The 63203-nt window shown below is 40.2% G+C and overlaps 1 protein-coding gene across 1 annotated transcript; it reads right to left on the bottom strand.

Annotated features, from left to right (window-relative positions):
- Positions 1-2716: 2716 nt before the first annotated feature.
- On the bottom strand, positions 2717-47074 carry TBX20 (T-box 20). Its single transcript, XM_011950172.1, has 8 exons — positions 46422-47074; positions 42834-43086; positions 41578-41742; positions 37811-37919; positions 33755-33913; positions 24217-24293; positions 4751-4863; positions 2717-3057 (listed from the first exon to the last, which is right to left on the bottom strand). The coding sequence occupies exons 1-8, from the start codon at positions 46546-46548 to the stop codon at positions 2717-2719; spliced, it is 1344 nt and encodes a 447-aa protein (XP_011805562.1). The 5' UTR covers positions 46549-47074.
- Positions 47075-63203: the final 16129 nt, after the last annotated feature.

Below are 63203 nucleotides of genomic sequence, written 5' to 3'. Positions count from 1 at the left end.
GCGGGCGCCTGTAATCCCAGCTACTCGGGAGGCTGAGGCAGGAGAATGGCGTGAACCTGGGGGGCGGAGCTTGCAGTGAGCTGAGATCTGGCCACTGCACTCCAGCCTGGGCGACAGGGCGAGACTCCGTCTCAAAAAAAAAAGAAAAAAAAAAAATGAACCACCAGGATACCTCAGAAAGGCCCAGGGAGGGGAAATTTCTACCCCTTGGTTTCCATGACTCAGGTGACTCTGATGAGGTTAAGCTCTATTTCACTTGTGCTTCTTTTCTGTGGTTCGGATAATACTTAAAAATATACATCCAATTTAGATTTTAGGTCTGACTAGTCTTTGTTTTCTCTGAGCACTCTTATTTATAGTCTTATATTGCTTAATTACAAAATAAAATTATGAAGTCAGGAAATACTAGTGTAAAACTATATTTAACAAAAACACACAAATCTCTTTGAGACACACAGATTGGCAGAAATGTCAAAACAGTATGTACTAAAACAACCTTTTCATCCTGTTTGAAAATAAAATTCAGACACAGATTTCACCTTAGTAGACCAGTAAGTTATCAGGGTATTGAGTAGCATTATGTAAAACAGCATCTTTTGTTATTCCTGCTTTAAGCCGCAGTACGCTATATTCAAAGGAGCACTGGCAACAGGCCAGCTATTAAACAGTAAACCCCTATCCTAGCTCTTTGGATAGTTTAAACATTACTCATAACTGCTTTTTTAAAGAAATGACACCTGTACTTTGTTTGAAAACAAACTACCTGTGGATACTACAGCATAACATGCAACAAGTTAAAAATTAGCCCATAGTGTTTGCTGTAGGATTGTGAGATGCTTTGTTAACACAGCCTATGCTTTTCTGTAAGTAAACTTTGGAGTATAGTGGAGAATAGCAAGTGCAAAATCCAACAACAGCATCACCTAGACAGGCTGTGCCATGATGCCTTGTTTCATAGGCTGGAAGTGCCCAGAAAAGCATGTGATATGGAAAAGACTAACATTAAAACCACCAAATAAAATCCCACGGGAGTCTGATGTGATAAGTATATTGCATTTCCCCCAAAATACACTTCTACTGTCAGTAGAAATATTTCCCATCTCTTTTAACAGATTCAATACTTTTGTAGCAAGAAGAGTAGAATGAATATTACATACAAAAAATTAGAGTTTTGGAGAAATTTGCTAAGACGACAGGTTACATCCTGTAGTTGAAGTGCATTAAATCTGAAGTTGAAAAACTATTCATTTCATTAAATCTATGTTATTAGGGAAATAAATTGTTGCAAAATGCCAAATGTGTTACCCTGACTGTAAATGCTTATATATATAACTATATATGCTGTTCAAAAACAATATATAGGTCATATATAACTAAAATATAATTTGTTCCTATTATAAACATTAAAGGAAGGCTTAAGAAGATAGCAAAAGTTGAAAATAAAGTGGAAGAATGCTTTAGTTGACTTAGAAGAACTGCCAACATTTCAGTTATGAAGCCATTATGTTATCAAGCAATTTAAGATTACAGACCTAGCAAAATGGTAAAGGAGTCACTAAATGTAACACAGTAAGGAAAAAGGCCAAATTAGATGTATGGACACATTTCCACTCAGGAGCACAGGTTAAATCATGGCTATCCTGGCATTTAGAATGGTCATTCTCAAATCCTTGTCAATCAGTGGCAGCAACAACAAGGCAGATTTACTGAAAATGAGAATTTGTCCAGATGCATTTTAACATCCACAAAGTCTCCCAAAACTAAAGGAAAATGAAGGGACCTCTGGCACCAATGGCAGAGAAATCCTTTTGGAATAGAATCACCATCCTTCTGTTGCAGCTGTAAGTGAAAGCAAGCCTCACATAACATCATGCCTAGGCTTTGGAGTGTTCCTCAGTGAATTAGTCAGTAGTGTGTTTAGAACGCAGCCCAGAAAAATCAAACTTCAGTTTTACCATGTAATATAGAGAGGCTCTTGCTTCAAAACTGTACATGGAAGATTTTTCCTCCATAACCCTAGCCCCAACCCTAACTCTGGCAAGTATTTGCAATAAAGAAAACTAAGAAAGAAGACTGTGAAAACCCAGCTTGTTGATTACTGGCCCTTCAGTATTACAAATAGAACTTTGTGAGGTCATTACCATGTATTCATCCACAAAACAGGATGCATTAGCATTATCTCAGCTCCTTCCCCAGCAGACTAACACAAAAGAAAACTAAACATGCTTATGCTACAGCACTACAAGTATTTCTCTACTGGCTCCCATTTTCTACAGGGATAAATTGACTTCAGTTAGTCATTATGGTCAGTATGCTACATAGTATGGCCTCTTTGAAGATTCTTTTATCCTGTGAAAAGCAGAAAGAAACCCTATACACAATGATTTTATACATTACCACATCAACACAGCATTTTAACCATGAGGAATAATGCACTTTAAGATTCATCAGCCTTGTATTATTAAACTTTCAGGCTGGCTGAGAACTTTACATGGATTCTCTCCTGAACCCAAGAGCTGTCCCTCAACTACAGATGAATCCTGGTCCGTGGTACATTCCCTCAGTGGTAGGTTTTATTGTGAGTCCAGCTCTCCTCTTTGATAGGTCCTGTGTCTCCTGGAAAGCCCCTGCTCCAATACCCCACATCCCGCCCGCCCAGCCCTGTCCTATATTTCCATACCCATTTGCGCATTCTGGGTCTCCATTTTTAGAAGAGTCATACAAATGGCGTCATCACAGCAGAGGAATGGCGTAGTCCTTGAATGGCAGCATAGGGCCCCTGCTGAAAATAGTGATGGTATCGCGGCATGTGGAATGAAGGGAATGTGGGGCCACTCCCTTGCATGGAGCTGGCAATGGCCGATGGGGTCAGAGGCATTCCCAGTCGGCTATATGGTGGCAGAGAACCCTGGATGGGGTGAGGAATGGGTGTTGCTATGGATGCTGTGCTGGTGCCAAGAGCAGTCAGGGACTGTGGGTGCTGAAACCCAGGAAAACTGGAAGAAGATGATACCCAGGAGCTGAGAGACAAATTATCAGATGTTGTAAAGGCTGACCCTGTAAGGAAAAACACTCATTAGACTGGAAACACTGTCAATGTACAGATCAAGAATTAAATTATCTGTAAAGATCAATTTGTGTTTAAGAATATTTAATACATCTGTAATTTAGAAAGACAAACACACATGAGATCTGTCATGAGGCAAATCTACCTTTCTAGATAAGAAGATGATATTTACACCTGCATGGAATAGAGAATTTACTAAATGGAAAAAGACAACTCATTGGATAGCCTGCAGACTCCCACAGAGTGGCCAAAACATTAATACCCTGCCTGCAGTTAATGACCTGATTCTCTTAAAAGAAACTGCAAATACCTGATATCTGTTCTGACCTCTGTAATGTCATAAGGAAGACTGAATGTATTAAATCTCTTCCAAGCTGTCTGGTTTCCAAAACTGTTGTGAGAACCTAAGAAAGTAAGTTTTCTTACCACAGCATCCAGAAATGTACAATAGAGTTGACACTGAATTTTCTGACTGTACACAGTTGACCCTTGAACAACAGGGGTTAGAACTGCACGGGTCCACTTACATGCAGATATTTTTAAATACAATTTACACTGAGTGTGCCTGACCCCTCTTGCCTCACTTTCACCTCCTCTACCTCTTTAGCCTCTACAGCCTCCGAGACAGCAAGACCAACCCCTCTTCTTCCTCCTCTGCCAACTCAGTGTGAAGATGAGGATGAAGACCTTTATGGTAATCCACTTCCACTTAAGGAATAGTAAATATATTTCCTTTCTATGATTTTCTTAATAACTTTTTCTCTAGCTTGATTTATTATTAGAATACAGAATATAATACATGTAACACACAGGATATGTGTGAATTGACTGTTAATGTTACAGGTAAGGCTTCTGATCAACGGTAGGCTATTAGTAGTTAAGTTTTAGGAAGTCAAAAGTTATATGCACATTTTGGACCACACAGGAGTTGGTTCCCCAACCACTGTGTTGTTCAAACGTCAACTGTAATACTAGTGGTTCACTTGGACTGGGTAATAAGAAATGTCCTATGTTTTCACAGGTTATATAATTTCATATTAAGTACATAAAACAATGACAGGGGACTCTCGCCCCACACGAACTTCCCTGTTCCCAGAATGGAGCATCTCTGAGCTCTTTTCTCTGGACTCTCTTCCCAGATGCAGAGGGCTGCTCTCTACGCCTTGGGAACAGAGAAACTTTGTTCACTTCCTGCTGTCAACATTGGAGCCACTGCCTCTATGTAATATCCTTCATTAGGAAAATCCTCTTTTAAAAGTGTTTTCTATTTTGGTCTTTGATTCTAACAAATTATTCCTGACATAGATGGAACAGATATATTCCCTGATTTTCAGATTATGAAACTGAGGTTCAGAAGGACTTGGGGACTGCCCCCAAAGTTCAACAGCTCTTATGTACTAAATCATGGACAAGTAACTCCTGATCCCTGATTCAAAGGCTCAGTTTCTTTCACTAAAAAAAAACACAGGAAACCTGCAGGCAGCATCATCGCCTATGATTCAAAGGCAAAATAATGAAATGTGTGAGAATCAGTGTAGGGGCTCTTCCTTCCCAGGGAGGCTCCTGAAATCCTTTCCAGGCATCATGTACTCTGAAGACTGGCCGTGTCATCAACGACCTGCCCCCATTCTCCTTTAGGTGCTCTGGCTCCCAGCAATTCCATGGCCTTGGAAGCTACCTTACCTCGATTTGGGGTTGTCTGACTCTCATCCCCCAAGACATCTTCTTCTCCTCCGTAGGTACGGATGGGTGAGCGCGCATAGGAATGCTTTTGAATCAGGCTCTCCACACTTTCCCTAGGTTAGAGCGACACATCACAGGTTAACTAAAATGTAAAGGACTCAGAGATAGAAAGAGGTCTTAGAGGTAACTCACTAATCAGTAAAGCCATTTTCTCAGCCGAAAAGCAACCACTGCACAGAAAGATGAAATTCAAAACATGTACATTTATTCTACTGTACAGTGACTCCTCAGAGACATGACCTCAGGTGTATGACTGCAAGCAAACATGACTGACTAGGACATGGACAATCAACGCCTTCTAAATCACAAGGTTTTCCAGTCCAACTGATTACAACAGGCATTATCCCTGGGTGAGCACAAGGTACTGTTTGTTTCCCCCTAATCTTTTCAGGTGCTCTTCCCTGCAGCCTCTGGTAGTTTCATCATATGGATTCCCTTAGCAAATCGCAGCTGAACACTCAAAAGGGATCCTCTATAAATCTTCGGAGTTCTTTAGGATCCTCTGTAGATCTTTGAGTGCTTTTTCCATGCAGCTTTCACCTCTCCTATTGTCTGTCCTATGAATTCTCACTGTCTTGGTCTCTGCAAACTCAGCTCCGACCTCTCAACTGAGGGAGTCTGGTGGACTCTGCCTGTATTCTCCCTCACTGCCCTCATTTGTTTCCCATCCCTCAGAGATTATTGTCTTTTGTTGCCTGATATCCAGTATCATAAAAAGCATTGTTTTGCATATTTTGTATGTTTCTTAGTTGTTTCAGGCAACAGGGTATATTCGGCCTTTGCAGCTTTACCTTTACTAAAAGCAATGTCTTTCCAGGGGAACTTCTAAAAATTCCAAAGCCGACACCACACTCCATACCAATTAAATCACAATCTTTGGGAGTGGGACACAGGCTTCAGTAATTGTTAACATTCCCCCCTGGTGATTCCAATGAGCAGGCAAGTTTAGAAATGGAAGACAGATGTGTGGATGGATACTTTTCACCATATACTCCTGTATAACTTTTCAATTTTTGATGTATGTATTATTTATTTAAAATTAATTTCACATTACAAAATGAGACTGTGATAACCCATCAATGAACAAAAACAAAATAACTGCTGGTCTAACATTGGTACTTTGGGAACCCATTATGAGTTGGTTAAAAAATATAATTATGCTGATTTTTAAATCAATGTAATTTATGTATGGTAAGCTGTGCAACATTTTGGAAATATCATGGGCTTTAATTTCACTTATCAAATGCATGAATGAATAGGTGAGTAAGTGGATCATTTACAACCATTTTCACATTCTGGCTTTGTTACTTTCTTAACCTCTCTTCACCTGCAAATTGGGGAGCATAACATCTGCCTCACAGGGCCACTCATTCATTGAAAAAAAAGTATTGAGTCACTACTATGAACAAGGAATTGAAGAGAGAGCAAAAAAAAAAAAAAAAAAAAAAATCCCTGTCTAATGAGTGATGAGGGTGAAGGGAATACTGGGAGTCGAGGTGAAAAGTGGGGGAGAGAATAAGAAAAACATGCAGTATATTAGATGTTGATAATAGTGCTATGGAAAATAAAAATAAAACAGAATAACAATAAGAACTATTACTATAAGGATTAAATGAGAAAATGTATTTGAATTACCTAAAATAGTGTCTGGCACATAGAAGACAGTAAATATTAAGTGCCTTTAAAAGTATATCTAAAACAGGTAAAAATATTTTATCCTCTTAGATTATATTTTTTCTGATTTATTCTACCTGTCTGTATAATCCTAATTCAGAATAATGTGGTCCAAACAAGAGGATTTTTCTCAGTGACTGAATGCTAAAGTCGGTGGAGAAATTGACTAGAATACTACTTGCAGTTCTATTATAAAACTATATCTGACATCAAAGAAAAATGTTAAGCTTTAGTGAGTCCATTATCACTTGTTTAAAAGTGTAACCTATTTTTAAATATCCCTTGAACAGACTTATTGAATCCCATGAGTTAGGCTTGTTGAAGGGAAAACATTTTATCATTCACTGAGAGGTACTGGTGAATATATTCAAAGCAAAAGTTAATGGGGAGGATAATTTGGCATAACATGGACCCTAATTAATTTACCAGCTGCCATATATTTTAATCTTTATATACAAACACCTGATAATGTTGAAGCCCAGCAGCCTAAACAGCTGATATTATTTACTCAAAGGCCTAATTTACTACAATATTAGAGAGTGACTGTCTTCTGAAGTCATTAAGAAGAAAGTCAAGTGAGCTGCGCAACCCCTAGTAAAATGACAACTATAACATACATTCAAGCTGATGTCCTTTAAGTGTGAACCATAAGTCATATTAACAAAATTTCACATGAACATAGGAGAGAATTAGGTGGTGGTTGTTTTCACATGCAAACGAACTTGTTGCAACATCTTGGAAGGTAATTTTTGTACATTTATAAAGGATTTGCTGTCCATGGGCCCAAATTCTGGATGGTATTTTTCTAGGGTGTATTCCTCTTCCCACAAATTGCATATAACTACTAAATTCATGCGCTTAATATTTTTTAGAAAAGAGTGTAATAGTTACATCTCTAAAAAGCATACTTAATAAGATCATTTAAATATCTTTCACATAACACACACAAGACAAATAATTTCCCAAGTAATACACTGAAACATTGTGAAACATTTTGCTTTTCTATAAGAACATTATATTCATTTTGCCCTGGCTAGATCACTGGTATCATTACTTATGCTACTCTCTAGGAGGGGAAAAGAGGGATTTTATTGAAATGATTTACTTGTGTCAGGCCTGCAAGTGAACTGAAAGCAATGGCAGTTCTTATATAAAGGACGGCATAATTGAATTATTGCCTTTTAAGTGATTGAAAACAGTGGTGCATATCAGGGCCATCTCTTCGAAGATGTTACAAAGAGAAGTCAAGCCATGTTGTTTACTTTATGTCTAATCCCTGTTTCCAGCAGAACGAAAAGTGCAAAGAATTTGTTTAGCCTAGAAGCCCGCTGTGAGAATTTCTAAAATGCTGTACCCTGAAAAGTGAGGATGACTCACCAAACAGGTCAAGTGATTTCGGTATCACAAGCTATGACAGTATCTTGTAATGCTAGTTTTGTCACATCCCAGTGGAACAGACTGTAGTTTTAGTAGACTTACCTTTGGATTTAATAGGTAGATAAAATGGGTACTGTTATTGAAAGTCAGTCTTTCTAACATCTAATGCTAAAGATTTTTTCTAGGCAAAAAAAAAAAAAAGTGCATCATTACTTTATTTGATCTTTAAAACACCTCCTCTGACTACTTTGTAACCATCAATTTCAGAAACAGTACACATGTCAGAGACGCAATCACGGCCAGAAAATTGGCAAAACAGGATCACTACAATGATTATCGTGCTCTGCCAAAACATTCAGAACCATTTGAAGTCATTTGGACTGTTTATTCAAACTCTAGACAAGCAAAACCAGCACTCTTATCAGTACTGAAACTGGTTGCCCTTCCTCTATCTTTGAAACTAAAGTGCAAATTTCTGAATGCTCAAAAAGCAAAACTTTCCCTTCCCCTCACATTCTCCTTTGCAAAACCACTGTTCCTAACACAGTCCTCTTTTACTGCAATTACTAGATTGATGGCAATTATATGTTTTCAGGTCTGTCTTCACTACTACGCTGCTGGCCCTTGATTGAAAATAATAATAATACTTTCTTAATCTAGGCTGGTGTTCTCAGACTTTAGTCTAAGAACTAGAAGCACCTGGGGGGTTCATCAAAGGACAGATTGTCAAGCCCCATCCTAGAGTTTCTGTCTCAGTAGGTCTGGGGTGTGGCCTGAGAAGGTGCTTCTCAATATGTTCCAGGTGCTGCTGATGCTGCTGAGAACCACTGCCCTAGTGAAGTGGTCAGGGGCATGTTTGCTGGAGCAAGTCTGCATGTCTTGAACCCTGCCCAGCTACTTGCCAGCTGTGTGCTCACGAGCAAATTACTTCACTTTTTCATGCCTCCCTTTTCTCATCTGTAAAATAAGGATATCAATATGATCAAGTTCTTAGAGTTACTAAGATTAAGTGAATTAATACACAGAGAGCTTAATTGGTACCTGACACATAAGTGCCAATAAATGTTTATAGATAACAGAATTAAACTATCTTTACTGTTATTATTGAGCATCAAGATCACATGTTCCAGAAGCTGCTTACATGATCATAATCATTTTAGATGAACTTGAGACTACCAGTCTCTATAACTTGCCATGCTTTGTTTAAACCTTCCTTCCTTATATATGCCGGAGACGAAATTAATATTAAGTGTTATTTCAATTTACATTTCTCTCCTAAATACAGACCTGGCAAAACTGTGTTCAAGGAGAAAATGTCAAATCCATTAAAATCAGATATAATTTGTAAAAAACAAAATATATAAAGTTGTTTTTGGTCATTAATTTGTTCATTTTTATATCACATCTTACTGAGACTTTGTAAATAACTCCTTGTCACAACATTTTTCTAAAGATTGATGCAGATATATTATAAATTACTGGAAGACAATGTATCAATATTTGTAACTTCCACAAAATACTTAATAAATGAAAACTTTAGATAATACAATTTAGGAGGTATTATAAATCATTAATTTTAATTTGAGAACTGAAATATACAATCCATTTTGGAAAAACAAAATGACTCTAACTTAATCTTTGAGAAAGCTTTTAGGTTTTAGTTTATTTCTAATTATTTGACTTAATCTTATTGATTTTTCTTTTTTTTTTGAGACAGAGTCTCGCTCTGTTGCCCAGGCTGGAGTGCAGTGGCCGGATCTCAGCTCACTGCAAGCTCCGCCTCCCGGGTTTACGCCATTCTCCTGCCTCAGCCTCCCGAGTAGCTGGGACTACAGGTGCCCACCACCTCGCCTGGCTGGTTTTTTTTGTATTTTTTAGTAGAGACGGGGTTTCACCGTGTTAGCCAGGATGGTCTCGAACTCCTGACCTCGTGATCCGCCCATCTCGGCCTCCCAAAGTGCTGGGATTACAGGCTTGAGCCACCGCGCCCGGCCGCTTATTGATTTTTCTTTGCAGGAATATACATTTCGGGTTCTGTATTATCATTAGAAACTTAAGTAAACTGTAGCACTGAGAAATCCCGAAAACTATTACGCTTAGTTTTCTAAGTTGTATGGCTGTGACAACCAAATAAAAAGTCTGACAAAGTACAGATTACTCAGCTTAGAAAAAACACCAGTGAACTGTGAGGCAGGCAAAAATATTCTTCATACACAGAGAGAGAGACATAGCAAGAAAAAAGGGATAATTTACAACCATAAGTTAATTGTGAATAACGCTATCAAACTCATTGGTCTGGCACTTCCAGTTCATACCATTTCATAAAATAAATGCTTCCCCTAAAAAGCTGTGGATAAATGAGTAGCATTTTAAGTGCAGAAACACATCTTGCTAACTAAAAAATTTTGTGGTGACCCCTTCTATAATTTGAAAATAAATTAGTTCTGTTTAACGCCATTCCTTCTTTCTTGCTGTTATTGCCAATGGATTTTGATTTTATTAAATTAACATATTTTATTTAAAAGCAGACTTTTTTTGAGATGGAGTTTTGCTCTTGTTGCCCAGACTGGAGTGCAATGGCACGATCTCGGCTCACCGCAACCGCCACCTCCCCGGTTCAAGTGATTCTGCTGCCTCAGCCTCCCGAGTAGCTGGGATTACAGGCATGCACCACCATGCCCGGTTAATTTTGTATTTTTAGTAGAGACAGGGTTTTTCCATGTTGTTCAGGCTGGTCTCAAACTCCCGAACTCAGGTGATCCACCCACCTAGGCCTCCCAAAGTGCTGGGACTACAGGCGTGAGCCACTGCACCCAGCCCAAAAGCAGACTTTAATCTGGCTACCAAACAAATCTGCTTCCATTATATGCATGCAGACTTTTATACTAAGTCTATCTTTGCTAAAGATTTAAAGAAAATTATTTCTTTCCCAAGAAGCTGTGCATTCAGATTCTTTATCTGTATCTGGGCTTTGGTATCTTCCCTACAGTAAGCAACTTCTATAAAATAAAGATGTGGTGGGATGGATTGGATGATCTTGAAGATTTACTATGGTTTTAATGATTTATAAATCTGTAAATATATAAACAAAAGTAAACACTTTAAAACAGCTGTTTTGAAAAATCCCAGTACTAATTGCAAAAAACCTACAGTTCTAGACCCATGTCTTCTACTATTTGGGTGGCACTGGGCAAATCACTTGAGCTCCTGCAGCCCTAACTGGTGCACTGTTATAATGACAAGGATAAACTAAATTAACTCCTAAATTTCATTCTAACTTCAAAATAAATACTTCCTAGAAAACTAATTAATTGTATTCTGGAAGTTTAAAATCAAAATACCAGGGTATGCTTTAGTATATAATTTTAAAATATGTTTTTACTATTTATTTTATATGTGAGAAAGAATAAAGCACATACTAATAATTAAATATAAAGTTATTTCCATTTTTACAGGATTGTAATATTATAATATGTTGCTCTATATTCCAGAAATAAAATTCACTCGAGTTCTGTCTCTTTGTTCTGACATCTATTATAGTCTGAACATTTCAGACTAGAACAGACAGTGTTCAGTCTGAACACTGAAGATTCACGTGTTGAAACCTAATCACCAACGTGACAATATTGAGAGGTCAGGCCTTTGGGAGGTGACTAGGATGAGAGGGTGGAGCCCTCATGAATGAGACTAGCGCCCTTATGAAAGAGCCTGAGGAAGCTTACTTGCCCTTTCCACCAAGAAGGCACCATCTATGAAGCAGAGTGCACGTCCTCACCAGACACTAAACCTGCCAGTGCCTTGCTCTTACACTTTCCAGCCTCCAGAGTTGTAAGAAATAAACGTTGCTTATAAGTTACCCTGTTTATGGTCTTTTGTTATAACAGCCCAGATGAACTAGGATACATCTAAGCACCACCGTATTCTTGGATCCTATCCCTCCAAGCAGAGGTGATGCAACTGTCCTCCTCGATCTCAGAAGCCTAGTCTGCTCTGTGACTCCTCTTACAGAATGTGGGTCTCAAGGGGAACACTGTGGGTCAGTGGGAGCAGGGGGCAGCAAATGTTTTTCTGTAAAGGGTCAGATAGTAAATATGTTAAGTTTTATAGGTCATATGGTCTCTGTCAAATATATACAACACTGTCATCGTAACACAAAAACAGCCACATATAATACTTAAACAAAACAAAACAAAAACAGACCATGTTCCAATAAAACTGTATTGATAAGCAATAAAATTTACTTTCATATTATTTTCACATGTCAGGAAATATTACTTTAAAAAACTTTTCCAACCATTTAAAGAGGTAAAACCCATTCTTAGCTTTGGGCTGTACCCAGCAGGTGCCAGGCTGCAGTTTGCCAACCCCTGCTCTAGGCTGTTTACCTGATTAGATGTGTGCCCCACTGACCCTGCACTGCTCCTAAGGAAACATGCTTTGAAAATTCTACAACCCAACCCAAAGCTATGTTAGAACCAAACACCACTTTCTTTCCAGCACCCTAAATTATTAGGAAAGACCCAGGAATTATTCACAAACCATGAACTTCTTTAGCAACTATGCCAAAATATTTACTTCTTCATTATGCTGACGTAGATAAAACTTCCCACAAATTCCCAGAATATTAGATTTGCAACTTCCTTTCCTAAAGTCTCCTTCCTCACCTAAACTAATAGAACACACTTGAGCTCTGAACAAAAAGGGCCATATCCCACTGGGCTTATGTCCAAACTTCATGTGTTTGAAAGTTTTATTCAGTGCAAGTGTTTTAAAATCACTTTTATAGAGACTTTTAGTATGAATTTTGGACCAATAGGGTGATACAAGCCTTTATATTTAATTCCCTGACCTACTAATATGAACAAGAAAACAAGAGAAACTCAAGAAATGAGGGAGGGTGCCAAGTATATATTACAATATTCAGCCACACACAGGTAAGGAGTAAGGGCAGCACCAGTCAGCATGCCATCCATCAGCATGTAAGGAAGAAAGATACCTGGGGTGGAAACAAACAAGGCTTCTGTTGGAACTTCATCAAAACCCCAACTTGGAGTGAATGGGGTTAAAGATGAAAGCAGATCTTTGAGCAGTTCTTTGGTGAACAGGTTCCCACACAGCTGGAGTCTAGGAGGAAGGAATCCCACGGCAGCCCTCCCAGCCAGCACATGGTGTATTTGGCACACTGAACAGTGTGGACCATCACCATGGCCAGCTCTGGAGGGGGACATGAGGCTGCTGTGCTGGGTGAGGGAACCAGCACTGCCCCAGCTGGTTTCTAGCTGCTGAGGCAGAGAGGGTAGCCACATCAATGGCAAGTCAACACTCCTTTTTCAGAAACGACTTCCTTATCTATCTGTAACAACTCTCTAACTTAAACAGAATTTCCACATTGGTAAAATGACAATAAATGTATTGCCCCTTCTTCAGTCTATATCTGGAAGATCTAACAAACAGCCTCAGGCTTTTACTCAGAATCAATTTCAGCTCCTAATATTAAACAGACATTCTATTCTACAGATGAGCTAGAGAAAAATAATTGGACATTACAAAATATTCAACAGTTCAAAAGAAGAAAAGTCATTAACAGAGCAGAACAAATGACTTCTTCTGAAGCAGACTTATTGCAAGAAACAGAAGGACACATTTTAAAATCTCTAATTTGTGCTTTTAAAATTTTAGTAAGATTTAAGAAGACCCTCTATTAATAAAATAGGGACTATTAGCCATTTGTAAAGGAAACAATCTGAGCATATAAAATTACACTTAGAAATAACACAACAGTAATTCTCACATTTTAAAGGAACTCAGTAAAGACAGAAGACAGAATATTAGATGCTGCAGAAAACAGAATCAGCAAATTAGAAGATATAAGAAGTTCTCCCAAAATTCCGAGTAAACATCTAAAGAGAGAAGATAAATGGGGAATAGATTAAGGAGATGCAACATACGTTTACATTAACATTAAGATAATTTCTGTCCGGGCGCGGTGGCTCAAGCCTGTAATCCCAGCACTTTGGGAGGCCGAGACGGGCGGATCACGAGGTCAGGAGATCGAGACCATCCTGGCTAACACGGTGAAACCCCGTCTCTACTAAAAATACAAAAACTAGCCGGGCGAGGTGGCGGGCGCCTGTAGTCCCAGCTACTCCGGAGGCTGAGGCAGGAGAATGGCGTAAACCCGGGAGGCGGAGCTTGCAGTGAGCTGAGATCCGGCCACTGCACTCCAGTCCGGGCGACAGAGCGAGACTCCGCCTCAAAAAAAAAAAAAAAATTAAGATAATTTCTAAAGGATGATAAGAAAGATCAATGAATAAAATTCAAAGTCCAAGATTATTTAAGCAAAAATTATTTGTTGAGGGAGGAGAAGTACAAAAAAAATCTCTATTTCCTATTGTATAGGACAACAAAATACACACTTTCAGTCCTGGCAAAAAACAAATAGAGAAATATCAAAAGAAAAAGAAAAGAAGAAAATTCTCCTGAGCTCAATTAAGACTTGAATTTTCAATTGAAAAGGCTCAATTATATTTAAATACTAATAAAAAAAAAACCTACAACTGAACAGACACTGACACAATTTCTGAATTTCAAAAATTGAGAAAACGTTCTAGAAACATTTTATCCAGACAGAGAAGAAAAAAGTAAGTTTCCAACAAAAAAAGACAATGGGTTTGGTATCTTTTATTCCACAATACTTCAAAACTAGATAACGATACTTAAAAGGAAGGTTGAAAGAGTTCTAGGCAAAAGGACTGTGACTCTAGTCAGGTTCATACATAATGGCAATGGAGCCTCTCAGTTATGCAAGAACTCATAAAGAAGATGACCCACTTATATCATTCCTCAACCAATTACTCAATGTTTACCAACAACTGACAATAAAGTCAGAACACAATTCCAATAACTGAAGAGAGTACAGAAGAAATGAGCAGTAAACAATGAGTATGCCTGCAAGTAAATTTAAAATAATTGTGGCTAATCTATCACAATCCTGATGTTCATTAAGAAAATAATTTAAGAAAGATGATAAGAAAGACCAAGGGCTAAAAATCTGATTTTAAGTCCCAGATTATTTAAACAAAAATTACTGGCTGAGGGAGGAGTAGTATACTATTTTATAGGATAACAAAACATATACTTTAATTCTTGGCAAAAAAAAAAACAAAAAATTGAGAAATATCAATTTTACAATGATGTCCTATTAGAATTTAAGGGCAATAATTATTAAAAAGAAATATAGTGAACATTAGAGAAAAGATTTTGGTTTCAGATGAACTAAACTGGGTTTAAGGTTCAACTATCACAAATCATGTGAATTTGGATAAATTATTAGCATCTTGAAGTTTTCATGATCTCATCTACAAAATAAGAATAATAGTTTCTTTGTTAGATAATTTTTTTTGAAATTATATATATATATATATATATCCCATTGTCTGACACATGGCACATGTGAGTGTTGGCCATTATTGTTAATAATAAAGGGGAAAAAACTCGATAAATATAACAAAAGACAGAAAAAAAATAAACACTAAAGCCATAGCTATATTAAACAGAAAGCAGAAATGGTTCAAAGAAACACCACCAAACACATCAGTTATCATGATGCTTGAAGCTGGGTTAAGTTTTTCTATTGAAAAATAAAGACCCTTAGATAAGACTTTAAAAATACAGCTACTCTGTATGCTGTTTTTATAAAGACACATCATTCACTCACTCAACAAATATTTGGGTGCTCACTGTGTGCCAGACACTATTCTGGGATCTGGGGATACGGTTAGGAAACAAAATACAAAGGCTTTGACCATTCAGATAGGTAGCACAATCCAGTAGGAAGGTTAAAGACCCTTGGGCTGGGACAGGCCTCGCCATGTTCAAGAAATGTAAGCAGGTCTGTGTGGTGAAGCCAGCAAGCAGGGGAGAGTAGAGTTCAGAGAGGTAACTGGGACAGGTGGGGTAGATTCTACAGAACCTTTGAGGCCTTGTCTGGACTTTAGATTGTACTCTAAATTAGAAGGTGAGGAATTGGAGGGCTCTGAGTATGAGCGATGTGATCAAATTTCCTTTCTTTGGGAAGATTATTCTGATTGCTATATTGAATAAAAATAAGGCCAATATTGAATGAAGGCCACTAAGAGTGGAGGCAGAGAGATCAGTTAGAATATTAATGTAATAATCTAGGAAAGAAAGGACAGTGGCCTAGATCAGAGTGGTAGCAGTGAAGACAGTAAGTAGTTGGACTCCTCTGGACTAGAAGGATTAGTTGACAAGATGAGTTAATTGTTTGGATGTGTAAAATATGAGAAAAAGAAGAGTCAAAGATGACTCCAAGTTTTTTGGCCAGAACACTGGGAAGGATGAGGTTATGAGCAGCTATGATGAGAACAGTAAGGGAAGAGGTGGTGTGAAGGAGTGTGGTTAGGCAGCCAGGTATAGGTATGTGAAATCTGAGGTGCTCTTAGGGGGACAGGGAAAAGTAAAAGCAATAGCCAGTCAGATATTTGAATCTGGAGAGACCAGAACCAGAAATGTAAGTTCAATAGTCATCAGCATATAATGGTACTTAAAGGCATAAAACCAAGACACAGCACCCAGAGACCAGATGTAGACTGAGAAGTACAAGGACTAAGGTCTGGAACACATGGTGTTTACAGACGAATAAGATGAGGAGGAGCGAATGAGGGACGTACAGAAAGCATGGTAAATGAAGTGGAATAAAAAACAGAAGACTGAGTGGTCTAGGAAGGCCAGAAAGGAAAGAGGGGAGAATGAACAACTGTGCCAAGGGCTGCTGACAGGCCAAGGAAGATGAGGTCTGAGAACTGACCACTGGGTTTAGCAATGAGGAGATCACTGGTGACTTTGACAAAGATGGACTAGAGGGTAGTGGGGATGAATGTCTCAGAGGCAGAGTAGAAGACAGAAAGGGAGGAAAAAAATGGGAAAAGAGAACATACAAAACTTTTTCTGAGGAACTTTAAGGAGTGGAGAACTGGGAAAGTCAGTAATTCAAAAGACAAATGGGGTCAAGAAAGGGTTGTTTTCTTCTTAATGAAAATGACAGGATATTGATGAGAGAGAGAATATTGCTGTAGTCCTATAGATTTTTAAAAATTAAAGGGTAAACAAAAGAAAGCAAAAATTTAAAAAGGGTAGCCATATAAGATTAAAGTAGAACTTGAGACAAAAACAATTACGTGGGACAGATATTAACACATATTTGACCAATAAACAATGGAACAGACTAAGAAAGTTGTTAAAATAGTATTTCCCAAAAGAATACTGCACCCAGGTGAATTTATGGACAAGATTTATAAAATCTTCAGGTAAATGATCATTTTTTTGCTATTCAAACTGATTCTGACAATAAAAGGAAGGAAAATATTTCAATTAATTTAAACAAACTAGCAGAAACCAATACCAAAAACTGACAAGAGAAGGTACAAAATCAAGTAATTGTTTCGAGACTGATACAAAAGGTCTTAAATGAAATATAAGTAGTTTAAATCCAGTAACTTAAGAAAACAGATAAAAATCCAGGCAGGAATATAAGGATGGTTCAACATAGACAATATGAATATATTACAATGTCATTTAAAATTTTTAAAAAAGGAAATAATCTCAATAGATGTTAAAAGATCATTTAGTATAAATTCAATTAATGTTAAGATAAAAGTTATTAACCTAGGTATGAAAGTTATTGCTTTGGTATAATAAAGAATATTCTTCTGAAACCAACAGCCACCAAAAACCATACATAATGAATCAAGAACAAGACAAAAATGCCAACTATTATTATCTTTCAATGGTGTCCCAGAAATTTTAATCAGTGTAATAAAACAAGAAAAAGATATTTTTTACAGTATAACTATTAGAAATGAAGAGAGAAAATCATAATTTTTGCAAATGATATAGCAATTTAACTAGAAAACACAAGTGACTAAAATGAAAATTTATTAAAACTGATTTTTTAAGTTCAGTAAAATGGCAGAATGCCAAAGACACATAGGAATCAACAGCTTTTTGCAGACTAAATTAGGCAGATTTCTAATTTAAAATTCTATTTACAAAAGTAAACACCTCCAAAAAATCTCTCTAGTGTTTTCCAATAAAAATGTAATGTGAGTCACATATGTAACTTTAGATAAGCCCAGTTGCCACATTAAAAAAAATATTAAAAATATATTTTATGTAACACGATAACCCAAATTATTATTACAATATATCTAATTGATATTTTTAAATGATTTTTTTCATATTGAGTCTTCAAATTTTAGTGACTTTTGGTAGTTAGCTAACCTGTTTGTGTGTTTGCCACACTTAACAGTGTATTTCACATCCTCACTAGCCACCTGTGGCCAGCAGCTATTGTATCAGACAGAGCAGGTATCATAGGCCTAGATGTGTGCCTAAGAACATCTGTGCAGAACTTACAAACTCAAAAATGGCAAACTGCTACATAGCACAGGAGATTTCAGAAAGAGGACAAACATATTACATATTCATAGATGAGAATAGGAATATGTGTCTTTGAATACTGATATCACTGTTAAGATACCAATTTTCCCTCCCAGGTTATTATATAAATTTAACACAAGTCTAAGCTAAATTCCCATAACATTTATGTAGAAAACCTGACAAAAAGATTTCAAAGACTGGAAGCACAAAGATCAAAGACTATCAAGAAACTTTTTAAATGACAAGTAAGCAAAGATTGGAATTTGCCATATCAGATATTTAAATATCAACTATTTACAATTTATAAAAATTACAACAATATGATACTGGCAGCTCAACAAAGAGACTGTAAGAACTAATATGCATAAGAATTTGGTACAGCATATGACAAAGGGAGAATGAAAAATAAGTGGAAAATGAATACATTAGCAAATACATATTAATAGTATTCAGGCCACTTGTAAAAAACATAAAGTTATATGTCTATTTTATAATGTTCACCAAAATAAATACTACATAAGTCAAAGGTTTAAATGAAGAACTAAAAAGCGGTAAGGTGATTAAAAAATCTATAGTAAATGTTTTTATTATTTTGGAGTGAGAAAAGTTTTCTAGGATAGAAATCAAAGAACGAGAGCAACAGATTGGTTGCTCTCCAACAGATTGGTGATAAAACCATCTATGTACCAAAAGCATAAATAAAAAGCTAATTTTCAACCTGGTAAAATGATTCCAACATACATGAACAATAAAATACTAATACCCTTGATACATAAGTAGCTTTTATAGCTCATTTAGAGAACAAGGTAAACAATCAAAAAAAAAAAAAAAAGACCTAAGGACATAAACAGGCCAATTCCCAGGAGAAAATACAAATGTTCACCTATGAAACTGGCAAAGATGAAAAGACGATGATCATGTCTGACAAAGGCGTAAAGGAATGGGTAACTGCTGTGAACAACCTTTCCTGAAGGAAACTTGGCAGTATGCATAAAATGCCTTAAAAACACATACAGTCATGTGCCACATAACAATGTTTCAGCTCACAACATTCCACATATATGACAGCAGTCCCCTAACATCAGAATGGAGCTGAAAAATGTCTATCACCTAGTGACATCACAGCCATCATAATGCAGCAGCATAACACGTTACTCACATGTTTGTATAAAGTACATTATACTTGATAGTGATAACAATGATGTTACTGGTTTGTGTATGTACTATGCTATAATTTTTATAATTATTTCATGGTGTACTCCTTCTGCTTATCAAAAAAAAAAAAAGTTAACTGTGAAACAGTCTCAGGCAGATCCTCTGGCAGGTATTCCAGAAGAAGGCATTATCATTACAGAAGATGTGTGTTATTGCCCCTGAAGACGTTCAGTGACAGAAGATGTGGAGGTGTAAGACAGTGATATTGATAATCCTGACCCACGGTAGACCTGATGTGTCTGATTATGTCTTAGGTTTTAATAAAAATGTTTAAAAAGTAAAAAAAAAAAAAAAAAATTGAAATAACTTACAGAATAAGGATATAAAGAAAAATGTTTTTGTACAGTTGTGCAATGTGTATGTTTTAAGCTAACCTCTTAAAGGAGAGTCAAAAAGTTAAAAAAAAAGTTAAAAAGTTTAGAAAGTAAAACAGTTACAATAAGCTATGGTTAATTTATTCTTAAAGAAAAATATTCTTTATAAATTTGGTATAGCCTAAGTGTACAGTGTTTATAAAGTCTACAGTAGTGTACAGCAATGTCCTGGGCCTTCATATTCACTGAGCACTCACCCAGAGCAAATTCCAGACCTTAAGCTCCATTCATGGTGAGTGCCCTATACAGGTGTACCACTTTTCATGTTTTACACTGTATTTTTACTATGCCTTTTTAATGTTTAGGTTCATAAATACCTACCCTTGCATTACAGCCGCCTGCAGTATTCAGTACAGTAACATGCAACACGGTACGGTTTGTAGTCTAGGATCAATAGACCATACCAAATAGCCTACGTGTGTAGTAGGCTGCACCATCTGGGTTTGTGTAAATACACTCTATGACGTTTTCACAATGACAAAATCTCTAAACAATGCATTTCTCAGAAAGCAGCCCTCCTGTTAAGTGACTCATGACTATACATCTTTCCACTTATATGAGGTACCCAGACTAGATAAATTCATAGATGCAGAAAGTAGGATACAGATTATCAGGGCCTCAAAGGGACAGTAAATTGGAAGTTATTTTAATGGGTACAGAGTTTCTATTTGGGATGATGAAAACATTCTGGAAACGGATAGCAGTGATGGTTACGCGACATCATGAATGTACTTAATGTCACTGAATTGTACACTTTAAAATGGTTAAAATGGTCAATTTTACGTTATATATATTTTACCACAACTTCTAAAACCTCTATTGCATGGCTATGAAGTTTATTAAACCATTCTTCTATTATTGAATATTTGGGTTCTTTTTCCAAATTTTTAAACAATTAAAAATAATACTATGGTAAAAAAAAATCCTTTGACTCAGCATTTTAATTTTTGGATATTTATCTTATGGTAATAATTAAGAAGATGTATAAAGATATGTATTTTCCTCCTGGCACTATTTGTAACAGCAAAAAATCAGAAACCTAAATAACTAATGCATAGGATTAGTCAAATAAATTAGAGCATATAATGGAAAATTAGAAAGCCAATAAAAAGTGTACTGCAGACATATATCTGTTTATATTAAGGGGGAAAATTAAAAATAATATAGTTGGCAAGATAAACTTTAAAGGAAGTAAATGTTCACATGTGCATAAGAAAGTATCTGAAAGAATATATAATGGGTTTTGCCAGCGGTCATCTCTAAGGAAATGGAGTTGCACTGCTTTTTTATGCTCTTTTTCTTACTTGTCCATATTTTCTGATTTTTTGGCAATGCACACAAACTCTTTTAGTAAAAAGAAAAAAATTAATGAAAGAAACTTAATTTTGAATACAACATAGATAACTCCTCCCAGTTATTTTTCCTTTCTCAGAAGTGTACTGGACAAAGTTAACCGCACCTCCCGCCAAAAAAGAAACACAAAATGCCAACGAATGACTCTCTAAAGCTTGTTAGTATATGAAACCAGCCAATAATTGTTTCTCCAATCTGAGAAACCAGACATTAGATTATATAAAGATATCCCTTTGGGCTTTTGGTTTGCTTCCTGGTTGACCATGGCAGGTATATTACAAAGCAGTAATGAAAATACTTTTTATTTTTGCCAGTGAGGTGGGTTTTCTTTTAGAAATGAGGAAGACGATGTCCCTGAAGAGTAAGGCTACACACAAAGTGAGACATTCAAGTACCTCAATGGAACCTAATAAAATTAGAGCAAGAAAACTAAAACACCTTTAAGAGTATCCCAAAAGCTTGTGTAGCTGTAGAAGGATTAAAACTGTGAATTTTGAGGTATAAGCCAACAGATCCAATCCTAACGGCATTTTTGTTTGGGTGTCCCACACATTAAGTTGTAAATCTGAAACAGGAAACTTGAAATCATTAAGGTCACATATTTATAACATCATATTCAATTAGGTTAGAAAAGTGCAATATCTGTCATCATGTCATAAAAAGATGTGTTTTTCTCTCAGATCTCTTATAAAGAAAAGCTCCCTATATTGTTAAGGATAGGGCTGTTTTCAATCAGTTACAAGGAGCAATTCAATTACTAGATGGTTTAGTGCAGTAACTGACTCCAGACTAATTTAATTTCTTTAGGTCTCTAAAGATCAATTGATCTGATTTGTCCCATCCCCAAAGGCTGTTTATGAAAAATTCAGACTTAAATATCTGGAAATGAAATCCAAAACCTCGGCCAATTTCACACTACTTAGGTCATCTTGGAAACTTTCAGCTAGTCATGTAAAGAGTGCTGTCTTTGCCCTCAGACCATTGAAAGCTACTTAGCTTCGTGTACATGTGAGTGCTCCCACATCAGGATGCTTATTCAATAAGTGGAAAATGTGGCCGCATGCATTATCAAATCTGCCGTTCTAAAGAGCAGTCAGACTGAGTACCTCCTATCTTGTAAACCCATGTGCAACTACAAGGCTATTTTTACTCTAGGAGTAGTTTATTAAGACTATGAAACATAGAGTTACGTGGGATAAAAGTTATTAGATGAAATGCTCATATAACAGGATGAAGAACTTGTAATTATTTTACATTTTTAGATTTATAAAATGCTGTCATAAATGCCAGCTTATTTGATTCTCAGAATAAACCTCTGAGGTGAGCAGGGTTATTTTTTCCATTTTCTAGATGAGGGAACAGACTCAGAAGTCTGGTGACTTCTTCAGGATCACTCACCCAGGAGAAGGCAGAGGTGAGACTCTAAGTCCTAACTTTTTTTTTCTCCCAATATATCGTGTGTACCCCCATGGTCTGAGACAGAAACTATGACACACACTATAAAAACCGATCACTATCACCCCACTGCATCACTGTCTCCATTCTTACTTAATACCTGAATAAAACTGAGAAAAAGTTCACTTATAACAATCCCAACTGCATAAACCCACTGCAGCAGGGCTTCTGGCTCTCAGAAACAGGAAATAAAGTCATGCCTAAATGAAGTTGCCTTTTGCAAGTGGACTCCTTTGTTGCCCCCTCACTGCTGGTACCACATTCTCAGTGACTTGTATCCCACCTAATTTGAGAGTTACCACTTGCCTTCTCTCTGCACTTTGCAACGGATTTTCAATCACAGGCTCAAGTTTCTTTTCCTGATCTCGACACTTCCAACCAACTTGTCAAGCTCTCCAACTATTTAATCTTTCTTTTCTGCTCAAATCCCATAGTTCCTGCCCAACATTCAGCCTCTCCTGCTAGCTCCTCTGTTTTCCCACTGAGCCTCTAAGTCTGTTCCCCTAAATCAAACCTCCACCTCACATTCTGCCACTTGGGAAGGCTTAGGAAGGCTGAGACAGGGGTTGTTAAAATACGTAATTATCTCTTAATTTGAGTTGCCAAGATAGGTTAGACAGAAGTGCTGAGGTCAGGAGATGTGGCTATGTGGGTGACAAAGAGTGCAGCAGAAATGTGCAGCAGTTAGTAGGGAAATTACACAAAGATGTAGAGATAAAGTAAATCAGTGGTTCTGGTGTTTAGGGAACTTCCCTGGTCAACCAAGACACTGGGCCACATAAAAGAATTAGTTCGTTTAAGAAGTACAAATAATCAGTCAGGTTTAAAAATCTTCTCTTTGAAAAACAATTTTTGATGTTCATACTGGGCAAAACATGTATCTCCATATAGTCATTACTCATCACCTCAGTGGTCTCAAACTGCATGAACCATTTTAATTGAGTAAAAAGTAGGGTAAGTTACAGGCACATGATTTTACTTGTCTTCTTAGAGGTCCTGAGGCCTGCCCGATGTCTCTCCTATTAAATATAAGCAGTCTACTATATTGGTAAAATTATGTGACCTTGAACTAAATTACATCTCATTGTTTTAAAATTCCAAACTACCCTTACACTCTTTGTGTTAGCAAATATATCTACTTGGGAAGGTAAAAGGCTATCACAGTTCTGTTTCTCTACAGACTGCCACTCATTGAGACATGAAGCTTCAGAATATCAAGAGGACTAAGTCTTTAATAACAACAAAGCCCTATTTTTTATAGTAGAATAAATGTCCTGACCAAAGAAACTATTTTACTCAGAAATTAAGCATATAATAGATCCAGTCACGGTAGCTGTCAGACTTAAGCAGTTGCATGTGTACCAGGAATGGGGCACAGAGAATAGAAGACTATACATAGTAAGGTTATGATTCTCTGGTGTCGAAAGGAGTGTGTTGTTACAAACTCCCTCTTCTCTTGATCTTATCTGAACAAGAAAGTAAACAGAAAATTCTCATTACCTCTCAATGTCAGTGAGCCTGGAGGAATCCCGGAATCCTTTGGCAAAAGGATTGCTATCTATTTTCAGCTTCGTTATCTGGAGAAAGAATGGGTACAAAACAGTATCATTTCTGAGGTCAAGGAAGTAAAATCAGAAATAGTATGTTCATTCTCCATAGCACGCCAAGAATATCTTAATGTTTCTCAGTGTCGTGAGAAGGGTGGAAAGTGCTACACATGTTCACGAGAGGGACAAATCCCACCCAGGTGGGATGGGAGGGGAAGGCCTCAGAGAGGAGTATTAAGGACAGGCTGGAGGTCGACAGATAGATACAATTAGGGATGGGAGCCTTTGAGGCAAAAGTAGATGTGAACTGGGGTGTGTAGTATTTAATATATTATATAATATGTCAAAGGCTAGGGCTGAACTGAGGAATGGGAGAGCCACCTAAATGGGATAATTATGCAGAATTCCAGCACTGATAGGAATGAAAGTAAGAATGCAGTCTCATTTGACTTGGTGACATCTTTTTTAGTACTGTGAGTACATACACATACCATAATAGATAAAAGGTAAAATGGCCAATAATAGCCTCATGTTCAATATGATATTGATATACATGACATAAAGCCTTCTGAATAGAAATTTTCTCCTATTTCCCTTTCCATTTGACTAAATCAGAATCAAATTAGTCCATCTTTTGTTATCCTTCTATGAAATGTTATTTATAAATTCTATGTTTTTATGGAAAAATACATTCTAATAATAATCACAGACTGAAATATTAAATGTCCATGCTATGGTGTTCAGAATTTCCATAGTACTACTATTAGTGTAGAAAGATCCATGAAATTATATGCACCATGCCTCTGAAGGAGAATACATTAAGTTGCAACAAAAAAATACAGGAAACACTGATTAAAAGATACTCAACATGGAAAATCCTGGAATTGTTAGAGCTGAACGGAAGCTGAGAGACCATCTAGCCCATAGTCTTATCCGACAGATAATCACACACAGACTCAAAAAGCACAAGGGCCAAGATTCAGCTGGTCAGTAACTGAATTAGAACCAAGAAAACCTTTAAGGAGTCATAGCTTCTCAGTATCAAAATTAGAACCCATGGTCACCTTTAGAGAGAAATGCATGCTAAAGATTCTTAACATGGGGGAAACAAGTTACAGGCATGTCTTCTTCTTTCAAAGTAAGGAGTACACAATCAAAACAGATAGTTTGAAATACCTCTTGCCAGGCCGGGCACCATGGCTCACGCCTGTAATCCCAGCACTTTGGGAGGCCCAGGCAGGCAGACCACAAAGTCAGGAGTTCAAAACCAGCCTGATCAACATGGTGAAACCCCGCCTCTACTAAAAATAAAAAATTAGCCAGGCATGGTGGCATGTGCCTGTAATCCCACCTACTCAGGAGGCTGAGGCAGGAGAATCACCTGAACCTAGGAGGCAGAGGCTGCAGCGAGCCGAGATCACGCCACTGCACTCCAGTCTGGGCAACAAGAGCAAGAGCAAGACTCTCTCTCAAAAGAAAAAAAAAAAAAAAAAGAAAAAAAGAAATACTCTTGCCAAAAAGCAACTTTCTCCCCAGTCGGAGTACATCTATAGAACACTTTAAACTGTTAACACGTGAGGAATTTCTTTTTTCATTTCAAAAGAAATGTGGTTTTTTTCTTTTTTATGGTTTCTGAAAGTGATCTAAACCAAGGCACAAGCTGCAAAGAAACTATTTATGCCTCGCTTAAAATGAAACCCCCCATACTAACCCAGCCAGAAAGACTCCTCTATCAATAACACTGGCAAATTATAAGATTAACTCTTTGATAATACTAATTTTAAAAAACATTTGTTCACGCCTATAATCCCAGCACTTTGGGAGGCCGAGGCGGGCAGATCACAAGGTCAGGAGATCGAGACCAGCCTGGCTAACACAGCGAAACCCCGTCTCTACGAAAAATACAAAAACATTAGCTGGGCATGGTGGCGGGTGCCTGTAGTCCCAGCTACTTGGGAGGCTGAGGTGGGAGAATGGTGTGAACCCGGGAGGGAGCTTGCAGTGAGCCGAGACCCTACCACTGCACTCCAGCCTGGGCGACAGAGCCAGATTCTGCCTCCAAAACAAAGCAGAACAAAACAAAAAAAAACACATTTGCCTCAGAAATGCTCATTTTTAGCCCATGAACATTCACTGTTGAGCAGCTAAAGAAAATAGCTATGCTATGGCATTGGTAAGGAAGTCTTGTTTCATCCACTCATTCCGACTAGGACTTGTTTTTGAAGGTCAGTTTTGGGAGGAAGGAGAAAGTATTTTTTTGTTTGAAATAAATTACAAACATCTTCTAAAGCCCAGGCAATCAATATAGTCTACAATTACAAATATCAACAAGATTTTAAAATCCTCCAAGACATGAGCTATGCCTCTTTGTAATGAACAACTATATTTAAAATACATTCTACTCCTGAAGTACTTTATAGTTCATTAATATGCTTTCACAATAATTCAGCAAATAATGAGGATTAATCACCACGCACATGCACTGCGCCAGATGTCGGGATGGCACGCACAGCTAATCAGAGCTGGAACTGCCTCTAAATGATGTTAAAGAAGGTGGCACCACCTCCAACACACAGTTAGAGACATTAAGGGTGAATCAAACCCACAGGAAATTTTCAAACTGAAACTGTGAGGTGGAGCAATAAAGGTAAGCCTGCCTTTAAATAGCACATTTATAAAATTGAAAGTAAATAGGCTTGCCAATGGATAAAATTTTCTACAGACAAAAACAGATAATGTATCTGATGAAAAAATCATTTTGAAAGAACTGTTTACAGCCATCTCTCTAAGATATGAATATATCAAGCTTTTTCTGAGTCTTTACAAACGAAAAGGGTAGAAGGTATTACCTATCTGTTCTAATGATTAAAGATGGACTTTTGACATATTTTATCTCTGAAAAGAATTCTGAAAATCACATTTCTTGTTCTTTTTTCAAAAGATAAAGACTATTGGTTCAGAATATGATTGAGAAGTTATCTTAAATTCTTCAGTGCTCTAATACCACAGAAAATACATACTCTCAAAACACGTGTTGCTCAACTGATGTGTCACCATATCTAATAATACTGCCATACTCTGAGCAAAGGAGTAACTTAAATTCAACATGAGTTTTCAGATTTCTTCGAATTTTCTCTCATTATGAGAATTATCTACTTCGAATATCATTTTAATCCAACTTTCATAATTCCTAGGAGTATCAGTGGAAATTTCTTTACATTTTGATATAATTTCAAACTTCAGGAAAGTTGCAAGAATAGTACAAGGTGCTCTTATACACCCAGATTTATCAATTAACTACAGCAATGATTTAATTTTAGTGCACTAATTAGAAAAAGAATTCAAAACAATTACTTTCTCTATTTCTACTTAATCTAATTCTAGAGAAAATTGCTTTTGCATGTGAGAGCAGAAAAAACCTGAACGGATTTATTATCACTAAAATCGTATGGGAGCTCTGGGTTGATGCTACACATTTCTGAACAGCTTTTATGCGGTACTAATAATTAGCAGCACAGAGATTGTGGATTAAACTTCTTTGTGAGCCCAACATGTTCCTTGTAGCCCACTGTCACTAGACTCTGAATCTACTAGGGTGTCCACAATAAGAACCCCACAAATATTTGTTGAGTTTTACCTCAAGAACAAGCACAGTCAGAAATATGATCTCACCTTTTCACCAATTATGAACTAAGTGAAACCATGAATTCACAGGAAAAGTATTTCATTTTTTAAATTTAAAGATAAAATAATTTTTAAATAGCAAAATTTTAACATTCTAGGTAATCATACATTTTAAAAGGTCAGATATAGAGTTTATGCCACAATATTTAAATAAAGGCCAGTAGCTATAAAGAAATTCATTTTTTAAGGTGTAGTTTTACATCTCTTTATGAAATTTGGGATAAATGAAAAAAAAAAACACTTGAGAACTGATGAGAAAAAGAAACTGAGTTACAGACAGTGATTTCAGTTGGACACCATTTCATTCATGTCCAAAGAGAGGATGCCTGCAGCTTGTAATGCTGTTGAACAAATCACCTGTATCAAACGTAATCCTAAAAGAAGTATCAAAAATAAATCAGCTACCAAACATTGTATGTACAGAAACCAGAGGTATGGCTTCTTTATAACTCAAAAATTCTTAAAAGCAGCAAAGTTTCTCACTTCATCAAGAAAAAACACTAACAAGCATGGTTAGTAGTATGTGCTTAAGAAATGCTGCTGTTTAGTGTGGGTCTACATATATCCAAATTACTAATTCAGTCCAAAACACAACCCTGCTTTTTCATGTATTGAAATAATACAGAAGAACATAATGCAATTCCTAACCAGAATGTTCACTCTTTTGGCATCTCTATTATTTTTAAATAAATGTGTGGAGGGCAAATGGTGACACTACCTGCTGTGCAAAAGAGAAGGGGACCTTTTGCAGTGTTTATCCTGTACAGTATCACTGGACTCTGAATCCAGCTAGGGTTCCCAGCCACAAGGTAAAATTGGCCTTCAGAGACCATTTCTCCAATTATCAGGAAAATATCTGACCAAAGGCATTTAAAAATGAAACTTGACCTACACTTCAACTCTACAGCAATGTTCTGCCTGCTCAAAAACAATGCATGACCTTTCAATCTTAAATTATAAAATAGTTTGTTGAAAGTGTAATGTATTTAGCTTTTATCCAATAATGTAAAGAAATGCAATCATTCCCTTGCAAAAACCAGAGAAAGAAACAGCAAATAAAACGTCCTATTTTCATTACTTATAAGTGAAACTACAAGGCACAATAAATGAGGAATTTTTTCACAAATTGTTTTGGAAACTCTGACTTGGATTTCAATAGACATAAAAATAGCAGTCATATCCAAAGCTTAAGATATATGAAAGTGGTCCTAAATGTGAATTTTTAAATCTTCCTCTCTTTTCTCCTCCCTCTCTGTTCTTTTTATGTGAAAAAATTCTAATACTATACCTAGTATATATTTACTCTATTTCCTATATAGTTATTATATATTATAGGCTATTATATGCTGCAGGATAATTATTGTATGTTATAGGAAAATTACTACACAAACTTGGCAGAGCAGTGAAGTCAAAGTAGATGGTAGAAGGTCTAGAAAGAGTCAAGGATAACTCTAGAAAATGACACAGGACTAACGGAAATGCTAACCCACAAGTCCATTTATTCACTAAACATATGTTTACTGAGCACCGACAAGATGAATTTTGACTGGTCTTACGAGGTTTATAAACCATTTGCAAAACTGGCCTGTTAGGACACCAAATCAAATTGTTGACTATTAACTGGATTTTTATTTTAAAGGCCTATGGCTTTGTGCAAGGGGCTATGGTTTTAAAGGTGGATATAGAAAAATAAACTCAGAGATAGTAATATCTATGAGAAAATTAATTCTGAATTTAGTCACTTTCATTGTGGTTACTCAGCAATGAAATGACATACTAATCATATTTATACTTAATGCAAGAAAGAATAGCTGGGCACTCATGGCTGGATTTTGATGTCATTTATGATATTAATTAGAAATAAACCTTTGCAAAAGGAGCAACTTGTGTTGAAATGTGTGTATTAGTATCTTCACCTATTTCCATTACCCATATTTTCAAAGTCAGTTTTCGATGACACTGTCAGTGGTCACCACTTCCTTGGCCTTGCAATCTATCATGATGTCACCCAAAAGAAGGAATTAAAACCCAGAAGATCAAAACCTCATACTGGTTCTGTCGCTTACCAGATTTGTGACCTTGGGTGAATGTCTTAACCACTCTGACCTCAATTTCTAATTCTACAAAATGGGACTCGTGGGGCCTTCTTCAAGGCATCAGTGTCAGAATTGAATGAGGTGTTTAGAAAAAAATGTGGAAAGAGTTTTCTAAATTAAAAGAAATAAATCCAAACCATGAATTTTAGCTGGATCCTAGTTCAGAGGGGGTTTGGGGACAGTTGGTCTATCCTGAAAATTTTAATATAAACTGAGTATTAGGTGATAAAAAGAACAAATTCTTATAAATGTTCTTAACTGTGATAAAGATGTTGGTATTACAAAAATAATGTCCTAATTGTCAGAATAGGCTTACAGAGTGTTTAGAAGTGTCATGAGGCATGCAACTTAGTTTTAAAAGGGGAGGGAAGAAAATGGGAAGGAAGAGGGGAAGTACATATGCATATAGAGAGAGGAAGAGCGAGGAAAGAGAAAATTTGGGGGAAAAGCAAATTTGGCATTGCTGAATCTGGGTGGAAGGCATGTGAGGTTCATTTTACTATTTGTTTAGTTTTTTGTATATCTGAAACTTGTTCTAAATAAAAAATTGAGTGGAAAAACAAGAATTAAATGAGAAAATGTCATTAAAGATGTGGCTCCAGTTGGATGCAGTGAGTACCAGCAGATGTTCTGACCTCCTGTTTAAGATGATCATCATCGTGTTACACTTGCTGATGTGTGGTGTGAGCAGCACATTTGTTTAAAAAAAAAAAAAAAAGAGCATAAAGAGTTGATGCCCTCTAAAATTGATGTCTCAGAGTCTATCAGGGCCAAGAGCTGAGAGGGGGTGAAGTTCTGCTTCTGCACTCACAGCTTAGAGGTTAAGGGCACTCCCTCTTGAATCTTAACCACCTGAATACAAATCTGCAATGGGAGGAGCAAGGTCACTTCAGATGACTTAAATTTTAACTCGTGCCTCAATTACCCCAACTGTATGATGCTGAATAAAATTACGATTGTTCCTATCTCACAATATCGTTGAGAAGATCAAGTATGATTATGAATTCAAGTAGTGTCTTGCACATAGTAAATACCCAAATGGTAGTTATTGTTATTTGTATTATGTAATTAAGACCCTCCTATGATATGAGAGGTCCCACCAACACTTAGGCAGGCTTGCTGTCTCACCTATTAAACCAAATCTCAGGCATTATACTTTAAAGTTTACTAGAAATTTTAATTTTTCTTTGTCTCTATAATTTTCACTAAAAAAATAAAGAAGAAAACAATTTACCTCTTCTTCCTTTGGCCCTCTTTAAAAAGAATTATGATAAAAGGAATGAGGTTTCCACATGACAAGTGTCTATGTCATTCCCAAACATCAATAAGGTTTCTTAAGTTAGCGTAAATTTAAATTGTTATAATATATTAGCTTGGTATATATTATAAAAGCTATAAAATCAATTAGTGTAAAATGAATGGAATGTTTTAGGAATCTTTTTAGAGCCTAAGATATTTGCATTCCATGTGCCCTCAAATAAATTAAAAACAGGATTGCTGGTTTCAGTGTTCCAGATTCTCAGAGAAATAGCATTAGTGCTTTAGGCCTTTGAAGGCTTCCATCTAACCCCTAACTTTTAGCTTGGGCATTCTGTGAATGTTTCCACTCCTGTGTTATCATGTTGGAGATAATTTAAAGGTTACAATACTTGTCTTTACTATAAGATGACCAGCGTGATAATAATTATGCCTTAATTTATCTCATTAACTAATACACCACTAAAATTTTAAAATCCAAATGGTGACAAATTCTCTTTAGACATTTCTGAGATAGCCCAATCATAACCACATGCCTTATTTACAGAGCAACTTACAGCTTCCAAGGGCTTGTTTGGAACAAGCCTACACACATCACTATGTTTGATCTTCACAGCAATCCCCTAAAATGGTCTGGTCACTTCTTGGCCCTAATATATAGGTAAGGAAAATAGCAGCCACTGGTGAAATGAAATCTACTCAAAGTTGTACAGAAATCCTAGGAGAGTAAGCCTTACATGCATCCACTCTGGCCGCCTGCCCACATCCCTTTTCCAGGCTTCTACTATCTCATTTGTGTGAGGCTGGCTGTGATGTCAGCTTCATCTTGCCTTTCCCGAGAGTCTCCACACCACCTCACTTCCAGGTGACCATCCTCCTCTGGACTCTGAGCCACTGCCAGGCAGTATCTAACAGCTACTCACTCAGAACCCAAAACCTAACAACATCAAGACAAGAGGAGAGCAACAGTCTTGGCTACCTATGACCAATGAAACAAACACAAGACACAAAGACACAGAGAGGTCATGAACAACTGAATGTGTCAAGTAAACTGAGCATGTGACTTCCTTTTATACTCAAGCGTATGAAAAGGAATTCTATTGCTGGTCCTTTCTGACAGAGAGAAGTTACTCACCCTCTCTTAGCTTCAGCTTCCTCACCTATGGAGTGTTAGTACTGCCACAGCCCCTAAAGCTTACACTAGGCACAAAAGAAGAAAATGTATGGGGAGTATCTATCAGTACGTGGCCCTTAGTATGGCCTTGATAAATATTTACTAAGTTGGAATAAGCCCTGTGGATGAAGAAATGCATTAAGTTTACTTTTTTAAATTTTATTTATTTTTTTGAGGTGGAGTCTCACTTTGTCGCCCAGGCTGGAGTGCAGCTCACTGCAACCTCCACCTCCCAGGTTCCCAGGTTCAAGCAATTCTCCTGCCTCAGCCTCCCGAGTAGCTGGGACTACAGGCACCTGCTACCACGCCCAGGTAATTTTTGTATTTTTAGTAGAGACAGGGTTTCACCATGTTGGCCAAGTTGGTCTTGAACTCCTGACCTCAGGTGATCCACCCACCCTGGCCTCCCAAAGTGCTGGGATTACAGGCGTGAGCCACCGCACCTGGCCAGAAATGCATTAATCTTAAATGTGATGTACAACAGATAGTAAAAAATATAGGTTGAGTATCCCTTATCTGAAATGCTTGGGACCAAAAGTATTTTGGATCTCAGATTTTCTCAGATTTGGGAATTTTGCATTATACTTACAGGTTAAGCATCCTTAATCTACAAATCTAAAATCTGAAATGCTCCAATGAGCATTTCCTTTGAGTGCCATGTCAATGCTCAAAAAGTTTCAGATTTTGGAGCATTCAGATTTTGGGTTTTTGTATTAGGGATACTCACCCTGCATATAACTCAATAATATAAATCAGATATCTTGATGTTACATACTACTACAGTTTACTATCTAAAAAGACATTTAAAGTCATTTTGCCAGAATTATCTCACCCTAAACTATAGCTGAATAAACTTCACAAAATATCACAAGTATCAGCAGTTTGGACAGTTGGATAGAATAGGTGTGTTTAATTCAGCAGAGAAACTGAGCCTTTAAACATTATGAAGCAACAAGAACATGGTTATACATGTTACCAGAAGGAGGAAAAAGAGGCAAGTAACTTTCTGGAGAAGAAAATGTGAGAAGACAGAGTGGGATGAGTATGGGTGGGGAAGTGGGCATTTAAAAACCTCACCCATAATATAGAGATTCTAGAAAATACCGTGTAATACACAGTCATTCAACACACTCTTAGAGGTCCTAGCACTGAAACTCAATAGCTCTCTGCAAAGTGAACATCCATTTTGAGTACTGGGATATCTCTTCTCTCCAAGGAAATGTAAGAACTTCCTAAATCCTTCTCTTATGCAGGAACTAAATTGTGAACTGTACACTCACCAGTTGATTCTGGTAGGCAGTGACTGCCGTAAAAACTGTTTCTGGAAAGATGAAAGTTCTAAATTCTTCAGACTTCAGGTTGAGCAGTGAGGCTGTGTGGTCTTTCTTCTTAATGATGTGCACCCTTGGCTGGTACTTATGCATTGAGTTCAAAATTATCTACAACAAAAAGATGGCAAGTACTGAATTTTACATACTTATACTGCTAAACAGGTGAAATTACAGTGAGGCAAGAAAGAACGAAATGGTCTACAATTTCAAAGTCAATTTTAAGATACGGATCTACTCTTTCCAGCCTTAAGGCAAATCATTTTCACAAGATCCTGCAGAGTCATTGTTGTGAATCACATTTTACCAAAACAACTGCAAACCACACAGGTTGTTTCAAGTGTCCTTTCTAAAATGGTAGGGGGAGGGGTTATCTGAAAGATAGTTTCACCTATTTTTAAAAATAGTCTTTTAAATACTTTTGGTTTGCTAGTCAAGTTAGACCAAAGGACGCAAATCTAAATTTTCTAGAATAAGAAATCATATATTCTAAGAGGCCAGACTATTATTTATGGAGAAAAAAACAAAAGAGTTTAGAAAAGCAGTGTGGTGTTAGACAGACTTGGGTTAAAATTTTGAATCTGTCAGTTTCTAGTCCTTTAATCCTGAGCCAAGTGATCTCATCTCTCCAATTCCTAGTTTTCTCATATGCAAAAACAGTACTAACCTCATAGGGCTGGCACACAGGAAACAGGAAGTGCTCAGTAAATGTGAACTGTATTATTATTAGTAATAGAAGGAGTATTTATGACAGCTTCCTTGATTTCTAACTTCCAGTTATTAAACCAAACTTGAATCATGATAGCCATCTTCCATTCTGTAGCCAGTAAAAGTTGCCAAGTACTCAGAAATCGTAAAGACACCCTCGTTAACAAGGCAGCCAATAGATAGTATTTTTCATATAGCTTTTAAATAAAATATAAAAGCTAGCCATTATGAATCAGGGCAATAAAATTCAATTTCAGATAGAAAAGGTTTCTCACATCTTCCCTCCTGCCATCCAGACAGCTATCTAAGTCTGCAAAAGTTGGGGGTATGTCTTTCTGGGGATGAGAGGGCTCACATTGTATGCCCTCCTCTCCAAGGAGCTAGCAGAGAGTGCAATTCTCCGTGACATATGATAAACAGCCTGGCAGGACCAATGGCACTCTGCTGGTTGCTGCTGCTAGTTATGCAACTGATGGCTCCCCGGCTTTCTTGGCTAACCTGGGTGTGGGGCATGAGTGTTTCTGCCGATTGACTTTAGCAGAGTTGAATACTAGTCACTGTGGGATAACTGATATATAATCGCTCGCTCTCTGTGCTGAGATGTAAGCCAACCTAAAGTTACAGGGTTTCAACTGCAATTGAATTTTGAACATGCTGCCTTTTTATGATCTCAAACTGGAACAGGAATAACTGAAACAAAGGAGATCTTCAAATGAATCAAAATAATGTTTTTGAATGATAATATGATCTCTTTGTATAATGCATTTATTCCAAGGATTTCAAGTGATCGATCCTCAGCCAAATGCTTGAATAAAGTTGAAGCAACAAAACCAAACATTTTCCTCCTATCACTAATATAAGAAAAAAAAATTAACATTCATCATATATTCTACTGAGAAGATAGGAAGAATTTTCAAATCACACCCACTCACCCATACATACACATACCAAAATGGAACATGCCCTAAGCTTTAAACAAGCTTCTTCTTTCCCCACTTCTACCACCTGAAGGTTAATTTCCTTTGGGGAAGATTACTGGACAGACTCAGACACCAGACTGAGCCTCTGAGACCTCAGGGCTCCCTGACTCTCTGCTCAAGCCCTCCTGTGACTTGAGGACTAAGGGACACTAATAGAAATGTGGACTCTGCTTCACTCATGAAATAATTCTTGAGAATAAAAAAGTTTTCTTTTCTGAAACTAAAACTGCATCTGTAAGACAGGCTTCTTCAGAACCTATTCAAAGAAGTTAGCTTAACAACACAGGATCTAAAAATCTTTCCTTGTATTAAGTTTTCAGAATACACTAATTCTGGTGATAAAGGGTTATATTAAATATAATTCTTTTTTGAGACAGGGTCTTGCTCTGTCACCTAGGATGAATTGCAGTGGCACAATCACAACTCTCTGTAGCCTCGACCTCCCAGGCCCAAGTGATCCTCCCACCTCAGCCACCCAAGTAGCTGCGACTAGAAGTGCATGCCACCACATCCAGCTAATTTTTTGTTTTGTTTTGTTTTCATAGATATGGGATCTCTCTACGTTGCTCTGGCTGGTTTCAAACTCCTCAGTTCAAGCAATCTTTCCAGTTCAACCTCTCAAAGTGCTGGGATTACAGGTGTGAGCCACCGTGCCTGACCAGTATAAAAGTTTTAAAGCTAAAATGCATATAAGCAACCATCTAAGACTAACCAGTTTTTTAAGGTATAATCTTGGTATATCCAGGCTAGACCCTAGAGCTTCTGAGATCTACTTTAGAGCTATTACTACCCAATGAAGCTGATGCTAAAAGAAAAGCATTTCAATTATGGACAACTGATCTCAAAATGACTCTCAAGTATTTTTGGAAAGATTCAAATAATTCCTCTAAAAGCTTCATATATAGAAAATTCTAGAATCATAAAAGAATTTCATTTTTCCCTGCAAAAATTTCCATTAAAGTTCAAGAAATTTTAATATAAACGACATTAAGAATGATCATTGACCTACAAAAAAATCACTCCATACTTCATAAATTTTAACCTGTAAAAAAAATTTGTAAGTGGAAGCATGTTTAAAAAAAAGAAAAGAAAATTATGCCAATAAACTTAAAGATCAACTTTCTTTTTCAACACATAAAAAAAAGAAGCATATTAAGCTACTTCCAATATCCCAACAGCACCACCAGCAGAGTCCTGAGTTAAGTGGCTACCCTGACTTGGTTGTAATAAACACGATCTCCTGTGGGCAGAGGGGTAGTGCTAGTGCCTAAAGTGATTTATTTGGTTCCAGGTCTAATCCAACCATTTGAAACCAAACCTAGAACTTTCTTATTGTCTACTTATGACCATCTTTGTTGAGAAGGTCTTCAAACACTTCCTCTAAATTGCACAGATTTGATCCTTACACATTGTATATATGTATCCAAATATCACATGTACCCCATAAATATATACAATTATTATGTATCAATTAAAAATTATTAAAAGAAGAAAAAATTATGGAAGTCTATCTAAAGTACTCTTAGCATAAAATCTAAGACAGAATTTTTATGTGAATCTTTATTTAAGAGCATGAAGTAACATCCCAGCAGTGCCTTAAAAAGGCATTTTATCAAATACATAAGGACCTGCATCAATGACTATTTGTTCTATTAAACTACTGATAAGAACACAGAGTTAATTTTTCTTTTTTCCACATTTTCATAAACTTTATACTGACATAAAATCAAATCGTTTTGTTTTTAATTACAGGGCTTCTTTATGCTTTAATATTCACGAAACTCTCCAAAAAAAAAAAAAAAAAGGTTACATAATGAGTAAACAGCACTTTCCCAAACTGATTTGGACATAAAATCCTTTTGTTATTTCATCTATATGTTCTATAGAACACACTTTGGGAAACCCCCATCAGAGGTCCTAGCCCTATTCTCTTTAGGTTTTATTATCTGATATGTGGCTGACAGAAATTAGATGCTTAACCCAACAACAGGCTGTGGTAGCCTCCAAAAAATGTATATTCCCTTAGTTTAGTTGGCTCGGGTGGTACAGCAATTTCACAAGCCTTAGGAATTCCACGAGACATAAGATCCCTGACCCTCTTGCATAGAAATGGCACACAGCATAGCATCCCTATAAATGACCTATTGACAAAATCAGTCAAGGTCCCCTGAAGAACACATAAATGTTCCCATAAAATGACTCAGAGATAGAAGGTGAGAAAAGGAGAGGGAAGGCAGGAAGGGACTCAGAGAGAGACAGTTTTGTGTGACTTGTCCATTCCATCTCAGGAAATCTGCACAGTCCAAGGCACGGTACTTACATGGCCATGTTGATCCAGTTCATTGTTGGTGAGTTTCACCTTTTCAAAAGACACCATCTGTTTGAGTAGTTGTTCACCGGTGAAAGGAGAATCTGGGTGCACATAGAGCCTAAGAAAGTTAGGAGAAAACTTCATTGAGCTTTTTTAAAAAGTCTGTCTCTGTGGGTTATAAAATGTCCTAATTCTAAGGGAACACATAAACCATGTATAAGTGGTACATTTTATTGCCCCATATATGTCAAATTTATTACTATTGCAATGTCAAAACAATGTCTAATGTATTTCTTCATGTACCAATTATCTAAATGAGATAATATTTAACAAATTTTCTACTAAAAGCTGAGCAAGCCATTTTTTAAAGGGGTGTGTGTGTGTTTTCATCTATCTAGTCCACTACTAGTCTGCTTCTATCAAATGCAAAATCTTCTTTTTGAAAGTGCTTTCAAAAGAAAAACTAGCTTACACTAATTGCGTAAGTTCCTATTATAAACGTCTCTTAAATAACAATGAAAACGTAAATAATTTAAAAGAGAAAATAATTTTAGAGAATCTATTTATTTAAACTTGAAGATTTAACGTTTGCATTCTTAGTAAATACAAGATGGAGTAATTTTAATATAGGGACATGGAGAACTTCCAGTAGTCCAGAGACCAGCTGGCATTCTGTTCTTTCTGTTACATTAAACACTACCGCTTTCATCATTATCTGTTTATGTGCTCACTAAATGAGAGTTAAAACAAGCTAGACACACTTCACATTATTCAATTTATTTATTTGTAAACAGTGCAAGCCAAAAAAAGCTCTCACTTTGATGGGAAAAATTTGTTTATCATTTATTGATCAGTTGCTACATGCAAGGCAATCTTTTACTCACTCACAGTTAAATGCAGGTCACTTTTTCTACCTGTGACAATCGCTTTAAATGCAGTTCTTTGTAAGTCCCTATCCTGGTATCTTCTTGACTTAAGTCTTTCTGAAGTCAGAGACAGACTACAGAACTAATGAGGGGGAAGCAAAGTCCTTGATTTTATAGGACAAATTCCTTTATCCACGTAACAGATTATTTACACCTAAATTTTATATAGGATCCTTATAACTACAATTAAACATAAATATTTTTACTAGGGCAAAAGCAAGGGACAGAAGTCATAAAATCTTCCTTGCACTATTCATGTAAAGAACAAGAAATCTGTGCCATGGTTTGTCACACAGAAGACTAAGAATAGAAGAATTCTATACAAATGCTTAAACTCACAAAGCCCACCAGGAGCAATGCACAAAAAGGTTGACAGCACCAAAGATTCTTACCAGACCTACAGAGAAACTGTAAAGGCTTCAGGCATTTGTCTGCCTGTTAATTCCACTGTTTTTAGGAGGAGTGATCACAGTTGCCTTTCAATTATTCTTTGAGAACACAATCGCTTTTCAAGTACCATCCTTCCAAGACTGTAGCTTTATAGGTGCAGTTGTTTTACTGATCAGAACCACATTCCTCCCTCTAAAAAATTTCAACATTATTTAAAGTCCTAAAGTTGATGAACTTTTCCCTCTTTAAGGATCACATTCATCACATGTTATAGCTATTAATAAAATATTAATGTATTTAAATATTACGTACTTTAAAGAAAAGGAGATGTCCTATCTGAAAATGTAACATTATTTTAGATTGTAAGTAATATCTTGCTTATTATTACAATCAAGTGATACTGTCAAGCATTATTTCTTCTGAAGTCAGAGAGAGACTACAGAACGAATTAGGAATGACTGACCAATGAACTTCAGCCTGAAATAAAATGCTTCAAAGTCCTAAAACCATGGGAAATTTTTGCCATCAGTACAAAAATTATCAACTCCCAAGTTCTTCGCTTTTCTCTTATGGAGATAGATAAACAGCAAACTATTTATTTTAATCATAATAAATAGTTGCTAAATTATCTATAATATTTTTATCCCACAAGCTAAACATTTTTATTTAATATCAATCTTAAAAAGCTGAACTAGGATGAATGAAAAAAATATACAGGAAGCCCCTCCTCTCAAGTCCCCCAGGGACTTAAAATTCCAGCAATAGCTTAAACATGCTTCAGTTAAGATAGTGTATTGGTACACACTTTTCTTCTCCAACCAGAACAGATTAGTAACATAAACAGGGCATGTCATATTTCCAAAGTCCTGCTGGCCTGCATCAGCTCCCCATACCTTCAGATAGGAAGAAAATGTATGTTTAATAAGAGTGATTAACTTCTTAGAGGAAAGACTGGAGGGCAAAAAAAAAAAAAAAAGAGGGTTTGCTTGTAGAAAATGGTTAGGAATCTGCTAAAATACTCTCTCTGGTTTAAAATGATATTGAAAAGTTTTGAAGGAAGCTCAAGAATAATAGTAAACTACTTAATAGTAAATTGAAGAGAACATTAATTTTATTAATTTTAATATCTATTATAAACTGGTGAATCTTGCTCAACTAAAAAAAAAAAAAAAAAACCAGCAGCAATTGTTTTTTAGATTTTCTTAGTCTTGACAGTTATTTAATATACTGATTTGAAAGGGCTGGGAAGACGCCCTTTCTAGTCTCTTCCGAGAATGGAAAACTCGGAGAGATTGCTTTTAATCTCTTTTCTAGTGCACTTAGCATACGATAAGCTCAATAATACAATAAACTACTAATTAAGCTGAATATTCTATCTGAACCATATGTGTAATTGTCTGTTGATTCTCTGTCTTGACTGTGACTCCAGACCAGACACAAAGTACCAGCCGTAATTTAACAGCTCCCTAATCTGTACCTTTAAATAAATTCTTAGCTCTGATATGAACTTTCAATCAATCACAAAAAGTTACTCATTAAACAACAAAAATTACGCATTAAACATAAACAACAAAAATTAGTCATTAAAGAAAAGTTATGAGGCTGGGTTTTAAAATCCCAAACATAAAGTCAGTTAATATGTTTTGTTTTGTATTAAAGTAGGCAGTTACATTCCTGTAACTTCATCTATTATTCTTCCTATAAGCAAGTGTATGTTTTCCTGTTAGAATGCTCATTTGGTTAAAACAATAACAGTAAAGGTTTGCATGTGCTTTTTTAAGGATGGTACTCCTGGAAAAACTGTATTAGCAATGAATTTCACAAGAGTAAATATGCATGATCCTTAATAAGTTAACTGAGGAATGTTTCATGTAAAAGAACCTGTTACTGAATTACATTCATCCACTAAAATTATAAAGGGAGAAAATAAAACTTAGCTTTTTTTTTTTTAAACTTAAAAATCTCTGAATCTTTATTGGTCAAAAACAACTGAATTTTACCTAAATGGTGTTTATTATATGCAGTTATAACTATATGATTAACAAATACTTACTATAAGCAACCATTTTACTAACATACACTCTTTTAAAAAGAATTTTAGGACAACCATTTCATCAGTAGGTTTATTCACTCTGGTTTTAAGCAGCAATTAGAGAGGATGTCTATATTTATATTTATATTTATACAAAATGGGTCCACATTGCTAACTGAAATTTAAGAAAAACTTTGAAATGAATTGCTGCCTAACGAAACATAAACTTAAAGACAGTGTTTTCTCTATGCACAAACTACCTTTCTCAGAGCCTAGCCCATATTTTGTGTAGTCAATCCTGGGGTGTCCAGGCTCTCTTGCCAGAGCCGGCTGCTTTAAAAACACACTTGCTTAAAATTCACACAAGCCAGAAACATTCTGACAGAAGCGTTAACAGTTTTCTCGGTGAAAAATCCGGACGCACGAACCTGGCTGGCAACGGCGGGTCGGCTTTGCCAGCCACCAGCCAGGAGGACCGGTGGTAGGCGTAGCGGTACCTCTTGTTGTCCACAGGGACGATGTCCATCAGGACTATGTACTTGGCCTCAGGATCCACCCCCGAAAAGGACACCCGGATGGTCGGAAACATCCTCCTGACAGAGAGAGACAGAGAATGGGCCCTGTTTATGCTGCCTAATAAACTGGCCTGAGTTAGGAAGAGAGGAAGGGAGGAGGGGAAAGGGTCTGACTCCCCTCTCTATCTGGTCCACAAACCCCTCTTTTGTTTTGTTTACAGCCTCAGAGAAGTGAATACAGAGACAGGGTTTTCTTCCAAGCCTAGATAATTTTAAGAGTCACCTTTGCAAGTGTTAATTGCTAGGTGAAAAGGTGTGGGTGGAGGTGGGGGTATGTGTTAACTCCAGAAGGTCTGTGATTAGGGAAAACCCTATTCATTTTAACGATCAAGCACATTAAGTGTCCAAGGAACCCAAGTCCCTGGAGCTGGCCCAGTCACACAACTTACCCGCATCCCAGCCAGAAAACTCTGCTCTTGCAAAACAAAAGCCAAAAGCAGAGGTTTCTGGGAAGGATTTCTCAGAGACCCTGCAGGTATTTTCTGCAGTCCCAAGAGCTAGAGCCACCAAGTTTTGCCGGCCTCTGCCCCATCCCAACCTCCCTGCAACCCTGCAGCTTCCTGCCTGGCCAAAGCCCGCCCAGCTCTGGCGCCAAGAGGCCCCGAGCAGTGCTCCTTCCTACAGGGAATTTTATCGTTTCAAATTTCATTCTTCCGCCCAGGTTTTAATTTCAGTCTTTAATGGGAACTGGCAGCTTTTGCAAATTGAGGCTGATAAAAGGGAAGCTACTCACCTATCTAGAAGCACCCAGCAGCTCACCAGGCACCCCTGGCACAAATTCCTCCTCCTTCCAGATCCCGACCCTCCACCCAAGGAACCTTCTCCAGCTCCAGGGAAAGCAGACCACACCCTTCAGGCTTAGTGTGGCTCCCTGGTCCCTGTGCCCTTCTCAACAAAGCCAGGGTGGAACTTCCCATGACCAAATCCTGGGAACGCAAATGACTAGACATCCTGTAGCTCTTAATGCAAGCTGGTGGAAAGAAGCTGCCCTGGAGCTAAGCTGTCTCTCTGCTCCATGACCAGCCAGCTCTCATCCAGTTCCTGGAAGCACCCTCAGCTCCCCAGGGAGTGTCCTGACTCTCCACCCCCAACCGCCAAGTCCCAACTACCTGCCAGACTTGGTGATGATCATCTCGGTGCCCAGCTCATGGAATTTGTCCCAAAGCTCCTTGGTTTCCAGGCTGCAGGCGATTTTGGCCATTTCCTCACTGGGGATGATGGGGGTGGTGGGGATCAGCGGCTCAGTGCACAGAGAGGAGGAGGACGGGCTGCTGCCACCACCTCCACCAAACTCCCCATGAGCATCCAGGCTGGTCAGCTCACCCAGGGGCTGGGCACAGGACGACTTCTCCACAAATTGCTCTGGAGGCAAAGAGAATTGTGAATGACAGCTGACACTGTTCAACAAGGAAAGATCTGGAAAGAACAGCATAACCAAAATGGTCACTTGGATTTGACTCAGGAAAAGTTAAGCTCAGAAACTCCAAGCAGGGCTCTAGGGATGACCTATCACTGTATAAAATTACCTGGGATTCCCACGGAGTAGCATGCCCAGTGTTTCCTGACCAAACTGGTGAGTTCTAGAATGACAACTTGTCTCCACCAGTACTGCAACCGACTTTGGGAAATAAAAATGTAAGAGAGGAAGAAGGGAAAGGTGATAATCATGAGGGAAAGGTGATGATCATGAAGGATGCAAAGCAAATATTCCTATTGTCATCCCTCCCAAATTCTGAACTTTGTAGCTCACGGAACTGATGCCAGTCCTGCCTCTTTGACAACCAGGAGAAATTTTTCTCCATGGAGACCAAGGGAGCAAAGAGATCAGCACCTTCCTCACTTGGAGAGGAACTTTCCCTTCCTTCCTGGAGCCCTCTCTCCATAAGAGAAAAGGAAAGGAGGATAGGAGGGTAAAAGAAAAACGGGGAATGTGGTTTACAAAAATCAGTCACTTCACCTCTGTGCTTGACTTTCAGTTTTGTAGGCTTTATGACGAGAGTTAGAACATTTTTATAATATTCCTCCCAGACCAAGATCTTATGAAAGATGCTAGCGTACAGCTTGCTAAATTACAGGAGCAGGTTCTGTGGGCCATTTTCAGAAGAGGCTTAGAAGAATTACTTGAGGGGTGATGTATAAAATTTTTCTGTCTCCCAAAAAGGTCCTAGAAGTGAGGAAAACAACCTCAAACCCAAGTCAGCAGTGTATTAAAGTGAGAAGAATGCTCTGCCATCCACCATCAGCCTGGAACACTGCTGCCTATGAACCAAACATTCTCCCCCACAGCTGATAAGGGCCTTGGACTACACCAGTCACTTTGATGGAATACAGGGAGACTTTTGTAATTGTCCCAATTATCTTCCATCCCTTAAAAAAGAAACTACTTGAATTTGCAATGTGAAGTTGATCTCTTGAGTCCTCAAGAAATCAAAGCCAGTTCTAAATGTATGTATGTGCATGTATATGATGTGTGTGGGCATATGGGACACGCACAGATCATAAGGTGTTTTATTTCCTACGTATCTTTGCATGAAGAAAACAGGAAACAGAATGGTTTTACTTTTACTTCTCATGCAATGATAATCCAACCTATGAAAATGTTTTAACTTAAGAATAATCAAATTAACTGCCATGCTGATTTCTTTTCAGATTAAAGAAAGGAAACCATACCATAACAAAATCTTATTTTCTACTAATATTTTCAGAAACACATTCACATATTGTCTTCGGAGAGAATTAAGTAGTCTTAATGATTTTTTTTTTTTTTTTTTTTTTTTTTTTGCTGATAACTGAAAGAGGCAAACTCCCTAAGCCACAGACTGACCAATGCATCAGGATGGGAAGTAGGAAAGGAAGAAAATGAAATAGAAATGATTCAGCGGACTGAAGCTGTTCTTTTCAATAGACTTTGTATGTTTAAATGGGCAATCCTGGGACACACTGGAATCCCCCTCCCCACTCTATAGTTTGCTTCAACAAAAGTCTCACATTCTCTCTTAACAGAACTTTTAGGTGTTTCTCTTGCTGGAGTCCTTGGCTTGCAGTCACCTCTGTTGAACTGGCCAGTGTAAGGGACAAGAACACCAGTGAGTTCTTTCAGAGCCCATCTCAAAAGCCAGGAGAGGGATACGCATTTTATAGACTAGCGCCTACGTGTGCGTGGGCATGGGGGTGGCGTTGGAGTTGTCAGCTGGGCATGGCTTTAAAGTTCAAGAGTCACAAACTTCGATATAAGGTGGTTTTTCTCAGAAAAATAGAGAAGGAAGTAATGTTGAAATGACAGTGCAGCTGGGGCTGGCATGTTTCCCAATTTGCTGTCTACACTTCTGTCAGGAATTTTCACCTGAAATCCTCTTTTCCTGCTATGTAACAAACTGAGATATTTACAAAGTATTCAGGGGCCCCTAAACAGCAATACATAATGTTGAGAAGTCGCACAATATAACTTTGAAATTGTTAGTTATATTTTTCTGAACAATTGGAGTTTGATTGATTGTCTCCATTCTTTGGCAGGTTTATATTTAGATGGGAGGTCAGTGGGAAGAACCAGGGGAAGGGAGTGAAAACTTGGAGGACAGATTTTTTACTTTTTTTTTTTGACATTCTGTTTTCTAGAAATCTACTAGTTTCTTTTTCCTTGGTTTCAAGTAGCCACTGGAATTTTACTTCTCTCTTTATGCCCAAGCACCTTATTTTTGATCTCGAATACTTCCTTTTCTTCATGTTATCATTACTTTGGACGTGATATGTTAAAGTGTTGGGAAGGACAGAGAGAAGAAAGGAAAAATTGGGGAGGGTTAAAAAAGAAAAACTAAGTTTGCTCTCTGATTTTCACATTGTAGGGATACCAGATGATCAGGCTGTGTAATAATTATTTCCTGAGGATCCATGAGACAATGATGAGAACGCTTTTTTTTCTCTCAGTTGTGAAGATATTTTTAAATATTTACCTTGGGCTGGTTCTCTTCCATGTAATTCACTAGTGTTAAGAAGAACATAATCCCTATTCTCCCTTTACTCCTAACCTAGTGTCTTCTGTAAATGGTAAAGGTTGTTAAATAAACAATATAACTAAAAGTAGAGGAATGTGAGAAATGGTTATCGGTTAGTGTTTTTGCCAACCTCAACTGAAAATGACGAGTTATAAAATGATGTCTTGGTGAGAAGTCTAGAGCTTCAGTGAATATAATGGTTCGTGCAGGGAGAACTGGCTTTTTCTGCTTTACAGTGGTTTCAAAGAGCTTGCTTTGTTTTATCTATTCAAGGCAGAGGAAAACCAAAATTAAACTGGTTTCTTATGAGGTCGTTTAGTGTCTTCTTGGTTTCAAACGCACAAGCAGGTGTTACGTGCACAGTAACTCCTGTTGAGCCTTAAAAGCGGTTTTATTATTATTTTTCCTTGAATGTTTTTATGCCAACAAACATACACACATACCATATGTCCAATCTGATATATGGATTCCAGAAACTGGGGAGCCCGACGGGCCCAGATATAAGATGCACACCCATAGCATTCAACAGACTGGAGCCTCCAAAGAAAACCTCAACCCAAAAGAAAAAAATCTCCCACCCGCGATGTATGGCTCATGGCTTGAGCATCAGACGCTGCTGCGAGCCGCCTGCAGCCAGGGGACAGGGGCACAGACGGATGCGCAGCACCCCCAGTCCTCGGCGGACAGCCAGGTAGCCCAACTTACCCAGGGGTTTGATTGTGTTCTCCGTCGCCTCCTTCTCCTTTGAGCCGCCGCTCGACATGAGTGCGGCAATGGAGAAGGCGTTGGCCCGGGAAGAGAGTTGGGGCTTGGGCGACGCCGTGAACTCCATGGTCCCCAGCACACGGTCCTGGCCAGGGACTGGGTCGTCCGAACTGCCGTCCAGATTCCCCAAGGGAGACAAAGACCCGAAACACAGCGCAAAGTTTCCGAGACTAGTCACAGCAGGGCCAGGGACTCCAGAAGTGTCAGCTCCAACCTCTCCAGAGCTGCACACTGGCCTCTATCCCCCACCGCAAAGCCCCAGAGTCGCAGAGACTTCGAGGGCAGCCGGAGAGGAGAGGGCCCACCCGGCACTACAGCGGGTGCGCACGCCCCGGGGCGCTCGGCAGGACGACAGTCTACACAGCCCGAAGGCGAAAACAAGCATCAACTGCACAAAATCCTGGGGTCCTGGAGCATCCCCTCCGTGTCCTTCCTCCCTCTGGGGCTGGGGACAGCCGGGACGTCTCAGGGAAGATAGCCACGAGCCGAGCGCGGCTGCTAGGGCGCGAGCGAAGGGAGCGCGGCGCGGAGCTACGGACACTGAGCGCTGGCGCTTGCTGCCCTGCGCCTTAATTTGCTGGCGACGGCGATCCCGAAGGCCCGCAGCCAGTCAGCGCCTTTCCACGTCACCGCTTCCTGATTCCGCCGCCGGGGGCGGGGCCGCGGGCCGGGTGCTGAAGGATCGCCTGGGGCGCGGCGTCCGCGTGGCCTGTAGCCCCGGCTGTACCTTAGCCCCGCACAGGTTCAGAGAAAAGGGTGCCTCCACTAGGCTGACGCAGCGGCCATGGACACCCCCGCCTGGTCTCGCAGCCCTGGGCGGGAGGGCGGTGCGCGCTGTCCGGAGAGGACCCATCATCGCGGCCTAACTAACGCCCGAGATCCGGGCATGGCCCAGTTGGTGAAGCTATGACCAGACCAGAGGAAGCCTCGGGAGTTCTTGCTTTTTCCATTCTTTTTCTTACCTGCGCTCAAAGTTCCAAAAGAAAGTAGGGAAGCGCTCAGTAGAGCGGAATCCGGCGCCTCTGAACCGGCGCCAACTGGCCAGGTCCATACTCGGGGCAGATCCCAGGGCTGGGACTCTCATTCGATGGTCCCAAATTTGATCTCCTTGACAGTGGGGCTGAGCAAATGCAGCCCTGAAAAAGATAAGCTTAGCGAGAGCTGCGGGCATTTGGCAAAGGATGCTGCTCTCAGAACCCTTGCTTCTGCTCACCAGTGCGTGTCTAACCTGGGGCTCCTATTTTCCCTAGAGGGACCCTGAAAAATGGGGCGGCTGCCGAAGGGAAGGCGAAGGTCAGGGCGCGGAGCCCTACGGTGACCACGCGACGCGCCATGGAAGACTGCGAACCTTATGGTAGCGCCCGGACTAAGCGGACAGGGACCCCTCTGGTTTTACAAAGGCGGCTGTGATCAGGACTTCCCACGGCCTTGTTGGAGGGCGTCCTGTTAGCCCTGCTCAGCCTGAATAACTCAAATTCTCTGAATTCGCAGGGTAATCCGCTTCGCTTGGAGCCGTGTAAACTCAGGCTGACATACACACTCAAGCTGTACATGTAAATATTTGTTCTCTTTTCCAGTCAGTTGGTCTGGCTATTAGAAGCCTCTTCGTGGATCTTAAAATTAAAATAATAATAATAATAATTTTTAAAACCCCAACTTTTCACTACATCACCCCTTACTCCTGAAATAAATTTGTGGGGGAAAAACGGCAAGTTAAAATAGCTGTCGAAAAAGTTTGTGTGAACAAAATGACATCTGGAAGAGTCGTGATTTCAGCCTGTCTTGGTCATCGTGTATCAATAGTTTTTAACAAGGAGGTGGATGAAGGTGACTAAAAAATGCATCCTGATATCACTATAGAAGTTCGAAGTGTCAATTTATAAATGTTTGGGGAAATTCGTAAAACCATAGACTTTGGTGCTGGAAGGAATTTACGCTGTTGTCTAGCCGGTCTCCAGGTGTGTTTGAGAGAGAAAAACAGGGCCCTACGTGGCAGAGCGCCCATCTCCCCCCAGTCCACTCCAGCGGCTAAAAGCAGATGGAAGGGCAGGACTCACACTCCGGCCCGACCCTGATCAGTCTCTGGCCCTGCAGCTGTGGCTGGGCTGTTAGCTGAAGAGCCAAGGTAGAGTTAACGATGGCTGGCAAGCAGAGGGCTTTCAGATTAAACCGCAGGATGCGTCTGAGGATCCGTTTCTATTCTTGAATTTTTTGCTGGTTTTGGACAACCCAGACCCAATCCAGACCCCTTTTTTGGTTATTAAAGTCCCCCACCCCAACCCATCTCTCCCCAGACACACCTTCTCAATGTAAGTGACATTTCTTTGTATTGAGTGGAAGGAGCACACTGATTCCTTTCCTATAGCAAATGCTTAGGATTTGTCCAGAAAGAAAGATTTCCCTCAAGAAGTGGGGATTTGGGGAGGTCGGGGGATGTTATGGTTAGTCTAGACCTTTATATGTGTTTCAACAGGGTGTGGCAAACCTTGTTAGCTGAATTTAGTTTTCAAAAACTTGCCGCAAAATTATACTTCATTTAAAAAAACTTGCGATTGTTTTTCTATACAGAGGAAAACTGTGTCCTTTCTTAATTACCTTAATGATTCTGACTGGTATCTGAATAATATCATGAGAGGAACATTTTCAGAAAATTTGACGAAGCAAGGGGAAAACTGAATTGCCACAAATCTGTTTCCTCCTTCTTTCCAAGTGCCTACGCGGCCTTAGCCCAGCTCTGTGTCTCTTGTATGCAGGAACCCCCGACTGCTCATCCTACTACAGGTAAAACACTATACAAGAAAAGATGAGTGATCTTTAGGAGGCAGGCGGCAAACAAGAGGTATTGAAAAGGCCACTTTAAACAAATCCGGGTGACCCGTTTGGGGATCTCTAGGCTATGCATCTTGTTGGTGTTGAAACCTCCGCAGTAAAACATATGCTGCAACATTATTATCGGGAGCACACTCTCCCTCCTCCTAGATTTATTGCCTTTGCAAATCAATATGATGCCATAAAACGGGGAACCGGTTCTGGGCAGAGAGGTGCTGTGGAAGGATGATTCAAAGCCTTCCCAAAGCGGAGAGTGGGGAGTTCTGAGGTCCCTTCAAAACCCCACTGATAGCGCAGGTTAACAGGTAAAACCACCCCGGGGTTGAAACAAAACAAGCACGTTGACACATCTCTCTAGGCCCTTCTCAGGCTGACCGCTGGCAGCGGAGGCTGCTGAAGTCTGAATGTTAACTTCAACACACGCATTAGCCCGGAAACTTCGTGTAGGTTACTAAACCTCTCAAAGCTTCAGTTTCTTCATCTGCGTTAGAATAGGGCCAATAGCTCATTCCTACCTGGAATTTGCTATTCCTTTGGACTAATGCCCTAATGTGTATAAAAAGCCTAACATACAACACTCACAATAAACCCAACATAAGTAAAGCATAATATAGAATTTTAATCACATTTAGTTTTGAACTGCAAATTCGCGATCGGAGAGACATGTCTCTCGGGTGCTCATATATAATGTAGTTTTGGAATGTACACAGAGCATTGGGGCCACAGGAGGGTATTGGATTGTTATTTACATCCCGTTTAAACTTTGGAGCCTAAGAATGTAAAATTTTGTTATACATCTGAGTTTGGTTATATGGAATTTGATTATATGGAAGACTGGAAGATGTCTCCATGTATACACCACTCTTTCAAATTCTCATTTGTAACTCCCGGAACTCAGAAGACAGTCGACCCCCAAAACTGTCCAGGAAGTAATCGGTTTCCGGCTTTGGACAAGGGTCCCTCGCTTAACGAATGCTAACGAATGCTCCCTTCGCTGGGAGCTGCGGGGACCGGTCCCAGCAGGTCTAACCAACCGTCTGCAGGCGCCGTGGTCGAAAGCAGGGCCGAGACGGTGGGGCGGGGTGCCAAGCGGAGGGCACAGCCTGGCAGCCACCATTGGCGGCGGGAGAGAAGGGGAGAAGGGAGACCCGCTTCTCAGCACAAGGGCATCTGTCTACTTCCGAACATGGCCAGAGATTCCCGTCCGCAGCCTCCCTCCAGCTCTTTCTGGTAGACGCTTTAAAAGCAACAGTAACGGGCTTCGGTGCCTTTGGATTCCTAAATTAGGTTTACGGAACAGGAAAGACTTCCGAAGCACAGTGGGGAGAGGAGCAGTAGCCCCTCCAAGGCCGCTGCGGCGCGTTCCCGGGGCGCGCCGAGAGCAGCGCGCGGCTCCATGCCCCATGGGGAGCGCGCGGCGCGGCCTCGGATTTCACCGCGAGGCGGGAGGGCGGGTCTGAGCCTTTCCTCCGACGATCCTTCCAACGCACACCCCGCGGGTTTTAGTTTCTCGAGTCAAAGTGGTCCCGGCGAGGAGCTCCCTCGCAGCCAAGCTGCAAAAAGTGGCCTGGAACCTCCAGGCCTCAGGCCGACCCAGGAAGCCTCCGGACCAGAGAGCTCAAGGCGCCCTTGTCCAAGTCTTGCTCGAAGGGCGAAGCAAAGAGCCAGTTCCCCTCAGTGCCCCTGAAGTTTCTGGGTGGGGTGTGCGTGCGCGCGTTCCGCCCGAGACTTCAGTCGCGCCCAGCTATAGCGCCGAAAAAGGGATGTTGTGTGGGCGTAAGGCGCATCGCGCCCGTCTCCAAGGCCGGTGTGGTTAAGAGGTGAGGGGAAATGTCCTGGCAGAAGCCCGCGGTGCTGTGACGTTGACCCGCCTGGCCTCGGGCTCAGGGCGGCGGGCAGCCCAGGGCGCATGTAGTTTCAGCAGTCCCGCTACGTGGGCGCGGGACCCCAAGTCACCCCACGTGTCCGCTCTGGGCCTACTCCGGGTCCCACGGCGCGGCGCCTCCAGGCCTCTTAGCGTCTTCCCGGGGTCCCCGCGGGCCAGGTCCCGCAGCCTGCTCACAGGACCGCCCTCGGGGCTGCGACCCTCTCGCTCCTCCCCGGGGCCACTCGCTCCGCGTTCATCCCCCGCGAGCTCACTACCGCAGAGAACGGCCCTCAGGGCCCCGGGCCTCCTCCCGGCAGTGGAAGAATGAGCGCGCTAGCATTGGGTGCAAAACTTGCAGCGTGATCAAGAACTGCAAAATAAAAAAGAAAAGAAAAATCTCTTCTGATCCTGTGGGCTTGGAAGGCAGGCCTACTCTCCTCACACCCCTGCACCCTCCTTTCTCCTCCTTCCCCTCCTTCTCCTCCGCCACGCGTGCTCCCACCTTCCTTCTGCAACCTTCCTCTTGGGCCATCGCCGCCTTTCCAAGGGCCCAGCTGCTGATGTATACTATTTATTTTGCACATCATGATTTTTGTATGAATTTTGACTTTCAGAATTACTGCATTAAAATATTATTTTCTTGACAACTGAGTTTGTTGGCATCTAAATTGTGGGTTCTCACCCCGGTCCTGGACCTGTCAGGAAGGTTAAGAATTTCATCGAAATTACACAGATCATAAGCAGTAGAACCGGGCTTCCAATGCAGATCTGTGGCTTCGAAAGCGTGGTTCTTACCGTTAATCGCACACGGGACTATTAACCTGGAACCCCACGAGGGGGAGAAAAGCGGACAATGGACACATTTCCTGCTTCGAGATGAAGGCCTTGTTGGCTGGGTGCCCTGGCCTGCCCGGGCGGACGCGTGGGGCCTGCGTGGATGGCGCACGCTGCAGCCAAACAGGCGACCCGAGGGCGCTTCCTGAGATGCAGTTCCTCCGGCGTTTAAAAACAAACTAAGTGAGAGTTTCAGTTTGAAATCGCTTCACTTGGGAAAATGATCCAGCCTTCCACCAGCAACTGTGCACTGTCCCCTCTGGTGCCTGCTAGAGCATCTCCACATATTCTGTACTCACCTCTCACCTTCGCTTTTCAGGAGCCAGAGTCAGCTGTTTTTGTAAGGAGGTTTGAGAGATCAAGGTGGGGAAGACCCAGGCAGGAAGCAGCCCCGCAAGGTCTCTGCTGCTAGCTCCCACAGTAGGTCATTCCAGAAGCAGTTGATTGAACCTCATCTTACTCCCAACAGTGGCAAAATTCGTACTGTAAGCACTTGGATGCCTATTCCCAAATGTCGACGTGCTCCAGACGACTTGAAACATGTCTTGAGCAAGGAAACAAAGATGTATGCGTGTAATAAAAGATAACGAATGCAGAGGATTTGTTCAGTCATCCAGCATTGCACAGCACCTACTCTGAGCTGGGTACTGTGCTAGGCTCTGGGAATAGAATAGAATAGAGATCTGGACCCTAGAATTCCTGCATTGTGCAACTCACAGTCTGGTAGGAAACACTGATAATAAACATATAAACAAATACAAGAACTAGAAATTGTGATGAAGACTTGAGGAAAATACGAACAGACATAAAGAATTCACATTTGTTGGCATTCATTCATTAGGCACTGGCTCATTGGGGGTGGGGACAGAGTTGGACAATGTGCATATAATCCATGCCTCTTAAGAGTTCAAAGCCCAGCTGGGAGATGTATTAAAAAAGTGTCCATATGGCAAACATACATTACATTTCCCTCAACATTTTGCTGAAGAACTCTTAGACTGTATGGGGTGTAATGGCTTAACGGAAATAAACAACTTTAATAAAAATCTTTGTGGAGGAAGATGTTGGGGTCTAGCACCAGGCTATGCTGCCTCTGTTTTTACATCTGTAAAATATGTTTGCTGACAGTCATATGTCCTTACATCAAAGAGTTTGTTGTGAAGATTAAATGAAACAATGTCCCCGTGTAAGGGCAAAGGACTTCACAGACACTACTCTTTGCCAACCCTGGAACTGGGGAAAGCTTCCTTTTTGATTTAGGGATGATATAAATTCGATCTTATCAAGGAGGTGTGTTCCAGAGCCACAATGTCAACCCTGCACTCAAGGAGTTTGAGAAGCAGCCTTCTCTGGGGTCTGTAAGTTGGTCTCAGAAGCTCTGCAGTGGGGGAAAAAAACCGTGTGCCACTAAGTAGAAGAGCAGCTTTATGCAGATGCACAGAGAGTGGGGCTGTTTTCTGTGAATGCCCTGGCTAGAACTGCTGGAGGCCCACAACAGGCCTCACGACTGGATTTTCCTTCTTTAACTCATGTACTTTGAGGGTGTCTGCGTGCGTTTCAAGTCCTGATGCCAGCTTTTCAGTGCATTATAGAGAGCATTGAGCCACGCTTAGCATGTGCCAGAAACTGCACTAGAGGCTTTCCATGAAATATATAATGCTGATAATAATATAAGTCGGGTAGCATTATTGTGTGCGTTTTTAAGTTGCAGAAAATGAAGCTCAGACGGCTAAGGAACTCACTTGCTTAAAAGGGCACACAGAGAGACAGTTTCAGGGTGGAGCAGGAAGCGATCCTGGTCTATGTGACCCAAGCCTGTTCGCTCCTCAATCTTCACCTCCATTTCTATCTTAACCTCGAGTAATCTTATTTTCGGTTTCTAGTACTAACTTGGTCAGATTTCTGTTCTAGAAGAAGCTGTTCGCAGGAGAGGGCTGAATTTTCTTGGTGAGTTTGTAAACAATATTAGCATCCCCAGAGCCCAGAAACACGTGCATTTCTTTGTTGTCGGCTCATAGGGACCCTGGACTTTAGAAGAACACAGGCAGCTGTGACCCCCAAGTTCAGCCTTCACTCTCCCGGGGAGCAAAGCGGAAGAAGGCGGCGGGCCAAGTAAAGGTCTTTCCCTGCCGCACATGGACAAGGGGCCCGGGCGGCCTTTGTAATGTTCTTTTTTCTTTTCTTATGATAATTACCTAGTATTCTGTAGGTTCCTCTGGTGCAACAGACTGTCGCGGGGCAGGGGAGAAGGTGGTCGGGGGATCGCGCATCGCTCAGGGCCGGTCTGTGCTTTCACTTGGCCTGCGCTCAGGTCAGTGCGCCCCTCCCCACAGCGCCCATGGCCTCCCGCGTTACCCCCAAATTTTGTAGGCAAACTGTTAGGGTTCGAAGCCAGCTCTGTCGTTCGCGAGCTATGTGACCCTAGGCTATCTGAGCTGCCCGGAGCCTTAGTTTCCCTAGTTGTGAAGAGGGAGGATGTGACCATGGCCTGTAGCTCTCCGAAAGGCTGCGCCGATTGCTCGGTGGAGGGATGTGAAGCGCGTCTTCTATGGTGCCAGGTGCTGGCCAAGCGCTCGGTGCAGGCTGCTCCGGTTAGGTCGATGCGATGGCGGGAGGTAGACACTTTCCTCCGCAATGGAGAGGCGCCGACACCCCGAACCCGAAGGCTTACAAGGCGCGCTCTCGCCTCTGGGGTGGGGGATCCGTGGGTTCTCCATCCCGCTTACCCACTCCATCCTTAGCAGCCGTTGTCGGTCCCAGACTTCTACCTTGGAGAGGCCAAGGCGGCCCAGAGCCCAGGGGACTACTGCGCCGTACGCCAGGATTCAGAAGTGGATTCTGACTTCTAAAGACCGCTCCCAAGCCAACGCTATCAGGGTCCTTGCAAGCGGTTGACTGTGGCGGAGGGGGGCGGGCGGGGCAGAACCAAATCCTTTGCTCTGCCCACGGCGCTCTAGCCTCTCACCCAGGACTGTGCTCTGGGCTCCAGCCACTGCAGTCCCTGGGGTCGGGACACAGACGTGGAGTTAGAGGCCCCGCCGCTGCTGGTCCCTGCTTAGTCGGCGCGGTGACGTTGTCGCTGGCGGCGGCGGGGGCCTTCCTTTGGCTGCCCCGCCATTTAATCAGAGCTATTATCAGACAGGGCTTGCAGGATGGCGCCGGCCGAGCTTTACCCCCATTAGCACAGGGCAGGCTGGGGGCTGGGTCCTGAGGCCACCGCCGGTCCCCTCCAGCTGCAGCGTTTCTGGGGAGCTATGAGAAAGGCAGGCCTGGCGGCTCCGGCCTTCTCTACTCGGCCACTCTCAGGTTGACGTGTTATTAGAATTTTACTTTCTAGCTTCGCATCTGACCCTGGCCAACTTCTGTGCCATTGGAGCAAATCACTGAACTTGTCTGAATCTCGGTTTCCTCATCTGTAAAACTGGTCTGGATAGATACATAACTCAAGGTTGTAGAGATTAAATAAGGTGAGGCTTCTGAAGTGTAATGCGGCGGACCTGGCCGGCTAAATGGTGTTACTGCTACCAACGCACTGAAATTGTATCTGCTTTTTTTGTTAGGCCTCCCTTTTTAATTAAAAAGGAAGGGAAGAGAAAGACCACAGTCAAATGTTTCAAAGAGGTCCAGTGGTTGAGGATTTGCTGGTTTTCCCCACAACTGACTGGGTTCAAGTTTCACCCCCAGCATCCACTACCTGTGTGACTTTGGGCAAGGCATTTCAAAGGATGAGCACTAGAACTTCATTGGACCGTCGTGCAAGATTCATGGGGGTGCCAGTAGAAGAGTAGAATGCTGAGCACAGATTGGGCTCTCTATGTGTGTTATTAGCAAAACGTTTATACAAACCACAAACATCAGACTTTTTTTTTTTTTTTTTTTTAACAGAGTCTCACTCTGTGGCCCAGGCTGGAGTGCGGTGGCACAATGTTGGCTCACTACAACCTCTGCCTCCTGGGTTCAAGCGATTCTCCTGCCTCAGCTTCCGGAGTAGCTGGGATTACAGGCGCCCGCCACCACGCCTGCCTAATTTCTTGTATTTTTAATACAGACGGGGTTTCGCCTAGTTGGCCAGATGATCTCCAACTCCTGACCTCAAGTGATCCACCCACCTCAGTCTTCGAAAGTGCTGGGGTTACAGGCATGAGCCACTGCTCCAGGCCAACATCAGACTTTTGAAAGAGCTACAAGCAGGCAACTTGACTCCTAATCCTAAAGAGTATTTACCTCAGGAAGGGGAGATCGTCCAGCTTTAGGCTTAGAGGAAAGGGGGTGCGATTCATCAACAGCATCTTCTGGTCCCCATTTTTCTCTTTGCATTTCCAGCGCAATGCCCTGTTGATGTCCCACTTAAAGATAAAAGTTTAGCATCAAAATCAGTCACTATTATTTTCAGATGTCTGGGAAAAAAAAAAAAAAGAAAGAAAGAAACACTCACAGCAACCCCAGTATTGTCAGCGGTAGCTTCTAATCAGTAAAGTGTAATTAACAAAGCAGGGCTAATTATTAAAGTGACCTTCTAAGTAGTGAATGTTTGTGAATGATCCTTAAGTGGGATGTGCTGGGCACAGGGCCCAACCCTAGGAACTGCCTGGGGATTCTTGTCATGCTCACCTTGAGCCAGGATTGGCTCCAGCTCTCTAGTGTCCCCCAAAGCCTAGCCCTGTTTTTGGATTGACTCTCTCCCTCTGACATGTAAAGCAAATGAAACTTATAATAGTAAGAGCTTGTATGTGTCAAGAAGTAGCCTAAGCACCTTTCCTGTATTATCACATCTGATGCTCCTCATTTTATGGATGAAGAAACTAAAGCACAGAGATGTCATGTAACTTACTGTAAATTATACAGCAAATATGTGGTGGAACACAGACTGAAATTAATGTCTACCTTTCTCCCAAGGTTCTTATGTTCCTATCCCCCAGCTCTATTAGCCCCTACTCTTCTGCACCCCGAAAATACTTTGAAACTGATGGCAACTCAACTACTTGGCAGGAAAACAGACAGGAAACCTCAGAACATTCCTCTGCATCTAACGAGGCACCTAGGGGTGGAGGCTACCATACCTGGTAGGGGTCTGAGGACATTTGCTAGTCAGCATGACTTCCTGTCATTTACCTTTGGGTCACTTCTTATGTTGTATAACTGTTAAATGTATCATATAACTAACATCTGGTGAGATGTAATGTATATCAAAGCCTGTAGGAGGGGTTTTTATATACATCATCTCATTTTCAAATAAATTTCATAAATTTTATTTTATAAGAAATACTGTTTACTTTGCAAGGATGATCCAATGAGCCACATTTTTGTAAGTATTTAGAACAGAATTTATTAGAAATGACTACTGTTTATTCTTAAAATTCTGAAGAAATACATTTCTCAGGACAGTGATTTTTCAATGTGTGATTCGAGGTCTATCTGAATCCACTACACCTAAGAATTTTGTGTATTTCTTGGCTCCACCCAGAGCCCTTCGACTCTGGGCCCTAGGAGTTGAAGTAAAGAGTGGGGGGAATTTACATTTTAACCAAGCACCCCTAAGAGGCTGCTGAACTCTGGCCTGGCATGTTGGCTCATACCTGTAATCCCAGCACTTTGGGAGGCTGAAGTGGGCGGATCGTCTGAGGTCAGGAGTTCAAGACTAGCCTGGCCAACATGGTGAAACCCCACCTCTACTGAAAATACACAAAAATTAGCCGGGTGTGGTGGTGAGTGCCTGTAACCTCAGCTACTCAGGAGGCTGAGGCAGGAGAATTACTTGAAACTAGGAGGCAGGGGCTTCAGTGAGCTGAGATTGTGCCACTGCACTCCAGCCTGGGCAATAGAGCGAGACTCCATCTCAAAAAAAAAAAAAAGAAGCTGATGAACTCTGAATCTTCCTTATGGTACTATAGTCTTCCTACTGGCCACACTTAGCTTTCTACTTGACTAGAGAAAAAGAGAAACAGGAACTTCCCATCTCTGCTGAGAAGCTTTTGGGAAGACACAGAAAACACCACATTGCAACTTGTAACTATCATCATTTCTTATCACACCCTTAACCCGAAAAGGTACCTTCTGGTTCTGATACGTCTGTTGTTTCTCTCAAGAATGGATACTGCAGGAGCATGAATGACTGCAGAAAAGCTACGAAGAACACCCCACTCCCTGCCCCCATATACACTCTACATAGAGGGGACTGTTGAGGTGACTCTCCTTAGCTTGTCTTGCTACAGAGCAAGGACCAAAACATTTCAGAATGCTTGAAAAGACTGGAAGGGTCACTAAAATCCACCCCACCTCTCATCTTATGGATGAGGAAATTGCAAATTGAAGCCTAAGTCAGGAAGTGACATGTTCAAAGTCATACGGTTGGTCAGGTCTTTGAATCCTGACTTCAAATTAATGCTTGACATAAGCCCTTCTACATGAGCTCTCCTTGGGAAAAGCAGAAAGCTCTCTCATTTTCTTTTTTTTTTTTTTTTTTTGAGACGGAGTCTCACTCTGTCGCCCAGGCTGGAGTGCAGTGGCAGGATCTCAGCTCACTGCAACCTCCGCCTCCCGGGTTCACGCCATTCTCCTGCCTCAGCCTCCCAAGTAGCTGGGACTACAGGCACCCGTCACCTCTCCCGGCTAGTTTATTTTTTTGTATTTTTTTTTTTTTTTAGTAGAGACAGGGTTTCACTGTGTTAGCCAGGATAGTCTCGATCTCCTGACCTCGTAATCCGCCCGTCTCGGCCTCCCAAAGTGCTGGGATTACAGGCTTGAGCCACCGCGCCCGGCCGCACTCTCATTTTCTTCTCTGGTTTCCTAATTTGTGCAACTATACGTCTCCTGTGTGGTGGCCCACACATATTGGGCTTTTTAGTGACGATCGTGAAGATGGAAAAACTGCTCTGATAACTGAAACTGAATTTTGCACCATGGTTTTATTTGGCCTTGAGCAGGGAAGAAAATTTGGAGTCTTGTCCTTGCTTGCCTTCAAGGATTCAACTTCTAGTGGAGCTTCTTATCATCTGGGTTGTACCAGTCATCTTTGGATTTTAAGTTTGCCAGAACTCCACTAGGAATTCACTCTTTTGGAGGGGAGAAAATGGGGCAACATTTACATATGATCATATAAAATGTGAGTATTTGAAACAAAATTTTAAGGAAGAGGAGTTAGTTGAGATAATGTGTACATCAATTAGGATTCTATATTGTGAATAGTGAGATATTGTTTTCAATCTGGTTTGAATAATACAATAAATTTGTTGGTCCATCAGCTGAAATAGTTTAAAGATAACTTCAGGTGAAATGTGATCCAAGGATCAAAGGAAATCCTCTCTATTTCTCATCTCTGGCTTCTTGGAGTTGGTGCTATTTTTAGTTAGGCTTCTCTCTGGGGTCACAAGATGGCTTCAGCAGGTCTCATGACTGTATTTCTCCTTGTTTGTACCCATTAGAAAATAGTTTCTCTCTCACAGAAGCACCAGCAGAGAAAGGAATCCAAGAAATATATCTTTACATCTTATCAACCCTGATTTGGGATCAAATCAAATCAGTGCCGCACCTAGAATCTGGGATAGAGGAAGTCCTCCAAAACCACAGGACTGAGATCAGACAAGGGGTGGATTCATTTAGGAGAAATGAGATCACTGTTGACAAGAGAAGGGACAGTGGTCCCGGGGAGACCATCGATAGTCATTAACCAGCATGTGCAAGGGAGGTGGGAAAGGCAGGAAAGAATATCTTTATTTACCAGCATAATTTCCAGCTTTTGTAAAAAAGACTGGAGTAACAGACACAATGCAAATCCCCACAATGACCAAAAATGGCAGTCAGTGAGGATTTATCACAGCAGATTCTGTCCTCCAAACCTTATTTATTTCTGGAACAATTTAAATGGCCCTTTGCTAGCAGGAGAGAAATTAGGAGGCTGAGAATTAAAGCAAGGTGGGGGAGGTGGTAGGAAGAGAAAATGTCTGTGCTGAAAAGGGATCTCAGAGATAATCTGGTGAGTGTGGGGCGAACGGTGGCTCACACCTGTAATCCCAGCACTGTGGGAGACCAAGGTGGGTGGATCACCTGAGGCCTGGAGTTTGAGACCAGCCTGGCCAACATGGTGAAACCCCGTCTCTACTAAAAATACAAAAATTAGCAGGGTGTGGTGGTGCGTGCATGTAATTCCAGCTACTCAGGAGGCTGAGGCAGGAGAATCGCTTGAACCTGGGAGGGAGAGGCTGCAGTGAGCCGAGACCATGCCATGTAATCCAGCTTGGGGGACTCAACAAGACTCCATGTCAATCAATCAATCCATCAATAAAATAGAGATAATCTACTGTCAAACTCGTTTTAGAAGAATCTGAGGCTCTGGAAGGTCACAACCATATCCAAGATTGAGAAACTTTGCATAAAAATTTTTTTTTTTTCTTTTTAGGAAACCTGGACTGTATTTCTCAAACAAACCTTTGCAGAACACAGGTTGCTTCACATGTTGCCTGTTTCTGTACAGCTCAAGAACTAAAAATGGTTTTGACATTTTCAAATGGTTAGGAAAAGAATCCAAAGAAGACTAATATTTTGTGACATATAAAAATTATACAAAATTCAAACATCAGTGTCCACAAATAAAATTTTATGGGAGGGACTGGCAAACCTTTTCTTTAAAGGGTGGGACAGTAAATATTTAGGTTTTGCAAGCCATATGATTTCTGTCACTATTGTCTGCCTCTGTCTTTGTAACATAAAAGCAGCCATAGACAATATGTAAACAAATGAATATAGCTGTGTTCTGATAAAATTTAATTTGCCACATAGAAATTTAAATTTCATGTAACATTCAAATATTACAAGGTATTAGTCTTCTTTTCATGTTTTTTCAGCCATTTAAAAATGCAACAACATTTCTTGGCTGGTAACCTGCACAAAAACAGGTGAGTGGCCAGAAGTGGCCTGCATGAGCCATGCTTTGCAGGCTCCTGTTGTATTGCCTGCCTTGGCACCACAGTGGCAAAGCTGAGTAGCTGTGACAGAGACCACATGGCCTACAAAACCTGAAATATTTACTAGTTGGCCTTTTACAGAAAATGTTTGCTGACTCTGACTCTAGAAGGGGTCTTTTTAACTGTAATTTACATGCCATGCAAAGCACCTGGGAATCCTGTTAAAATGCAGACTAAGTCTGGGTCAGTTCAGAGATTCTGCATTTCAACAAGTTCTCAGGTGATGCTGAGTTGTTGGTCCACGGACCGCATTTGGAGGATTTTTCATTTACTCCTCTAATATCCTGTTATCAAACACCTCAGAGTATCTCCTCTCTGGGCACACCCCCACTTGTTGAATTAGAATCATGTTTGCAGGGGGATAAGACTCTGCATGTGAAATAAGTTCTCCTCTGATTCTTTTGAGAACCATTGATACATTGATCTGGATTTTTGTTTGTTTGTTTTTTGGTTTTTTTGCGATGGAGTCTTGCTCTGTCACCCAGGCTGGAGTGCAGTGGCATGATCTTGGCTCACTGCAACCTCCACCTCCCGGGTTCAAGGGATTCTCCTGCCTCAGCCTCCTGAGTAGCTGGGATTACAGGCTTGCACCAGCACGCTCAGCTAATTTTTGTATTTTTTAAGTAGGGACAGGGTTTCACCATGTTGGTCAGGCTGGTCTCAAACTTCTGATTTTGTGATCCACCCGCCTTGGCCTCCCAAAGTGGTGGGATTACAGGCGTGAGCCACCATGCCCGAGTGATCTAGATGCTTTAACAGAGATTCAGTGACAAATTCATGGAGGACTGGGTATTATTAGCCAGACAGTTAACCTTGGTGCTGATGGGATTTGGGTAACTTTTGTTTGACAGATAATTAATAGCATATTTTAAAAAGTCATTAACATCTAATTATTATGGCTGAAGGATTATTTATTCTTTGGTTAATCTCCAGAGAATGAATGCTGCTTATAGCTTCTTGATTTTACATGAAGGCAGTGACTTAAGCATGCTGATTGCAAGCAAATTGATACCATCTTTCCCATTTGAATTGTGCATTTAGGACCTGCCAGATCTATTCATGTACAGATAGGTTTAAAGAGGAGAGATTGGGTTTTATATCCTCCATGTAGTAGCAAACCAATCCTTTCTATAAAACTCCATTAAGTCCTTTACTGTTTCCTTTCTCTTTCCTTCTTCCCCCCATCTTCTCCTTTCTCTGATGGACAATTATCTCAAATTTTTTATCTTTATTTCCAACTGTGGAAAACTTCTGAAGAAATAACCTTTCAAAAACATGCAACTCTTATATTAGAGCTAAGAAAGAGAGGAATGAAGGGCCATTAATGAACATGAGGCTTGGGGTTAACAGAATGTGAATCAAAACTTTGGTTTCAGTTACAGCAAGGAGCAGACAGCCTGAGAACCTGGAAGGATGGAGAACTGAGCAGCTGTGGAAACAGAACACTCGTGTCCCTAATTGAGAGGGAAATCTGCATTGTGACGTGTGATGTGTCAGACACCCTGTTCAAACCACATTTGTGACGCTGTGGATCACATGACTGGAAAAGCACTACTGGTTTTCCTCTTTTTAATGCTTGTGAATGACTGAAAGCCAGCTCTCTCACTGATCTGTGCACTTGATTGTGTAAGCCAGGACTGTAAGGACCATCTGCTTCTTACACGACAGAAGGTAAGTGGAGGGAAACATTTTATTTAAAGGCTATATAGAAGTTCAAGGCATGTTGAGGAATTACCGATCTAGGTAATCTAGGAATTACCATTAATCTAGGTTCTAGTTACTTCAGATGAGGCCTTCATAGGCATTTTTATTTTCATTTAAATCAGCAGAATTTCTTTGGAAAAGAGAAAGTCAAGTAGATGAAATTTAACGATGGCAGTCTTCCTTTGGAAAGGGAAGACTATCTTGAATGTTCTCAAATAGTTGGTGATAGCAAAAAAGTAATATTCTCATACACACACACACACACACCCCTATCTTGTTAGGGCTGGGAATCATGAATACAGAGAGCCTTCTATTCTTGACTTGATGCTTACCACAATGCAGAATGATTAGCCTTCTGGCTTAAAAGGCCTCAGAGTAAAAGAAACCTGAAAATGAAAATCCCCTTAGACCTCTGAGAATAAATTATGTGGATTTGCTAAGTACACAGACTGGCCCTCTTAACAGGGAGATAACCAGTTTAACTATTGCTTTGGAAAGAGAATCCAGGAGGCCAATTACGAGTCCTAT

The sequence above is a fragment of the Colobus angolensis genome, unplaced genomic scaffold (assembly GCF_000951035.1).
Source record: "Colobus angolensis palliatus isolate OR3802 unplaced genomic scaffold, Cang.pa_1.0 Scaffold302, whole genome shotgun sequence".
In the NCBI taxonomy this organism is placed as follows: Eukaryota; Metazoa; Chordata; class Mammalia; order Primates; family Cercopithecidae; genus Colobus; species Colobus angolensis.
Note: the sequence above shows the minus strand (reverse complement) of the source record. Positions and strands in the feature narration are given on the sequence as shown.

What these genes read in the sequence shown, in the direction of transcription:
- TBX20 (XM_011950172.1), bottom strand. Translation starts at nt 46,548, where the DNA reads ATGGAGTTCACGGCGTCGCCCAAGCCCCAACTCTCTTCCCGGGCCAAC. An exon ending in CTGCCTACCAGAATCAACTG is followed by an intron (nt 24,294 to 33,754) that starts GTGAGTGTACAG and finishes TTCTTTCTCCAG; the next exon opens with ATAACGAAGCTGAAAATAGA. An exon ending in TCAGACAACCCCAAATCGAG is followed by an intron (nt 3,058 to 4,750) that starts GTAAGGTAGCTT and finishes TTTTCCTTACAG; the next exon opens with GGTCAGCCTTTACAACATCT.